We start from the raw sequence: 72089 nt of genomic DNA, 5'->3' as shown, positions 1-72089 counted from the left end.
GAAGCCAGGCATTCTATGGCAGAAGTTAGGCCCTCTATGGTAGAAGTTAGGCCCTCTATGGTAACGAAACTGTGATATTAAATTGTTCCCGTTGCGTTTAAAAAATATGTTAGTTTGCATCCACTTGATAAATATGTTATCGATCACAGTTGCCTTTCTTATCGATATGTTGCATGTTTATCGCAATGCATTAAGGTTCCTCAAGGAAACAAGTATTACTAATAGACTGACTTTTATGTTATTCAATATGCAAAGCAGATGTTATTACTCATATTTAAGAACTTGCAATTCCAATTTTCTTTCTTTTGATAAAAAGCTAGATATCACGCAAAATGTATGGCAGTACATTGTGCCTGAATATGTAAAACCTGTCTTGCAAAATGTATGGCAGTACATTGTGCCTGAATATGTAAAACCTGTCTTGCAAAATGTATGGCAGTAAATTGTGCCTGAATATGTAAAACCTGTCTAGCAAAATGTATGACCGTAAATTGTGCCTGAATATGTAAAAAAAAATGTCTTGCAAAATATATGGCAGTAAATTGTGACCGAATATGTAAAACATGTCTTGCAGATTGTATGGCAGTACATTATGCCTGAATATGTACAAAATATCTTGCAAAATGTATGGCAGTACATTGTGACCAAATATGTCAAACCTGTCTTGCAAAATGTATGGCAATACATTGTGCCTGAATATGTAAAAAAATGTCTTGCAAAATGTATGTCAGTACATTGTGCCTGAAGATGTAAAACCTGTCTTGCAAAATGTATGGCAGTACATTGTGACTGAATATGTTAAACCTGTCTTGCAAAATGTATGGAGTAAATTGTGATTGAATATGTAAAACCTGTCTTGCATAATGTATTGCAATACATTGTGCCTGAATATGTAAAACCTGTCTTGCAAAATGTATGGCAGTAAACTGTGCCTGAATATGTAAAACCTGTCTTGCATAATGTATGGCAGTGCATTGTGCCCCAATATGTAAAACCTGTCTTGCAAAATGTATGGCAGTAAATTGTGACCGAATATGTAAAGCCTGTCTTGCAAAATGTATGGCAGTAAATTGTGACCGAATATATAAAGGCTGTCTTGCAAAATATATGGCAGTAAATTGTGACCGAATATGTAAAACCTGTCTTGCAAAAATCGCTCCGGTGGCCTAGTGGTTAGAGCGTACGCCTCAGATGCGGAAGGTCGTGGGTTCGATCCCCGGCCGAGTCATACCAAAGACTTACAAAACTGGTACTAACAGCTGCCTTGCTTGGCACTCAGCATTAAGAGGTTAGTGTTAGGACTGGTCGACCTGGTGTCAGGATAATGTGACTGGATGGGACATCATGCTACATGTCTGCGGCATAATGCCCCAGTGCTAGACGTCACTATAAACTGCCACACTGCAGACATCGTAGCGATAAGACTGAAAAATTGTTAAAGCTACGTTTAAAAAATCCAAATGACACAAATGAAATGTCTTGCAAAATATATGGCAGTAAATTGTGACCGAATATGTAAAACCTGTCTTGCAAAAATCGCTCCGGTGGCCTAGTGGTTAGAGCGTACGCCTCAGATGCGGAAGGTCGTGGGTTCGATCCCCGGCCGAGTCATACCAAAGACTTACAAAACTGGTACTAACAGCTGCCTTGCTTGGCACTCAGCATTAAGAGGTTAGTGTTAGGACTGGTCGACCTGGTGTCAGGATAATGTGACTGGATGGGACATCATGCTACATGTCTGCGGCATAATGCCCCAGTGCTAGACGTCACTATAAACTGCCACACTGCAGACATCGTAGCGATAAGACTGAAAAGATGTTAAAGCTACGTTTAAAAAATCCAAATGACACAAATGAAATGTCTTGCAAAATGTATGACAGTAAATTGTGACCGAATATGTAAAGCCTGTCTTGCAAAATGTATGGCAGTAAATTGTGCCTGAATATGTAAAAAAAATGTCTTGCAAAATGTATGGCAGTACATTGTGCCTGAATATGCAAAACCTGTCTTGCAAAATGTATGGCAGTAAATTGTACCTGAATATGTAAAACCTGTCTTGCAAAATGTATGACAGTACATTGTGACCGAATATGTAAAACCTGTCTTGCAAGATGTATGGCAGTAAATTGTGACCGAATATGTAAAACCTGTCTTGCAAAATATATGGCAGTACATTGTGCCTGAATATGTGTAAAACGTTACGCAAAATGGATCTCTCACGCAAGACGCAAGACAATATATTATGCCTGAAATATGTGAAAGGCGGTACATTGCGCCTGAATTTGTGAAAACTCCCACCCCAAATAGTGTCTGAGTATAGTCTGTCTCAAGTCATTAAAACTCTCAAGCGAAATGCATGACGGGACAATGCACCTGAAATAATAAATTAAACATGCAAGGGACATATTTTATGTAAATGAGGACAAGGGACTGCATTGAGAATTAAACATGTAAAATAAACTTTCCAATTTATATCATGCCAAAATTACTTGACATAAATGAAATCAATTTTGGAGGGAACAAAATAAATTATTGTCGACTTCATTGCTATGTTAACGAATACGATATAGTAGGTTCAAAACGAAACTAAAGGAATTAAACTTTACCATCCAGAACTATCTGGCTTGATGTTTTTGCATCTCCACATCCAAAAATAAGCCATTTTAAAACGATCTTTTTACGGTATGAATAAATGTGCGTATGTTTCAATCTTTATATATTGCTGTTTATTTCCAGTGAAGTTTTCGGACCGTCCTTTACTCAATGCTCTCCATCAAAACATGGATTTATAAACCCGAGGCTGACTTAGATTCTGTGTTCTTTAACAGCTAAATGAATACTATGATCCAAAGTTATTTGCGTCATTCCTTTTGTAGTATAATATCTTACTTGTAATTGCATTTTCTCGCACTGCTCTTTGCGATTGAACTTATCATTGAAACATGTTATATCCCAAGATTGTGTCCCTTACCGACATTCCGATGACCGCGCTTGAAATTTTGTCCTGACCTGGAGAGCTATTTTCAAGTTTTGCCCCATACCATTTTACTGCTATATACACATTTACTGTTTCAGCTTTAGTACGTTGTACAAATGGCATTGCAGATGATGTAGATTGTTTAATACCGAATTTGCATCAAGATCGGCAAAGAGCATGTTCCCCGATCGATATGTACACGTCCATCAGTTATTATCTTAGCGATTATATTTTGACTTGGTTAAATGAAAATTGTAATGCGTCGTAGAAATTTACATATAATTCATATACCAGATGTCATGCAACACGTCATTTTATATAGCTCATTTTCAGACATTGATTGGTAATAATAGCTATTAGTTCTATATTCCCCAAGAAGTATCAGAATATGTCCGAAAAAGAAATTAACATCAAATTGAACTGAAGCAATAGAAGTTTTTGATAGATCGGAGGAGTGTTTGTAACAACTAGGCAAATGTTGAGAATCTCTGCTCTAGGTCTCGTACTTAGCTGTTCTTATATTTAAAGGTATTTATGCATTTCTGACAGGCAGTGTGCACGTTTGATCAAAGAAAGATTTTTTAATAGATTTTACAAACTTTAATGCTCTAAGGCAAAACAAGTCCTTCTCTTTAAATGTATCATAGCGAATATAATTACTTGAATATCGTAAACAAATAATATACAGACTATAAACAAAAATGATGTTATCTGCATAAGCTATTATACCAAATGCAGTTGCCTTCAACCCCAACTGGAGTTCGAAAACCTGGCATGATAAGAAATTTCATTGGACATGCCTCCTAGGAACACTGAAACCATGCAGCTTAAACCTACAAGACCATTATCCGTTCATAAATCATAATGTTCAATGAAACAATTCGGTTATTAAGTTCATTTAACATATACATACCTATAATTAATACTGTTTTTGTAGTTCAGTTGATATTATTTGTGTTCTTGTTGATATTAAGGTTGTTGTTGTCATTGTTAAAAGCAACGAAAAATTCTCTATGCAATCTGCAGTTATATAAGTTTATAATATGAAGAAAGATAGCGTTCTTGTTTCTCCTTTGCAAGTAAATATCAACTAAGTTACCTCTTTATCATCACAGTTCAAATTAATAAGGAGATCCACACAATCTGTAAACTTATATTTGACCTAAAAACATGTATAAATGTTTTTCTGTTCTTTTTTAACTGCAGCGCTTAGTTTTGTGCCCATTTTTTATCTTGTTGTTGTTATTGGTTTATTTTTATTTTTACAACTGCCTTGGAGAGAGAACATGCTCTTAGGCCAATTAAAATCTGGTGTTTCAGTTTTCTACGACGGTACCTTCTTTAGACACCTCTGTAGACACATTCTGTATACACCCTTGTAGACACCTTCTATATACACCTCTGTAGACACTTTCTGTACACACCCCTGTAGGCACCTTCTATATACACCTCTGTAGACACCTTCTATACACACCTCTGTAGACACCTTCTATACACACATCTGTAGGCACCGTCTATACACACCTCTTTAGACACCTTCTATATACACCTCTGAAGACACCTTCTATGCACACCTCTGTAGACACCTTTTATACACACCTCTGTAGACACCTTCTATACACACCTCTATAGGCACCGTCTATACACACCTTTGTAGACACCTTATATACACACCTCTGTAGACACCTTCTATACACACCTCTGTAGACATCTTCTATACACACCCCTGTAGACACCATCTATACACACCTCTGTAGATACCTTCTATACACACCTCTGTAGACACCTATATACACCTCTGCAGACACCTTCTATACACACCTCTGTAGGCACCGTCTATACTCACCTCTGTAGACACCTTCTATACACACCTCTGTAGACACATTATATACACACCTCTGTAGATCCCTTCTATACACACCACTGTAGACACCTTCTATACACACCTCTGTAGACACCTTCTGTACACACCTCTGTAGACACCTTCTTTACACACCTCAGTAGACACCTTCTATACACACCTCTGTAGACACGTTAGACCATTGAAACCAAGTGGTTTAAACCAAGAAGACTGGAAAAAGAGGGGCCCCGAGTGGCCGAGTGGTCTAAAGCGCTCACCGTTCCGGATCACTGCCATCTCACCTTTTTCTGCGTGGGTTCGAGTCCAAGGCTCGGCAAGCGTGGGTACGTGGAAAAGCCTGCCAGTAGCTTCTCGTGGGTTGGTGGTTCTTTCCTAGGTTTACCAGGGTTCTTCCTCCACCAGTTATACTGGCCGCCATGTATAGCCTATATTGTGCTGAAAAATGGCGTTAAACCCTAGAACAACAACAACAACAATTTCAAAAAGACAGCCAATGAATAAATAAAATTATCTTTTGCATCCGAAACATTTTTTCTCCAAGTAATTCTCTAAATTTGCTTAGCAGCCTATAACTACTACTATAACAATGCAATATCCAGGATATTGTTTGTACTTGTAAATTTTCATACAATAACAGATGTTATGACTCATCGATTTCTAGGTCAGTACAATCATTTTCAAGCAACCTCAGCAAGTTGAAATAAACTAGGTGAAACATAATACATTTAAAGGTTTAATTCCTGTAGAAACGACCATGTAAAGTTTTGCGAACACAACGGTTTTTCTGTTTAATATGTTTGTCTTGTCTATGTTTTGTATTGCCTTTGACAAAAGACTCATCAAGAGTCGAAAGCACTCAGGCTAGCTAGATATTAGTTTCGCACTGTTCGTAGTCAGTTTACTACATTTATCTTAATCAACCCCTGACACACGTGATCCATTGCTGGATCTAGCGCACTTGAAAGGATTGTTATTCGACATTTGATTAGAATTCTTTATATATATATATATATATATATATATATATATATATATATATATATATATATATATATATATATATATATATATATATATCAACCTGGAGGTAAAAGAGTCATAAGGTGGAAAATACATATGAGGACCCAATGTACTTCCAGACTGAAACATTATCCAGGCTGGAAACATCCTGTTCGTTATATTTATTACTCTTTCATTTTTCTTCAACCATAAATTGTGATTCCGACAATGATGGCTGGTATTGCCAAAAAAGTCTTCAGACCGGCTACTGCTAGTTTCTCAAATGGACACCAATTTAATAGAACGTCGCTGATCAGACACATGGTTCGCACATGCCCACCTGTTGATGAAATATGTATTCTATACCAGTTAGTAGATTATTGAATTAGCACCTGAAATTACACCCGTAATAAGGCAGCTGTTGTCTACTATTATACAGTAAAACTTCATACTTTGATGTTGCAGTATAAGTATTTGAGTCTGTTATAGCCGTGACTCATTGGATAACAGATCGAAATGTCTGCGATTAGATTTTGCCATAGGTGATTTCCTTTCTCTAGTATGTACTAATAAGCCTTGCTACTATTTATAAAGTATTCATGTAACTGGGTTGCATAGCCAAGGTAAAGGTAGTATGACATAAAATCATTGTCATGGTAAAGGTAGTATGACATCAGATCATTGTCAAGGGTAAAGGTAGTATGACATCAAATCATTGTCAAGGGTAAAGGTAGTATGACATCAAATCATTGTCAAGGGTAAAGGTAGTATGACATCAAATCATTGTCAAGGGTAAAGGTAGCATGACATCAAATCATTGTCAAGGTAATGGCAGTATGACATCAAATCGTTGTCAATGTATTGGCAGCATGACATCAAATCATTGTCATGGTAAAGGTAGTATGACATCAAATCATTGTCATGGTAAAGGTAGTATGACATCAAATCATTGTCAAAGTAATGGCAGTATGACATCAAATCGTTGTCAATGTATTGGCAGTATGACATCAAGTCATTGTCATGGTAAAGTTAGTATGACATCAAATCATTGTCATGGTGAAGGTAGTATGACATCAAATCATTGTCATGGTAAAGTAGAATGACATCAAATCATTGTCATGGTAAAGGTAGTATGACATCAAATCATTGTCATGGTAAAGGTAGTATGACATCAAATCATTGTCTAGGTAAAGGCATTATGACATCAAATCATTGTCAAGGGTAAAAGTTATCATTACGTCTGATTACTTTTAATTTAACTTTTATGCGAATGCGTTGCAGTATTCGATGAGCATGATTTTATGCAACCATTGTAAACGTATGTAGAAGACACATTCTTTGTGATAGCCGCAAAATTACAGAATGTGGTCTGAAGATTTTGAACGATATAAAGTTCATGAAGACTATAAAATGACGAAAAGTGGGTTCAATATTTTGAATAATATAAACGTCATAAAGACTACAAAATGACTGATTGGTGGGTTGAAGATTTTGAAACCATACAAGTTATGAAGACTAAGTCGATAAGTTATGGAAGCATTGTCCGATAAGCCTTAATTATCTACAAAACGTTTTACATCTCCTGAGCAAAATCTTTAAAAAGAATTACTCAACAGCCCCTTAATACATTATTCGTCGTTTAATAACAGATGGAAAATTGGAGATAGAATAAATGAAATATGACGTTAAAATGTATGAAAAACAGATTGAAGTGTTAGAAAAATAAGCTGGAGGATTACAAAAAGCATTCAACCTTGAGACCTATGGAAATCATGTTTAAGACCAATATTAGCTGGACATCTAACTCAGTTGACGATATATTGTTGACGCAAGATTGAAAATGAAATAATTTGAAACATTTATGAAAACTTTTCATCAGATAAAATTAAATGTCTAATATAAGTTTCTTCCGATAGCTATTTTTGCCAATGCAATATATATAGGTCTACACTGCAATATATACGGTTGTATAGATCGTAGGTCTGCACTGCAATAGGTATTGCGGTATAGCTTGCTGGTCTACACTTCAATATATATGGCTGTATAGATTGCTGGTCTACACTGCAATAGGTATTGCTGTATAGCTTGCTGGTCTACACTTCAATATATATGGCTGTATAGATTGCTGGTCTACACTGCAATAGGTATGGTTGTATAGATTGCTGGTCTACACTGCAATATGTATTGCTTTATAGCTTGTTGGTCTACACTGCAATATGTATGGCTGTATAGATTGTTGGTCTACACTGCAATATATATGGCTGTATAGATTGCTGGTCTACACTGCAATATGTATGGCTGTATAAATTGCTGGTCTACACTGCAATATATATAGCTGTATAGCTTGTTTTGTATACACTGCAATAGGTATGGCTGTATAGAATGTTTGTCTACACTGCAAGACGTATTGCTGCTTAGCTTGTTGGTCTATACTGCAATATGTATGGCTGTATAGATTGTAGGTCTACACTGCAAGACGTATTGCATCGTCGATATCCTGAAATGCAGTTTGAACTGTGTTATAAAAGTCTAGAGTCCTTACAAGTCCTTAGAAACCTGTCCAGAAGATTACAATTGTCTCACCAACGTGCCCAGTGGTCTAACATTCTTAACAACCACATAATCAAGCTTTTCAGCAGATTCATTACCAATTGCCCGTGAAGCAAGTTAATACAGAATTAATAGTCTGTGATAATGATTGCAACTAGGGTTGGCGTTGGTGAGAGTTAATCATCCCTTGCTCCAACAACACACGGTCATTAATCCCGCATCTTGGAGAATATGTACCGTTGCAGCAGTTGTGTGAAATGCAACTAAAATGATACACCCTCAAAACGTTACTCAGTTAATATTTTGGCCCTTCTTATTTTCTATGTTTACTAATGATGCAGAAGAAGGTTCTATTATTTGTAACTGGCCTGCGTCAAAAAAAATGCTTGACACCTTCTTATTTTCCATGTTTACTAATGATATAGAAGAAGGTTCAATTATTTGTAACTGGCCTGCGTCAAAGAGAATGTTTGACACCTTCTTATTTTCCATGTTTACTAATGATACAGAAGAAGGTTATATTATTTGTAACTGGTCTGCGTCAAAGAGAATGCTTGACACCATTCTTATTTTCCATCTTAATTAATAACATTGAAGAAGAATTGATTAATAGTGGTATTCCAGGAGTGACTTAGGTATGCTACAGCTGTTAATGATTTTATACGCAAATGCCCTAGTAACATTTTCTGAGTCAAAATAGGGTTTTGAAAAAGACTAAGTGCTCTAAGTACATATTGTGATTAATGGCTCCATAAAATTTCTACAAACAAAACAAAACATATCATTTCCGCAAGGGAGAAAGAATATCAAATGATTCTTTATTTTTTTTAAGACTTGCAGTTAGAGATTAATAGGCAATTTGTATTTCTTAGAAATGATTTTACATCAGGATTTTCTCACACTTGCTCATAAACTTTAAGTAAACAAGCGTCTAAGGCATTATTAGCAACAGATAAATACTTATACAAGTTTGAAAATGTGCTCCAAAGGTACCATTGTACATATTTGACCAGAGGCGGCGTTAGGACTACGCGGGGCCTACGGCCGACTATGACCGCGCGGGGCCAGAGTATCGGTATCTCGATTGGTATGCTACTGCAAACATTGATTATGTCTAGACTATATCAACTTTCGCGATTTGGAGCACGAATTTAGATTTTTCATTATTCGTAAAAAAAAAAAAATCCTGTTTGTGGACAACGGGTGTTTTAATCGAAATAATAACATGACGACAATACCTTTGGCCTAATAAACTGATTATTATTATCATATTTCAAATGACATGAAGACACGAATTAAGAACAGCGTTTCCAATTTTCCGGAGAATATAGCTTGACAAACTCATAAGGACGACAGTAGACCTGAAGTGCGGGACCCCCTCAAGAGCGAGGCCTGTGGTGGTCGCCCCACTTGTCATCCCCAAACGCTGTTCATGTATTTGACATACTAATTTCACCAATTTCTTAATTATCTATCAGAAGTGTGGAGATTCGTTGAAGGAAATGCTGCTGAACAGTTTCATATATATTTTTGCAAAACTATTATTGGTGTTAAACAATGTCTTCCCCTAATGATTTTGTACATAGTGAATTAGGAAGTACACCCTTAAAGATCAATCGATATTGTCACGTTATCAAATACTAGACAACGATTATCTCCTTATCTGTAATATATAACATTAAGCATACTGACATAGAAAGTCATCTTGGAAAGAAACCTTGAGTATCTATTAGGACAGAACGTTTAAGTAAAATTATTAAGATTGAAATTTTCTCTAAATTGTATTAAAAGTAATTTTTCATTAATTTATATTGAAAGTAAGTTTCCACTAAAATATACTGAGATAAAATTGATATATTTGTGTAATATAAATGTATGCTATTTTATAAAGATCGCGCTTTAAAAGCAGGTGCAGAAATCCATAAAATACATTTTGCTCGTAACTAAATATCAACAATTGTCAGAACAAAATATATTTCGCTCGTATCTAAATGTCAACCATTTTCAGCATAAAATACATTTCGCTCGTATCTAAATGTCATCAATTTAGATTGGGGGTGGGGGGAGCTGCTGAACCGACAAATTATTATATCAATAACGATGCGTTACGCAGATGGTTCACACGATCGCCATGGAAAAGTTCAAGGGTCATGTTCTCACTGGACTGAGCGAACGCAAAAACTCTATAAATAGCGAAGCAGGCTTACGAAGAGTTAGTTCGTTCCTCGAGTCATAACAGCTCCGTCTTTTCCTTACAGGTTAGAATCGTTTGTGTTCGCAAAGTTCTTTAAAGAATGGGCACTTTTTAATATTTGAGACTTTAACGGTAAAGTTCATATTTTCCCAACATTTTTGTGAGTTCTTTATATGATATATTATAATAAAATGTAATGTTTAATCGTATTTGTGGTGGGTATTATTGGAAAAGATGAATTCGCTACCAACTTCATGTTTAGATTTAATTTGGAAATAAAAGACTCTTTAATTAATAATGAGCAATGTTTAGTAACCTATTCGAAATTAGTTTTCTATTTTAAATTTAGTACAGTACATTTCTTCAAAATGATTATTGCGTTAATAGCAACTGTTAAATTTTATACTCACTGGATATCATAAAGTTAATCGAGATTTAACTATCTGTATTACATTCTAAAAGGCAGAAATTATACAATGAAGTTGGTAAGCTCGATGGGAAAGTATAAGTTTATATGTATTTCGTGTATTCTTAATATAAAGGCTTTTCAAATGTATCCTTAGAATTTAGAATTATATATATATATATATATATATATATATATATATATATATATATATATATATATCAATAAAAGTTCGTTGCTCGAGTCAGAACAGCTCTATCTTTTCCTTACAGCGATTCCGTACCTCATTCACCAATATTTATTCGTATCTCCACGGTTATTGGTGACACCCTTGTTAGAGAGCCTAAATTCCTTCTCTATCTCTCTCTCTCTCTCTCTCTCTCACTCTAATCATGGACAAAGACATATCTTAACTTATGAGTAATCCCTTCTCATAGCAAGAGATGAGAAGAAGGTTATGATACAAACCATATCATAACGTATCGTTAGTTTGGAATTTATTAAATGGAAATGTTGATAAATCAGGCTAGTAGGAAAGGAAAGGTTTTTCTATCATTATTTAACCAATGCTTACCTCAACAGTTCGATGCAAAATTAGCAATAAAAAAATCAGTGAATCTTTAAGAGCTATATTGTACAGAAATTTATCACAAAATGCTGGCTATAAGTAATATTTAAATATAGTAATAGTAACATAATGTCGAAAACCCTGGAAAATAAATGTGTCTGCTCGTACTTTACATGGTGAGTCAGGGAGATGAAAAAGACTCCATAACGGTCATCTCGATCAAAGCATTTGTAATTATTGCAGCTTGAAGGTGAGTATCTCCTATGTTTTACAATTATTTGCAGCCAAAGAAACGTATATGAACTTTTAATTTTGAAGAGGTCTGAGCGTCTTGAAAGCTATCAAAATACTGAACTGCAGTAAAACTACCGAAGTTAGAAATCTGGGAAATGATATTCAGATAACACTAATTGAACGTTATAATATGGTGAATAGACGGTTAAGTTACATTCACCTTTTTCATTGTTTAATACATTCATTGCTATGTTATACTTCAAGTATAGCGTACGTTGAATGACATTAAGTGCAGCTCTTACTGTTTATATATTGATGACACTGTGTGGCATTCACACAGTCTCAGTGTAAATGGACGTATGTGCATATATGTATGTGGGTCTACGTAATCATGTGTATGGGTATATGCATATACATATATAATGCACACGTTTATATATGCGTGTAAGAGTGTGCTAGGGAATGTGGGTGTGTATACGTAAGTATATATCTTCAGTATATATTGAATGTTTGTAATTCAGATAGGTTTGTTGTTCATTATGTATTATACTTGTCAACATCAATGTTGAAATCAAACGTATTTGTATGTGCTTGCTAAATGAAAGTTCTTTATTACTGTTGGAAAATTGCGTGTTGGTATGGAAACGAAATTTCATTCACTAGAACGTTGGTTTGTGCATCTTGGATACTATTAACAGGAACTGGTTGAAAATGAAATGAAAATAGTTATAATTAAACTCACACTATTTGAATATTTACATTTCTAACATACTGTTCTTTTTAGATGATATACTTACGCTGAAAGATGAAATCGAAATTCACTATAAATTATTAATAAGGTAAAATAGAGACAAACGGTCATACATATAATTATATTGTTAAAAAGGATATGCAATTTATATATTTAAGGAAATATATAATTGTATATAGTACAATAGTAGTAAGGCCATTAGGACACAAAGTATCTAACGTATGAATCCAATAAGTTTCTTTTATGCGTCTATTCATGTCACCATGCACAATAACCTGTAAAATACGTAGCATGCAATATGTTGGACAAGCACTTCAACAAGTTTCTAAGAGTATGAATAATCATCGCTTTAATATAAAAAAGTATAGAGATCCTCAGTTTTCCTCTAATATTTAAACACACTATAACACCAATAATCACTCTCTACTCAATTGTTCTTTCACGCCAATATATATTGTGCATGGTGACATGAATACACTCATAAAAGAAACTTACTGGATTCATAAGTTAGATACCTTTTATCCTAAGGGCCTTAATAACAGTACACTGTATAAAACTGAATAATTTTTTAATTCATAAATTGTATATCCTTTTTAACAATATAATTATATGTATGACTGTTTTATAACATTATTTTACTGATTCAGGTCTCATTAGAGACTCGTGTATCTTTTAGATCCTGTCTTATATATATATATATATATATATATATATATATATATATACACACAATTGTTATGACGATGCATATCATTTTTGAAGTTACGTAATGACGTTATTGTTATTTTAAAATAAAAGACGCTATCCATTTCTTTCAAAACATAATGTAACTGAAGAAGCATACATTAAATGCGATACTAGATGCACATAATTTTTATATTCCAACTATAAATTAATAAAGTATACACACTTGAAACAACAAACTCATACGCACTTATCTCTTGCCAAATATACATTTATATAGTTAAGACATGAAACGTCCTGCAGTCACCATAGTTTGTTTTTTACACTAGGACAATGCAGTCAATGCATATTAGATAGAGCATCTATTATAATAGAATCGGTAATATTTTGTTCGTATATATTTCTCTTTGCATTTTGATATCTCATCGGAAAACTGTTTAAATATAATGCACAAAATCCCATACCTCAGAAGTTCATGTCCATATTGGAAATAGTTTTGCGAACAACTTGTCAATACAGGTGGGTGTGGAAGCGAGGATTCAAATTGTATGTCCTCTTGTTGAACAGTTTCTTCCACCAATAATACAAGGAGCCGTGAAAGCGTGCGGTAATTATAACTCTATTCATAACTACTTGTTGAACTTTAAAGACAAATTCATGTTGATCATAACATTTTGTAACTGAATGGTAATAATATTTAGTTGCTGTCCTGATATGTTTTTTTTTTTTTTTTTTTTTTAAATCTTGCGAGGGCTACGGAATGTATTCAATCCCAGGACTGTAACAATACTGAAATATATACCACACATGAACCTGCCGGCGACAGCAATTTCACTAACTGAATAGTGTTTGTGCATAATAGTCACTATACCATTATCTTAATCAAAAGTACCCTGACACTGGATAAAATTATCAAGCTGTCTAACACTACACTGGGAAGCACTAAAAGCAGATATCATTCTGACTAATATTAAATCTGAATCACTTTTGTATTCGCTCTGTCTGAAATCGCATATTGGTGTCAATGTTCGTTAGAGAGTAGAAATGCTTGTTCAACTTTTTCTGGCAAGATGAACACATACAAAACAAATTCTGGAAGCAGGCTCTGAACCGCTTGTTCATCCAGAAATATACGATCGGGTTATAGCATGCGTGACTCATGGCCAGCCAATGACAGGCTATCCATATGACCTGAAAGTTGTGAATATTATATATAGATGGGTGTCTGTCCCCTGCCAGGGTGATGGCGTGTAGGGGTAACCAGCATACTGCGTATATAAGTACCACAACGATCATCATTTTCACCATCTGTAAGAAAAGAAGAGACTTTGTTAAACAAATTTTGCGATTGATCCTCAACAATATCCAATTAGCAATATATATATATATATATATATATACATTAAGAAACTGTGTGCTGTTGGGTCTATTCCTATAGATCAATGACGAATTGCCACTCATTATTCATTAGTGAGGTATGAAAATAACGATAAAAAATAATAATAATCCCCGTTTTCTAAATGAATTTAATATGGTACACAATTTAATCTCAATCCATTCATTTTACCTTTCCCCCTCCCCTCTCATGCACAAGTGACACAATACGCAGAAGTCTGGAGTGAGAGAGAAAAAAGAAATTGGGCTGGATTAGAAACCATGAAACTGAAATCGCACCAAGTAACCTACAATATCGTTATTCATGACGGTTTCTGTACAGTTCCCTTGGGACCTATGTAAAGTGTTTATATAATCAATGATAGAAAGTTGCAATTGCAGATCGACACAGTAAGATAAATGTCTTGGGTACGGGGAAGACATACGTAATGTATTTAAGGATTTGTTGATGTTTGTTGTTGTTTCTTGAACCTATTATAATGTTCTAAAAATCGATTATTATTAATTAAATATGAAAATATCTAAAGACCACTCCCCCCTTCTCTCTGGCTCTCTCTGTTGACCATCATATCAAGATAAGGGCGAAAATCCCCCAAAAGACGAGAATAGAGGATTTTCGCTTATAAAATACCACAACGTCTCTTTAACTATGAAGAATGGTGGTAAATGTTTAGTCAAACCGACCAAAAGAAGAGAGAGAGAGAGAGAGAGAGAGAGAGAGAGAGAGAGAGAGAAACAAATTTATGGTCAGTACTAATGTTAATCAAAGTAGAATAATGACTTAGATCATCTTTACTTCTTGTTGGGTAGTCAGTTTTGCTTAGATTCTATTCCACGCTAATTTCCTTACCCCAGTACGTCAATGCGTTGATGAGCTCTCAGTATTCAAGAATCTATGTATCTTTTATTAAAATGGTCCATAGGTTAACATACAAGGGCCTGTATAGGGTCATAATGGAAATATTTTGTTAAAATGGTCCATAGGTTAACATACAAGGGCCTGTATAGGGTCATAATGGAAATGTTTTGTTAAAATGGTCCATAGTTTAACATACAAGGGCCGGTATAGGGTCATCATGGAAACGTTTTGTTAAAATGGTCCATAGGTTAACATATAAGGGCCGGTATAGGGTCATAATGGAAATGTTTTGTTACAATGGTCAATATGTTAACATAAGTAGTGAAGGGGGGCACCCTACGGACAATGGGAATTAGCATTAAAAACACCCCTGGGGCACTCTACGGACAATGGAAATTTAACATGGCGAAAAATCGTGGGTCACTCTACGGACAAGGGGAATTTAACATGGCAATAAATCGTGGGTCACTCTACGGACAAGGGGAATTTAACATGGCAATAAATCGTGGGTCACTCTACGGACAAGGGGAATTTAACATGGCAATAAATCGTGGGTCACTCTACGGACAAGGGGAATTTAACATGGGATTTTTTTTTTTAAAAAAAAATTTTTTTAAAAAAGGGGTAGGCAATGGAAAGGCTATCTCTTTTCGAGAAATATGGCTGGCCCTGAAAAGGGCCTTTGGTTTATGTTAATATGCCCTTAACATAAAGGGCATTTGCGACATCTTCTTTTCCTCAAACTTCGTCTTACAGCAGGGCCATACATCAGAGTCCTCTTGAGGCAACCTTGTCTCTCTATATAGACTCTTCTTATCCACAGACTGCTGTTGGTCCTGTAGACAACGGTCCACTTGGATCGGACATACATGAGCATGTCCGTCCTGAACATCACTGTTGACACAAGGGTTGAAGATTCAACGTCGGTCCACATGTTGAGGCTCCGAGAATAGGTGAATCAATGCAGTGAACTGCGCTTATTTATAGGGACAGAAAGGATTGAAACGGATTGAGTTCATTCACCAATCCGAACACGCGTTACAGAATTCAGTCAGCCCGCATCCAATCCGAAGAGAGCAGTCTGTGACGTCACGTAGTCAATATAGATTCGCTAGCGCTTGTGTGCAGTCAATCTATGCGATAGTGATTCAACATGACGGAAACTCAGAAAACGATCCAGTGGGGTGCACCAGCAGGGGAGACCGCCTAAGGGAACCCGGACTTACTTTCAGAAGAGGTGAATTGGGATTTTGTGGATTTTCTCTCCTCGCAAGAATTTGTTCCGGAACCTTCGTTACCTTCTTCATTACCGCAAGTGGAGAATTTTAGACAGAGACAGAAAGAAGAATTGGAGAAATTTATACAACGACAAAAGGAAGCGGAACAGGCTTTTCTCCTACAGCAACAGCAACAAGAAGAAGAGGTAAGAAAAAAACAACAGCAAGAAGAAGTAGCAGCAAAGAAACAAGAGGGTGAAAATCAAACGGTCACGGTACTGTTGGACATTTTAGCGGAGTTAAGAAGTCTGAAACAAATGTATCAGACTTCTTTATCACGACCGAAGAGAATACGACCTTCCCGAGCCAAACATGTCAACCCTGTGACTAAGCCTACCGTACCACCCTTAGTGATTTCAACCCAATCATCATCATCATTACGCAGTCCAGAAGTAGGCCTTGGCCGTGGCAAAGGCTTAAGGCAGTTAAAATTGATTGCTTAAACTCAACCCTTCACCATAAAGAAGAAAAGGCCCTTTTCAGGGCCACCCACATTTCTCGAAAAGAAATACAATTTCAATTTGCCAATAACTCAAAAAAAAAAAAAACTCACCCATGTTACCCTTATAGTACGTGTCTGTGTATGAGTGCGTGAGTGTAGCTTCTTATTTTAAAATCAAAACTCAAAGACTCTTACCTTATATCATTCATTTATTCTTTTCTCCATTTTTTACAATTCAATTCACAATTCACAACACAACACTTTAATAAAAAGTTCATTGATTTCTCCTTGTTTAGTCTCTCTGTTTTTTGAATTTCTTCACCGTCACACTCTTTTCCTCTTCTTCCTCCTCGCTTTCTTCCCTTCTTCTTTTTTTCTCCTGTTTCTTTTTCTTCACCTGTCTTCTTTCTTCCTCAGAAGAATCGCTCTCTTCCTCTGAAGAATCCCTCTCTTCTTCTGAAGAATTCCTGTTTTCTTCTGACTCCTCTTGTTTCTTTTTTGGGCAATCTGGAGACCAATGTCCTTTTTCTTTACAATAATAACAGGTATCTTGACTTTTGTCTTTTTTATCCCCTGTTTTTTTTCTTTTTTGACGGTCTGGACACTCTGAAGACCAATGCCCTTTCTTCTGACAGATATAGCAAGTATCTTGACTTTTATCTCTAAAGGAAGGAGAGTAGTCCGTAGGCTGGTCTGAAGAGAATTTTCTAATGACCCCTCGCAAAGCTCTGACGAAACGTTCCATGTGGTTAGTCTCTTCCATCGTTGTGCTCGGCTTGAGAGTGAAATGAATAGTGAAAGGACAAGACACACACCCTTTTATATACGCTGGTCTGCTATGACTATAAAGTAGTTTATGGTGTTTGAACTTGAGTCATTTGACTTTTTGCTTTCAAGATGAAACGATCCCATTCATTCGAGAAGAAAGAAGAAGAAAGTAAGAGGCAGAAACGTGATCTATCGCCTCGTACCAGGGCTGAAATCTTGGCACAAATTCATGCCAGTGATTTTGAAGAGGACATGAGTGAACCAGAATTTGAAACCTCTAAACCAAGTTCACCACCCTTAGTCAACCCTGAAAAGTACTATTCCATTCGAGAGACTGAAAAGCGCTCCTCTAGAAAATTTAGAACCACGGCTTACAAATACACGGTGAAGTTTAAAAGATTTCAAGGCTGAAGTGCCGTTAGAGAAAGCAGAAGTGTTCATCACCGAGGTGTGGGATTCTTTGCTCACTGCACTCAAGCGACAATGTCAACCCAAAGAAGACGATCGCTTGAGACTTTCCATACAACACGACGGTTTGAAATCCCCTGTTTGGATCGAGTTTAGCACCCCTGCAGAATTGACTGCTTCCAAAGTCATGGACAAGATTCAACACGTACAACAATCTAATGATCAGTTTGACATCACCGATGGTAAAGCCACACTGGACATGACCCACGTCTCTCCTCCTCAAGGGACAGGACGCAAAAAGATGTTATTGGTGGACGACCTTCGCAACACCAAAACGAGTCTCGTCCGAATTAACAACCCTCATGACCAGATGTGTTTAGCCCGTGCCATCGTGGTGGGACGAACCTATGCCAACAAGAACGACACGGTAGAATGGAAAAGAACCTGGGACACTATTCAACGATCCGATCGAGCCAAACAACGAAACGAAGCAGAACTCCTGTTACAACAAGCTGGCCTGCCCAAAGACACACCCTGTGGCATTCCTGAGATGCAAAAATTGCAAGATGCCCTAGCTCCACGATACACCTTGAAAGTGCACCCTCAAGAAGTGCGCGGACCTCTATTGTTTCGAGGGCAAGATTTTAAGGACGGAAAATACATTCACCTTTATCATCACGATGACCATTTCGATACCATTACCAGTATCACTGGATTCCTGAAATACAGTTATTACTGTGAGAAATGTGACCATGGTTATAACAATCGAGAGCAACACAAGCATTGTGGATCGAAATGCACAGGATGTTTGGCCTCTTCACCCTGTCTGAGCGAAGAACCAGTGCCTTGTTCCACTTGTCTGCGCACGTTTGTCAGCCCTACCTGTTACCAACAACATCTGAAAACGCAAGGTTCACAGAAGAAATGCGCTTGTCAACTGCTGATATTGTGCTCTACGTGTGAACAAGTCATACGTACCAATAATACCAAGGCACACGTATGTTCAGGAAAGAAAAAATGTCACATTTGTCACCACATCGTGGACTTGGAACACCAATGTTACGTGCAAAAATACCAACCCCCACCAGAGAAAGAGGACGGTCACAAGAAGAAAGGCAATTTCATCTTTTTCGATTTCGAATGCATGCAAGAAACCGGCATTCACATTCCTAATTTCTGCGTGGCTCATCGAGCGTGCGAGAAGTGCATTCAAGAACCTATCTTCAGTCATTGCCATCACTGCAGCAAGATACCCGGAGGGCGTGAAAAAATCTTTCAGGGACCAAACACGTTAGCCGATTTTGCCCAATGGGTCTTAGACCCCGTCGACAAGACGTGGAGCCAAGAGGGCATCGAACGTTACGGAGATTGTCATCGTCATGCCACGGTGATGGCTCACAATTTCTCCGGATACGATGGACAGTTTCTTTTGAGGTGCCATACGGAACAAGGCACCGAGCGTCCTAAAGTGACTTTGAACGGAGCCAAAATCATTTTCATGCAAGTGGGACAAGTACAGTTTAAAGATTCGATGAGCTATTTGGCCATGCCTTTGAGTCGAATGCCTAAAACGTTTGGAATGACAGAAATGGCTAAAGGGTACTTTCCACACTTTTTCAATACGGAAGCCAATCAACACGCCGTTCTACCCCATTTACCTGAGGCTCACTATTATGACCCCGACAACATGCGTACCGAACAACGAGAAGCTTTCTACGCTTGGTACCAGATTCACGCCTCGGACCCTTTCGACTTTCAGGAAGAAATGCTAAAGTATTTTCGTTCCGACGTGGACATTTTACGGCGTTGCTGTGGAAAATTTCGAGAACTGTTCATGGAACACGGAGGGGTCGATCCTTTGAAAGAAGCTTGCACCATTGCCAAAGCGTGTTCCTTAGTGTATCGACAACGATTCATGCCTGAAAACACCGTGGCTGTCATCAGCCCTCAAACGACCCACTTTGTCAAACGTCAATACTCGGTCAAAGCCCTACGTTGGTTACATTACTTGTGCGACAAGGAAGACAAGTGGATTAAGCATGCCCGCAACGGAGGGGGCGAAAAGACCATCGGAACGTATTCGGTCGATGGCTGGGACTTAGAAAACCCCAAGATCGTGTACGAGTTTAACGGTTGCTTATTTCACGGATGTCCCGTCTGTTACCCTGACCGTGGCACTAAAAATCAGTTTTTGCAACGAACCATGGAAGACTTCTACCAGGACACTTGTCAGCGACGCCTAAAGTTAGAACAGGAAGGATACCAAGTGGTGGAAATGTGGGAACACGAGTACGATCACCGTATGAAAACCGATCCCGAGTTTAAACGCCTCGTGGAAAGTTACCAGTTCATGGACCCGCTGAACCCGAGGGATAGTTTGTACGGAGGAAGGACCAATGCCACCTGTTTGCTGTACCAAGCCGACGAAGAGAAAGGAGAAGAAATCAAATACTTGAACGTGTGTTCACTGTATCCTTACGTGTGCAAATATTGTCGCTTTCCCGTAGGGCATCCGCAATCGCTGACGGAACACATCGACCTGAAAAACATTCGACAATACGAAGGCTTGATCAAGTGCAAAGTTTTGCCTCCCACGAACCTATACCATCCCGTCTTACCTCACCATTGTCAAGGCAAACTGATGTTTCCATTGTGCCGTACTTGTGCCGAAACGTGCAACCAAGACCAACCTTGTCATCACACCCAGGAAGAACGTGCCTTGACAGGAACCTGGGTCAGCGTAGAATTGTTCAAAGCTCTGGACATGGGATACCAACTGTTAGAAGTGTACGAAATTTGTCACTTTCCCAAGACACAACAATACCGCAAGGGTGACCCTACTCAGAAAGGCATTTTCGCCGACTACGTGGATGCCTTTTTGAAACTGAAACAAGAAGCCAGCGGCTATCCTTCCTGGTGTCACACTCCCGAAGACCAAATACAATTCAAAGAGAAATACTACGAACAAGAAGGCATCACTTTAGACCACATCGAGAAAAACGAAGGCAGGCGATCGTTTGCCAAAGTGATGTTAAATTGCTTGTGGGGTAAAATGGCACAACGACCGTGTTTACCCAAGACGGAATATTTGACAGAACCTTCCCGCTACTTCCAGATGATTCACGACAAAACCAAATACATGAAACAGGTGGACGTCGTTCGAGAGAATTTGATCTTGGTCAATTACGAAGAAGATCTGGACTTTGTACAAGACGACCCTTTTGGAAATGTCATCATTGCGGCTTACGTGACAGCCCATGCTCGCTTAAAATTGTACGAAGCTTTAGAACTGTTAGAAGAACGCGTTCTGTACTTTGACACGGACAGTTGCATTTACATCCATCACCCAATTCAACATCACCCTAACATCGAAGGAGACCGTTTAGGAGCCTGGACAGACGAACATCCCGACGACAAGATTTTAAGTTTCGTCAGTGGCGGTCCCAAAAATTACGGCTACGAATACCGTGACAAACAAGGAGAAGTGCACACGACGTGCAAAGTGAAAGGACTGACTCTGAATTATCGTACCAGTCGAGTGGTCAACTTTGGGGTATTGAAAGAAGCCTTGCAATCGGGAGAGGATGGAAACTTTAAAGTGACCACCTATCAACCGAACAAGATTGTACGTTTACCCACTCACCACATCGTCAGTCGACCCTTGGAAAAAGTCTATCAAATCGTGTACCAGAAGCGAGTTCGACTTCCCAATCATTTCACCTTACCGTATGGACACGTTGGTATAAAACATTGGTTGTAAGATAGTTACCCCACCAGAAAGATGACTTCGCCACAGCAAGAATCGAGTGAGAAACCCGATGAGAACTCCAAGTTCAAACCCTACCATTTTCCAGTCTTCTTACCTGACTATTGTGATTGTGCCCGTCGATTGGACACGTTTCAGAAATGGCCTACGGATAGGGAAGGATTACCTTCTTCGCATGTTTTAGCTAGAACAGGATTTGTCTACTTGGGACCTGAGTCAGGATTGGGATACGAGGTACAGTGTTTTGCTTGCGGACTGAAGTTACGAATGGATCTATGTATCTATAAAGATTCAGCTATTCTGGAACATACTCGATGGTCTCCGCACTGCCCTTACCTTTCTATGGCCTTTCCACCCATCACACTACGGTACAATGTTGACGGTACCTTAGAGACGGTACCTTCCGAAACAAGACATAAAAAACGTAAAAAAGGAAAGATGTACAAGCTGGAGACTGCATTGCGACTAGTATAAAAAGGGGGCTATGGTCAAGATCGATAGTTCATTGTGACTACCAAGACCGAGCGAACAAGATGAATACTTTGAAAAAGACATCGTTTCAGTTTGGGGATTGTAAAAAAGTTGTATCTTCCTCTAGTGTGACTAATATTGGATGGATAAGACCCAGGCATTGCGACGGAAAATGTCCGGAAGGAAACTGCGATTGTCCATGTGGTTACTATTGTAATTGCGTAACGGAGTTTGCAGACGAGTGCGATTGTGAGCCTTGCGATGGGACCGATGCTGTACGTTGTGACCTGAGCGATGCCGTAAAGCATCATGGGAACTTTGTTCTCACTGCCCCTGTCATGGAAAGTGATGCTGTGCGTGTCAAACCTGAGGGATGCGAAAGCGATGCCGCTCGTCCTCTTAGACATTTTACCGGGTTTAAAGGGGAATGTCAACCTTCACGTTTACCTCCCTACGGATGTCATCCAGCCCTGAGCAAACTCCTGTTCCTGTCACCCAACCCTCATCGAAACGAACCTGTGAAAGACGAATATTCGTTCCCTGTGCGTTTGTCGGAATACTGCGACTTTGAAAATCGTCTTCAATCGTTCAAAGGAAAATGGCCAAAGTATCTGGGAGGACCGACCCCCGAAGAATTAGCCAGAGCCGGATTTTTCTACTTGGGCGAAGGAGATAAAGTCAAGTGCTTCAGTTGCGGTGTGTCACTTCACCACTGGGAACCGCAAGATTCGGCCTACGTAGAACATGCTCGATGGTCACCGAATTGTCATTACTTACCCTTAGTGGGACCGAGACATTGAAGTAACTTCTTACCATAATAATCTGTTCATGGATACTTTACAAGAGAACATTCGTGCTTTGCCTGTGGAGTTGAGAGAACGTATTTATCGAGAACTGGTCAAAATACAAGTGAAACGTAAAGAACAATTGCATCCGTTACGTCACCGGTGTTTGAACCACTGGTACCTGAAGGCTATACAAGGATTGATTCAATTGAAAGTGTTCCATCGGACAGACATTGATCAACGATCCTCTAGTTTTAAAAAGGATTGGTTTGGTATGGACGATTGTAGTTACATCATTGTAAACGTACTGCATCGAATTCCAGAGGAAGAGTTAACGAATTACCAACATCTTGAACACAATGTCAACTTAGTGAAAGAGGAAACTTCTGAACGAATTGTAATGTGTAGATTAGTGACTCAACGATTTAAATTCGACACTGAAGTGAAACCATGTTTGTGCAAAGAGTACATTTCTTGTGTCAGACCAAAGAGGATTTAGTATGACCTATTCATGGATACTTTGCTAGAGAACATTCGTGCTTTGCCTGTGGAGTTGAGAGAACGCATTTACCGAGAGCTGGTGAAAATACAAGTCAAACGTAAAGAACAATTGCATCCGTTACGTCACCAGATCTTTAACCACTGGTACCTGAATGGTATAAGAGAACTGATTCGTCAGAAATTGTTTCAGTGGTCAGACCTTGTTCAACACTTTGAGTTAGTGAATGATCGAAATGTTCATTATTTTGGTTACTTCGAGATTCACCTACAGCAATACATTGAGGAAGGCAAGTTAAAGGATTATCAACATATTTTACGTGGAATCTACTTAGAGGAAGAGGAAACTTCTAAACGAACTCTGAAGTTTCGGTTACAGTATGCAAGATTTAGATTCCCTACTGGAGAACGAAGATCTCTGGCTAGAAAGTACGTGTATTGTTTCCGAAACAAAGAGACTATAAAAACAGGCTGCCATGCCACGACTTATGTCACATGTCATCCAACAGATTCCGTGGAAGGAACTCAATGACCATATTCAAACCGTGGATCATTACCATCGATTATTACAAGAACTGTATCCATTCAATTTGGGACGACAAGTGGTGTGTGTCTTAGTGACTTGTTTTTTGGGATTTCGTTTACCAGCCGATTCTTTGTGGACTCTTTACGATCAGTACTTACCACCTCCATGGCCTTAAATGGTCACGAAAAACTCCTTTTGCTCAAAGCCTTGCGTTTTCATCTGGATACTTCTCGACCTCAACAGGAAAAAAAGATTCGTCAACTTTTAGCTACCCAAGACGTGTATGACGATGTGTGTGTAGCTTGTGACTTACATCCCCATTGGACAGATGTCCGTGCCTGGAAAGAATGGGATTTTGAGGCTTGGACCCAAGAAGTGGCCCAGTATGCACGAGAGTTGTTCAAGGAAAAAAGTTACTTTTCAACCCGTGTTAGTGACGGTGCCAGAAGAACCCGTCACCCAAGACAGGACTGTCGTGGACAGACCTGAAAGACCTTTTCGGGAGGACACTTGTGTGACTTTACCCCCTGTTGAACTAGTTAGAACATTACCCAAAACATGTGATTGTTGTACAGACACTTGTGTTTATTCCACGTTCATCGTTATCATGTGCCTCTTATTCTTGTACTTAAGCCTTTGGCTTTTATGTCTTTCGTATTCATGTTTGATAAAAAACATTCAATAAACGTGTTCTGAAAAAGTATATAAACTCTTGTCTTGTTTGTTTTCGTGTCACAAGTGACATTTCTGACACCATGGCTACCTCTACTGTCTCTGCTCCCTCTTCCTCTACTGTCAAAGTCATCGACGAACACTTAGATCGTGCCAGTTGGGAGGCTTTGTATCTTCGCCATCCCTTTAACATGCTCATTGCTGGACCTAGCGGTTCAGGCAAAACCGAATTCGTCAAACGTTTGATCGAACATAAACATCATTTGATCGATCGACCCCCTCAACGAATCGTGTGGTGTTACAAAGAGTGGCAATCGGCGTACAGCCTCTTGCGAGAAAGTCAAGGCGATTCCATCGTGTTTGTGGAAGGCATTCCTAAAGAAGACGACGGCATCGTCTCTGACTCCCGTCAAACCCATTTGGTCATTTTCGACGACATGTTAGGAGAAGACGAAGAAGAAATTAAACTGTGGTTCACGCGCAAAGGGCATCACCGTAATGCCAGTGTCATTTACATCACCCAAAATTTGTTTCAACAAAGTAAAGCCCATCGCACCATCAGTCTCAATGCGCATTACGTGGTCTTGTTTAAAAGCCCTCGAGATAAATCGCAAGTGCAAGTCTTAGCCAAACAGTTAGGAACGCCTTGGCTGTCTCAGGCGTACGACGATGCCACTCAAACGCCACACGCCTATTTACTCGTCGATTTGAAACCTACAACCCCCGAGGATTTGCGATTTCGTACCCACTTGTTTCACCACTGGTGCCAAGACGGAGGGCCTGTCCTGTACACGTCTCCGTCCTCGACTTCATTTCACTCCCCATGAAAAAAATCTATAAAAACCTCAGACCCTTTTTCGTCTGTCTCACACAGTGTGAACATGACGTCCCTTCAGTCGCATCTTCCCGTCAAATTGATTCGTGCCTTGTATGGCATCAGTCGAGAAAAAGATCCACAAACACGAGCCCGTGTCTTAGAAGCTAGTCTCAAAGAAGTCTTACGATGGTTCACGGTGACGGCACGTCAATTACTCCAAGGAATCATTCAGATTCCTCATCAAACCCAACGCTTTTTCGATCGAAACAAAGTCGCTTTGGTCCAACTGGCCGATCCCCGCATCGACACTCAAACCAAAAAACAAATCATTTTGAAACCTGGAGGGAGCGGTACTCTAGGAGGGGTCATCATTCGCTCACTCTTAAGATGGGATCCTAATGCCCCCAAAGTTATCCCCAAGACAAAAGTCCAACGAAGCCCCAAGAAGAAAAAGAAAAAGACCAGGTCCCCAAGAAGAATAACTTCTCCAGTGGCAGGACCCTCCTCTTACCAGACACCACCACCATCACCCCGGAAAAAGAAAAGAAGCCCCCAGAAAAAGAAACAGAGAAAAAGTCCCCAGAAAAAGAAAAGTCCACAGAAGAAGAAAACTAGTCGCAAGAGAGGCACTTCGGCCAGGACGCAACCTTACACTCGCAAGCCACGACCTGCCACAGCGTCTCCGGCAGCCTCACGTTTGTCCACTTCTCCGTTGATGTCACCAGGAACTGAAGAATACTTGGAGACGTTGATTACACCAAGAACTTCTCCGTTGATGACCCCCAAAAGAACTTCCCCAGTAGCAGGACCTTCCAATTTAGCGGCAGTGGCTGCTGCTCACAAAGTACCTTCTCCCAAAATCAAAGTCCAAGAAAGATCGGGCATGTTACAAAGTTTACTGGATTTGTCCAAACAAGAACTGGCTCGATTTAGTCCGTTACGTACCCCTGCACGACGTGTCATGCCTGTCCTCAAACTGATAAAACGTAAAGACAATCAGTGGCGACGCGTTCCAGTATAAAAAGACCTGTGACCAAGTCGGGGGTATCAGTGAACTTGTAAAAGATGTCACCTCCAAGAAGCCACAAAAGAAAGAGACAAAGGCAGACGCGTCATCCGACAAAGCGCTTAGCCAAGCATCGACGTTACCCTAAAAAAAGACACAGTCGTTCCAAGAAAAAGAGGCGCCAACAAAGGGGAGGATTCCTTGGCGATTTTCGGAAAAACATTGTCACCTTTATGACAAAGCGATAGTCCCAAAAAAAAGATAAAAGGGTGTGCGTTAAGTCATCGACGTTAGTGTCTGTTCGGTGAATGTCCCGGAACCCACAAGCAAAAATGTCACCCTCCAGAAAACCCCAAGGAAAAAAAAGGAAAGGACTGCCACCACGTTTAGCCAAACATGGGGACCTGTTATCTGTCCTGTCCAAAGCTTCTCCACCTCTACGAAAAAAACTCATTCAAACGGCCTCCAAAGAGGTCATCGATACCGTGTGCGAATGTTGTTTGAACGTTTTGAAAGGCACGGTCCCTTTGTCCAAACACCAGAAACAATGCTTAGGCAAACATCGTCACGTTCTTCGGAAAATGGTTCAAAAGAAAATTCCCATTCGTCAAAAAAAGAAGATGTTGGTCCAACGTGGAGGCATTTTACCTCTCTTGTTAGGCCCCATACTAAAAGGAGTCTTGGGAACCATGTTGGGAGGACTGATGGGAGCAAGATAAAAAGGCCTTCGGAAGTCCCAAGATCTCAGAATTCACCCCTGACAACCCCATGGAAGGACGAAAACTAGCTTTAGTGCCTTACAAACGATGGATGGAATACCATCGGTGGCAAGAACAACGCACCCCGCATTTACCTTCCAATCCCAATTTGAGCGAGATGTCCCAGTTACAACACGAATTGCAATCCTTGATGGATCGCCAAGATTTGTCCGAAACAGAAAAATCGCAAAAGTACGGTCAACTCTTGCAAAGACTGCAACTCTTTCACCAGAAAGCTTTAGACGAAACAGCTTTACCCACTCTAAAAGATTTTAAGACCTTGATGAAAAGTCCAGCACCATCATCATCATTACCACCACCACCACCACTTCCATCCCCAAGGGTCACCAGAGATGCTACCCCACAAAGACCTGAGGAAGAAGAGATGCGCGAAGTGTTTCAAACACCGTCAGCAGCTCCCATTTCGAGTAAGATTGCAGCATCCTTGTTGACCCCGTCCCCCACACCCCAACGAGAAGAAATGAAAGCTTGGGTTAAAAAGATGATGTCCACGCCTCCTTCGACAGAAGTGAAAAAGAAAGAAGGGAAACCAGAAGAGAAGAAAGAAAAGAAAACCAAAGCCATTCCATTGCCACCTCCACCACCACCACCACTACCTTCGACTTCTACTCCCGTAGCCCATCGGACACGTAAATCCGTTTCCAAACCACCCTTTCGACCCACCCAAAGTAGCATCACCGAAGAGTGGGTGACTTATTAACACACCAACACAAAAAATGGAAAAAGTCTTAGCCAGCATTTACTACGATCCCTCGCATCCTGCAGGTTACGCAGGAGTTCAAAAATTGTATCGTGCTGCCAAAACGCGACTGAAAAGTCTCCGTTTACCTCAAGTGCAACGATGGTTACAAGAACAAGCTACCTACACTTTACACAAACCCATTCGTCGCAAGTTTGCCAGAAGTCGCACCCGAGTGGAAGGCATCGATCATCAATGGCAAGCCGATTTAGCCGATGTCTCTCATTTGGCCAGCTACAATCGTGGTTACAAATATTTGTTTTGTGTCATCGACGTCTTTTCCAAATTTGCCTGGGTCGTGTCCTTGACTTCCAAATCGAGCAGCGAGTTAGTGCGAGCCCTGCAACGGGTGTTGAAACAAAGCGGCCGTCGCCCTCTTCGATGGCAAAGGGACAAAGGCACCGAATTTCTGAACCAAGCTTTCCAAAAAGAATTAAAGAAACGTGACATTCATTTTTTTACCACCGAGAATCCCGAAACCAAAGCCAGCATCGTGGAACGTTTTCAACGCACTTTGAAAGAACGCATGTGGAAATATTTTACGCATCACCACACTCTGAAGTACATCGACATCTTACCGCACCTGGTGCAAGCGTACAACCAATCTTACCATCGAAGCATCGGACGTGCCCCGCAAGACGTGACTCCCGACAACGAAGTGCTGGTGTTCGAGCGCCTGTTCGGTACGTCCCCGACGAGGGCTGTCCCCAAGAAAAGTGGAGAGTTGACCGTAGGAGATTGGGTGCGCATTGGCAAAACCAAACGCACTTTCGACAAAGGTTACTTACCTAACTGGACGACCGAATTGTTTCGCGTCACTGGACGAGTGCATGGCCGTCATCCTACCGTCTATAAATTGGAAGACATGAACGGAGAAGTGCTCAAAGGAACGTTTTATTTGCCCGAGTTACAACGTGTCACCAAAAAAGAAGACGACGTGTACGACATCGAAAGCATTCTCGAACGCAGAACCCGTAAAGTGGGCAAACGACGTGTCAAAGAAGTCAAAGTACGTTGGAAAGGATATCCACCCAGTTTCGATTCTTGGATCGACGCTTCGCAAGTCTTCGACTATAAAAAGAAGTGACTATCATGCCCTTTCACACAGCGGCAGACGCAGCTACGTCGACCACTCCTTCTTCCCCTAGTTCTTCTGTGCAAGATTTACAAAAACAACCCTTGTGGGTGTGGTGTGGAGAACGTGTGCCTAAAACGCAAATCGTCTTTTTCTGCCAAATCTTCGTGGTGTATTGTGTCATCGGGGCAGCCATCGCCAATTTGAGTTTGCAACAAGGAGACAAACAATTGTGGACCATTTTATTGAGCAGTTGCATTGGTTACCTGCTTCCCAATCCCTCCCTGAAATTCTCCTCGAACGGGAACGTTGTGTCCAGTGCCAGTGCCAGTCACCACTCCAACATCCACAATCAGAACCCCATTTTGGGCGGAGACACGCCTCTGACGTCCACTTACCCCTCGGACAGCCACAGAACTCTAGAATTATGAGTCACCAAAACCAATTTTACTTAACCTTACCCAGTGACAGTTCCATGGAGGTGTTTCCCAAGAACACGTTGTGCTGTTACACAGCCAAATTACCTCAGGCCATCCCCTTAGATCACGAAGCCCATTGGGAAGTGGCTTTGGTAGAAATGATTCACCCGACCCAAGTCCTCAATGTCATTGACGATCAAAGTAAATTTACGGTGGAAGTTTATGACGAACCATTGCAAAAGTGGATGAATGACAATAACAAATATCCCCATAAAACAAAAAACAAAGTCAATCCAAATTGGACCGACTATGAGTTGTTCATTCCCTCAGGCTATTATTTTAGTGGTCAACATTTGGTCAGCGCCATAGCCTCCAAGTTTAATGGCGTGTTTGGGGAAGCTTTTAAGACTTTCAAGTCCAAAGCTGTCACCCTGGAATACCACAAAACAGCTCGTCGCTTCCTGATGAAATTTCCTGAGGAAAAAATCTTGGGTTTCTATTTCTGTGATGAATTGTTTGACATGTTGGGTGGTAACGTAAAGATGAGGAAGAAAGTAGAACAAACACTAAAACAAAAAACCATCATTTACAGCAACGAGTCTTTTGGCCAGTATTTTCATGCCCCGGTAGAACTGAACCAAGGACTGAATTTGATCTTTGTGTATTCCGATGTGGTGGAATACAACGTGGTGGGACACACCTCCGTGCCGTTACTGCGTGTCATTCCTTTCAAAGTGGACTCTGCCACAATATCTGCGAAGAAGGTGGAAACACTTACCACGTTCACCGCGAATTTGTCCATCCTCACTATTTGCCGGTCGGCAAGTCGTATTTGGACACGGTCAACATTACTATAAAAGGAGATTTGGGACAAGATATTCCATTCACCAAAGGAAAAGTCACGGTGAAACTCCATTTTCGAAAACGGTTCTCTCACGACTCGTAAGTAAGTAAGTCATGTATCCAGTGTACCGAGGGGTTGCTCGACAGCGAGGACACGGTTTAGGAGACATGTTAAAATCGGCCTTTCGTTCGGTGGCTCCAGTCTTGAAACCGATGGTGACACGAGGATTGCACGCCTTGAAAGATGCGGCACTGACACAAGGCAAAGAATTTCTCCAAAATGTCATCATCGACAAACAAAACCCTAAAGAAGCCTTCATGAGGGCTGGCAAAAATGTCTTGCTGCAAACGGGCAAAGACATTTTAGGTCGACGAGACACACCTATAAATGCCCTGCACGCTACCGAGTCAAGCATTCAGCAAGGACAAGGCAGAAAGAGACGACGAAGAAGAAAACACCCTTTCACCAGACTTCAAGCGAGAAAGGCCAAGAAAAGAAGAACCGTTCGAGACTTAGACGTTTTCGATTATTGAGACACAGCAACAACAAAAAATGATGCACCGAGAGTCTTGCGCCTGTTCCAAGACGGAACTGGATCTGTTTGCCATGCCCCCCACCATGATGACCATGCAAGAATCCCAATGGGTGGAATTTCATCCCGTCTCCTCATTGACAGCCTCAGCTCCCATTGAGTTTGAAATCAAAGGACAGCCCGAAGATTACATCGATCTGAATAGCAGTTACTTGTACTTGAAAGTCAAAGTTCTAGATAAGGATGATAGTGGAGTAGAAGACACTGAGATTATAGCTCCCGTCAACAATTTCATGCATTCCTTGTTCAGCTCAGTGGACTTGTACTTGAATAACAAACTAGTCAGCAGCAGCATGGATACTTACCCTTACCGTGCCTACCTGGAAAATCTCTTGACGTACGGACCAGATGCCAAGACAAGTCATCTCAATGCCTGTGTGCTGTGGGTAGATGACGAAGCGGGCAAGTTTAAGATAGCTGACGCAGGTGACAATGACGGCTTTGTGGCAAGACGAGACAGAATCTTAAATAAGAACAGTTTAGAACTGATGGATCGTTTGCATTTGGACATGTGGTTGCAAGAGAAATATTTGCTGAACGGTGTCAATGTTCGCCTGAGACTGAATCGTAGCAGTGCCGCTTTCCATTTCTTGGCTAATACTGCTGCTGGCAATCCCAAAAGCCAAATCGAGGAGGCCAAACTCTACGTACGACGCGTAGAAGTGTTACCTAAAGTGGGAAACGACATCAGTCAGACGTTGAGCAGAACGACCGCCAAGTATCCCATACGACGTGTGGAAGTGAAAACGTTCACCATTTCTGCTGGACTGCAATCCATAATCGAAGATCATCTGTTCCAAGGACAGTTACCCAAACGTTTGATCCTTGGTATGGTCTCGAATGCAGCCTTCAACGGAGCCTTCACTGAAAATCCTTTCAACTTTCAACACTTTTTAGTGAAGAAAGTCGAAGTCAGTCGCGATGGCAAGACTTTGTGTACCCGACCTTTCGAAACTGACTTTGGTGATGCAAAGAATTACTTGAGATCGTACTTGTCCCTGTACGAAGCCACCGGCCAGTTAGGAACCAACACCAGTCACGGCATTGATTACAAAGAATATGCAGAAGGCTATACTTTGTGGGCTTTCGATTTTACTCCAGACCAAGGCAGCGACGAGGGACATTTCCACCCTATAAAATCTGGCCAGATTCGTGTGGAACTTCAGTTTGCAGAACAACTGAAACAGACAGTGAACGTCATCCTGTATGCAGAATTCGATAATACCATAGAAATCAACAGTTTGAGAGAAGTCATTCTAGATTATTAGAAAGCCATGGAAGACTGTTATCCCTCTTTACCTAGTGGAGAAACTTTGGAGATGGAATGTGAGGAGACCGTGGAAGGAGAAGAATCTCAAGACAAAGACGAAGAAGATATCATAATGAAGTCGAGATGGCCAGAACAAGAAGCCCATTTAGTCTGCTGTTTTGCCAAACACTTGGTCGACAAAATGACGGAATTGATCAAGAAAAATTGTTATGGATGTCAAAACGATCATCCCAGTCAAATTCAACACGATAAATGCCTGATGTTGAGTCAAGAAGAAAAATTGGACGAGTATCTGGACGAAGCTTGGAGTCTCATCTCGAACAAAGACGTGTTGCACCAGTGGTATAAAGACTTGCGTGAACATTCTTGTCCACCATTAACCACTCAAGAGATCCATCGTATCGAAGCTCTCCTGAATCAGAGTGAGGAAACAGAACGAATAACCGTTTATTCGTCAGACATTTTCAAGCAAAAAGTCAGGATCGAATTGACGACTTATTATTACCTGTGAAGAAAACAAACACAAATCAATGGATACCTGGGAACTTTATTACCTTTTGAACCACAGTTCGTATACGTCTTCTTGGAATCCCGTCGTCTGTGCTAAAGATGAACTCCCTCATCGCAAACCTAAAGACCATCAAGCTTACGTGATCAACACGGACGAAAGTCATCTCCCAGGAACCCACTGGGTAGCCGTCTACTTTCCTCAAGAAGGCTGTGTGGAATATTTCGATTCGTACGGATTGCCCCCTTTGGAAGACGATATCATCGACTTTATGAGAAGAAATGCTCAAACCACCCGATTCAATAACGTGAAATTACAAGGCACAGATTCCTTGGTGTGTGGACAGTACTGTGTGTATTTTCTGCATCATCGCAGCCTGGGCTATTCCTTAGAACATTTAGTGACTCATTTTGATCCTCGTTCTTCTGCTAGAAACGATGTGAAAGTAGATCGATGGTTTTGTGACCATTATGCTTATCTTTTGTCTCAAGCTAGGAAACGTAGTGTCCATCAATGGCCTAATGATTTCCAACAGTGGAAATCACAATTTCATTCACAACGTTGTCAGCCTTGTTTAAAGTAGATTGTATTTGAAGAAAAAAATGATTGTGATTAGAAAAAAATTGTTTCATGTTATCATGTTGGATTATTGTTAAAAATGTTGTTGTTTAGTGTTAAGTGATTTTTGAATAAAAATGTTGTGTTTAGAAAAAAATGCCTTTGTCTTTTGTTTAGCTATAAGAATGTTGGATTGATGCTCTTTCATTTCTTACTATCCCTCTCATGAACGTTGCGGCTCGAAAACCGTGTGGGGCATGTTTTCCTTCACGTCCGCGCTTTAACTTTAAGAACCGGGTTGTTCCCAGTCTAGCCATCCATTGTCGACTCATCCTCCTAAGAAGATGTGCTCCAAACTAGCTAAGCTCAACGAAGCCTACGTGAATTTGCATAGGGTCAGACACAGTCTGATACCGAAGCCAGAAGAAATAGAGAATGTGAGAATGTTAAAAATCACTGAAGACCTGATAGAAGAGCTCTTCAGAGAAGAAATGAACAGGGAGAAAGAAGAATGGACAGAGAAGTACAGACTTCAGAAACAGCAGCAACAGCAGCAACAACAGCAACAGCAACAGCAACCTGAAGCTGACAGAGGCTTTGTCGATTGCCGTATCGACACCAAAGAGTTCTTCTTCTCTTTCCGAAGAAGCAGACCTATCGCCAGAAAGTCTATCCTCAGAGGACATCGCATTCTTAGAAACTAAAAAAGAATGTCATAGCAAAAAAAAAAAAAACAGCCCTTTTCAGGGCTACCCAATACTCTAGAAAAGAAATAACGATTTATTTGCCAATGTGTGTAGGTAGAGTAGTGTGAATATAAACACTAACTCTTTATTAATAGTGGAAGTGTATGTGTTTGTGTGTTTGTGTTTGTAAGTGGTAAAATAGGTTGGTGTGGATAGTAGATTAAAATGATGTTAGTTTTTTTGGCTGTTAGAGGTATATATTTTGGGTTAGATTGAATTGCTTTGCGTATGTGGATAGTCTATTGAAGTGATTTATAAAAATTTTACAATAGTAATGGGTAGCATAAAAAGTGAGTGAGTGTTTCTTTTAGGTCCGCGCGTTGTTGTTGTTGTTTTTTGGTTCATGATCTATGTAAGATGAATTTTATGTTTTAGGGGGATGTTTTCCTTCACGTCCGCGCTTTCAGTATAAATTGAAACTCGTTCGGCAGTCCAGCTACCCTTGTTGATTGATCAACACCAAAAATGAACACGAGACTGGAGAAACTGTTGGAACTTCATGTGCATCTGGAATATGCCAGGCGCATATTAAATGAACTGGCCGCTGAAGCCATTGTCGAGGAGGGAAGGATAAGAGAGGAGGAAAGAAGAAAAAAAGAAGAGGAGGAGAGAAGATATAAAGAAGAGGAGGAGGAAAAGGAGAGAAGAAAAAATTTCAGAATCCCAGAGAGTGAAAATTGGGATTCTGAAGCGACATATCCTGCCTCTGCTCTCTCCCCCCAAAAGGTAAAAAGTAACTGGGGGATAAGATGTGTATGTGGCGCCAGGCCTGGAAGGTGCCACCATTAACCAGGTGTCCATGAAGTTCCAAACAAAACAGCCCTTTTCAGGGCTAACCAATACTCTAGAAAAGAAATAACTATTAATTTGCCAATGTGTGTAGGTAGAGTAGTGTGAATATAAACACTAACTCTTTATTAATAGTGGAAGTGTGTGTTTGTGTGTTTGTGTTTGTAAATGGTGAAGTAAGTTTGTGTGAATAGTAGATTATGGGTTTCTTAGCGTATGTGAAGAGTATAGTTAGGGTTATATTATATGAAAAAAGTAGGGGATGTTTTCCTTCACGTCCGCGCGTTGTTGGGTCATGATCTAGGTAAGATCCATTTTATGTTTTAGGGGGATGTTTTCCTTCACGTTCGCGCTTTTCGTATAAGAACCCACAGTATTAGTTGTTCAAACCATTCTGCAAAGAATAAAAAGAAGATGGCGTCAAACCAAATGGACAAAATACAAACCTTGCAAGACGTTTTAGACAACTTAGGAATAATGGAACAGATGCTAATAAGACTCGTTGAAGACCATTATTCCTATAGTCCCCATCGTGTAAAGATGGAAATTAACAATTTAAGAAAAGCAAAGGACAAGATTAGTGGTGTGATGAAGGAAATAAAGGAGGAGAAGGAGGATGAAGAGGAAAAGATAAGAATAAGAACATGGAACGAAAAAATTGAAAAAGAAGAGGAAAATGAAAAGAAGAAGAAAGAAGAAGAGGAAGAGAAAAAGAAAGAAGAGGAGGAGAAGAAAAAAAAGAAAGAGAAGAAGAGTGTAGGAGATAAGATAAGAACTTGGTGGAGGAAAAGAAGAAATTAGAAGAAGAAAACCCAAAGGCCCTTTTCAGGGCCAGCCATATTTCTCGAAAAGAGATAGCCTTTCCATTGCCTACCCCTTTTTTAAAAAATTTTTTTTTAAAAAAAAAAAATCCCATGTTAAATTCCCCTTGTCCGTAGAGTGACCCACGATTTATTGCCATGTTAAATTCCCCTTGTCCGTAGAGTGACCCACGATTTATTGCCATGTTAAATTCCCCTTGTCCGTAGAGTGACCCACGATTTATTGCCATGTTAAATTCCCCTTGTCCGTAGAGTGACCCACGATTTTTCGCCATGTTAAATTTCCATTGTCCGTAGAGTGCCCCAGGGGTGTTTTTAATGCTAATTCCCATTGTCCGTAGAGTGCCCCCCTTCACTACTAACATACAAGGGCCGGTATAGGGTTATAATGATTTTTTTTTATTAAAAATATGGTCCATAGCTTTAACGTGGGAAAATAGTATAGGGTCAAAAGTGTTGATAGGGTCAAACGTTTTATGGAGAAAAAGAGAATAGAAATGCTGAAATAGTTTTGCACAGCCCAAACATACACTTTTTGTCCAACATATCACATCTACCATCTAAACACATCACATATACAATCCAGCACCTGCTTTTTGAATATTATCCAAACCACGCACTCCTACCATGCATCGAATAAGATAGGTAGCGTTAATACAATTTCATATACAAAGATACTAGCATACTATCACTCAAACAAAAAGGGTAAAGAAGTGTTGATAGACAACGCTACCATACTCATACACATGCAATTACACACACACACACAGGGGTAGGAATTATTTATGTACACACTTCAATATTCTCACATTCATACAATCTGTCATAAGAAAAGAGCTAAAGGGGGCCATACATAAACTAATAGAGTTTAGACAGAATGTTCAAAACAAACGTGGATGATATACATCATGTTGACTTGGTCTAGGGAAGAGGTGAAATAATCTATCTATCTATCTATCTATCTATCTACCTATCTATCGATTTGTCTATTTTGTATGTCTGTCTGTCTGTCTGTTTCTCTAGCCTACGACCGAATCGTGTCGTATCGAAATGTTCCAGCAATCCAAACGCACGTTACAAAATTAAGCTAGAAAATGGAGTCTCTCTTCCAATCAGACGAGAGCGGGTGCATCACGTCACATTACATATACAGGCACACTGCCGTTCCTACTTTTTACCATTGCACCCCAGTTTATATACCATTCCTTTGGCTGAAACAATAAAACAATGAAGTGACGTACTCGTACGGAGATTGGATGTTTTGGCACGATGACTACTACTATTACTGTAGGATTCTTCTTTCTGAAAGCAATGTCTTTAATTTAGTTTAGGACGGTCATCTGTTTCCGCAAGAATATTTGCCTGCGACAGCACTACTAACTTCAACTCCCTGCCATCGCTACCATTGAAGGGTTATTAAGGACACATACAGAAGGAGGAAATGGAGATTGTTTTGCAACTTTCAGAAAGAAGCAAAAGAAATATTTGTTCAACAGAAAGAGGATGGGTAGGAAGAAGAAGAAGAAAATTAATAGAGTAAAACATTGAATTCTTAAGGACCGAAGAAAGGTAGTGAGAATAAAACACTTCCTGTGATACAAGATCTTTTGGCTAAGTTAAAGTATCTGAGACGAATTTATTGGAATTATTTCACAAAAAAACAAGAAAAAGAGACCTTTGCATGCCAAGTTTTCTAAATCTTCCATCAACGCATCCACGCTAAACGCCACTGAGATGACAGCAGCAACAACAGCAGTAACTAATACCACTACCGCTACCAAAGCAGCAACATCAGGAAGAGAAGTAGGGAATGTCCGTGGAAAGACATTAAGACAATTTTAAAGCAGGTGATGTAAAGTCCAAAAGTTTTTGCTGTGATTAAAAATAAAACTCATCGGTCTTTTCAGGTACATAAATAGATCTTAGAAAAGAGATGCTACTCAGTGAATGCCAAATGATGTAAGATATTTTCTCCCATGATTCGATGGTGTGCGTGAGTAACCCGTCTTTCTCTTGCTTGTTCACTTTTCTTCTTAGGGCATTCTGAAGATCAATTTTCTTTTTGCTGACAGCGACAAAAGTTATATTTACGATTATCCATCTTTTCCATTGGCTTTCCTTTGCATTGACGTTGTGGCAGTCGGAACCCCACTGTTTAGTTTTGCATACTCAGCAGATATCTTGAGCTTAAGGTAGTAGTCGGTATTTTAACGTATGCTCTCTAATGACTCTCTATAATTCACTAACGAAATGGAGTGTTTTAACTCATCCATCGTCTTCTCATTCTGAAAGCCGAATGAAGTTTTTAATTTTAGGATGAGAAGCTATCTCTTTTCTGATCGAGCGAATGTGTGTAAAAGATACTCAAATCAAAGTTTTGAATCAAGAAACGATGACATTTTGCTGAGAAGGAACCAGAAGAATAAGAAACCAAGAGGCTACAACGATGCGTTTCGGTGTGGATAATGTGAAGTGTTAGCCGAAGTACAAACCAAATAATTTTAAAAGGATATGAACGAGCCTGAACCAACGCCCTCATTGATAACATTTAACTCGTTCAATAATCCAATGGCGAATTTAATATCACTGATTTAAACATCATTCTAAACATGACCCACCTTTCACCTCCTAGAGGCAGTGGACACAGAAAATTGTTTCTGGAGGACAAAGTTCACAGTATCAAGCGCAGAGTCATCCAAATAGACAACTCAGATGATCAGATCTGCTTCGTCATTGTTGGTCTAATATTTGCCTGGACGAATGGGACTGCAGTATGAAATGAGCATGGGAGAGAATTCAACAATATAATCGGATCGAGACAACAAAAATAAACAGATCTCCTTTTACGGCTGGCGTACAGTTCTAAAGAGGCAGTGTGTTACATTTCTAAAATGCGAAAGCTACTAGACTTGTTGGCAAATATACTCATGTGTATCATCATCCAAACCATTTCGATGTCATTGCTACCATCGAAGGAATTTTTAAAAATACAATTATTATTGCCAGAAATCTTACTAAGGAATTAACAGTGGAGAGCGTCGTGTTTCTTTCGGCGAGAAAGATCGGGGTGTTTTAGCGACCAAACCATGCATTACTGAAGGAAAAGAGCGAATTCATTGATTGACTTGCCCTGACATTACGAGATATCATATCTTGAAACAAGTTCAACAACAGAAAAGTGATTGCGAATTATTGAGAATGAATTCCACTTGCGGACATCTGTGACGAAACAAAACACTCCAGGGCACGTTTGTTCAAGACCAAAGTCGTGCACATTCAGCAGGCTACATCCAACATTATGCGAATGAACTGGAAAGAGAATTCAAGGAAGACCAACACAACAAAGAAAAGAACAATTCGATTTATGTTTTACTCTGAATGCACTCAATAAAATGGCATTCACGTCCCTATATTTTGCATAGTTTAGCATGTATGTCAGGAATCCATACAAAAACTAATATTATTGTACTGTACCAATCGTAGCAAGAATCTTTCTGGTCCCTCGTACTTTTCCTGATTTTTCTGAATGGACTTTAGACCCTACCGACGACACTTGGAGGGAAGAGGACATTCAGTATTACGGGGACTGCCATCGATATGCTACTTTCATGGTTTACAGTTTCTTGGGATACGCCTGTGGGTCAATTTCTTTTGAAATATTATTAAGAAAAAGGCACAGAATATTCCAGGGTCATTATGAAAGGAGCCAAACTAATCTGTATGAAAATGGGACAAATAGAGATTAAAGATTCCTTGACTTGTTCATCCATGTTCTTGAATAGAACGCCTTAAACGCCTTGAATGACAGAAATGGGCAAATGTTATTTACCACACATTTTCAATACAAAAGCTAATCAATATTTAATGCATTCGCCTGAGGTACTCTACTGCGATACTCCCAGTACTCACATGGACCAACGAGTAGCATTCCACGCTTGGTTTCAAACTAACTATTCAAACACTTTTGACTTTCAAGTAGAAATGTTGCAATGTTGCCTATTTAATGTGGATATTTTACACCGTCGTTGTGGAAACTTTCGACAATTATTTATTAATCGTGGAGGTATAAATACATTGAAGTGTGCAGACTAGTATACCGAAGCTAATGACCGAGAAAAAGCTAGTCATCTTACTCCCCGAGTCTTACTTTTCAACCAGTCGTTGATACTCTGCCAAGGATTTGGGCTAACTTCATTGCGTGTGCTAAAGTATAGACAAACGGATACAACAAGTATTAAAGGTCGATGAAAAGAAAATTGGAAGTCATTGTGCAGATATATATAATTTAGAAGAAGAAAAATAAACCCCGAATCCTCTGCAACTTTCAGGGATGTTTATTGCACTGTTGACCCTATTGTTTCCATCAGAGAAAATTCCTTTCTTCGTGTTTACAGTATAACTTTTGTACAAGCAGCAAACATTCCAACGATGCCAAAAGTTAGGAAGACAATGCTACCATTTAGTAGGAATCTTGGAGCACAATTACAATCAGCGGTTCAAAATGAATTGTTAAAATCGACGCTTTAATATCGACACTTCAAAACTGATTTAGAATTTAGGCGCATAGCCGACAGTTATGACGTGGTAGATATCAAATCTTTCAGTCCACGTGACGAATCTCAAGCGTAAGAAACCGAATACATTAAAGTTTGTTCGTTGTATCCTTGGATGAGCAAATATGCTCGATTTCTTAACGAGCACCCTGGTGACAGAACACATCGATGTGGAAGACATTCGTCAATGCGAATGATTGATTAAATGCAAAGATATTACCAACTATGCTTTATGCATAATTTGTGCACGAAATACTTATTGTTTAAAAGTGTTGAGAATAGTGATGAAAACAAAGCGTGTACCTCCTTGTGAAGACGACGTTTTCTAACCATTATCCATGTTCCATAATTGTTAAGACAGGTGTATAGCTAGTTGGGTACATCAATCTGTACGTGACTTGAAAAGTCTTGGCTTCGATGCATGGATAGAAGAAATGACTGACTATACCAAAGACATTGAGTGTCACCAATAAAGTCGACGAAGTGAAAATGAAATTGAAAACAATGTTAGAATGTGTTATAGAGAAGGAACCTGAAATGAAAGAAGTAATTTTACATGTTCGCCAGGGTACCGTGATACAAAGAAAAATAAAATGAAGAAGAAGGGACATTCTCAGAGACATTAGAGACTAGATAAGCACCAGAGCATTATACAGATTTTATGAGACACACGGACAGATCGATAATATTGAACACTGACTTGTTACATGTAGCTTTTGTGATTGTAATTTATAATTCTTTGATGCATGGAGTCACTTGTGCATTTTGTTGCCCCGTTTTTATTCCTAAAATATAAATTCTTTCTTATAGCTACACATTTTGAAGAAAATACATTGTACATTTAAGAAATGTATAACTTGTCTTTTTCAGTTGACGGTAATATCAGATTTCTAAAGCCATTAATGTAATTGCTGCATCTCCCTTCTACTTCTAATCCTCAGTCTAAAAGTGATGGGCGAAACGTTAAACAGTCACAGAGGCCTTGTATCTTCGACATATCTTTAAAACGTGTGATCGAACACAAATCACACCTGGCTGATCATTCACCCCAAACGAATCGTAAGATGTAACAAAGAGTGACTATCGGCTTACAAATTATTTCAAGAAAGTCAAGGAAAATACAATCCGCTTGTAGAAGACATTATTCGAGGGACGAAGGGATTGTGTCTTACTTTAGTCAAACACATCGCATCATCCTTAATGAAAGGCCATTAGAAGAATATTATGAAATTAAACATTAATTTACACAAAAGGTCGCCATCGTGATGCCGACTACTTCCTGAGGTTGAAATAAATAGAGTGGAAATTTTGCTTCTTGCAGAGATATACCTGGCAAGTGTGGACATAATGTGTATACAAAGTTAAAAGGACCCTTTTCAGTGACGCCAACATCTAAAAAAAAGACATGGTACTCAATGTCTGCCGCATAATATATGTCTGTGTTGGTGTATATGTGTGTCTTTCAACACTTATAGCTTCAAAACTCATTCCTTTATGAAATGTGTGTTTGTTCGGTATAGTGTGTTATTATTGGTTATAATGTGTTTATGTGAACATGGAGTGTATGTATAACCAATTCCAAAAATGTGTATGTATAACCAATTCCAAAAATGTGTTATAAATGTCTCATTCTCTCTGATAAAAGGGAGTTATTTTGGAGAAAATGAAAATAATACTTTCTTTCAGGTCCGCACTGCTTATGTTTCTATCGGTATTCTGTTTGTGTGATCAATGTTTGCCTTACCATCTTCGCTAGTACCATATAAAGAGGCGCATTCAACAGTCGTGTCACAATATTCAATCATTCATTACCAGTGAGCAACAAGAGGTCGAGCCATCAACATCGTAGCTCTGGCTATAGAAAAAGAGGAGGGGGTTACACGTGCTATGTTGCTCGAAGGTGAAATCCATGACCAACCAAATACTCACCACTGTTCACCAAGAGGAATTATGGGTCAGAAATGCATACACTTGGCAGCATGTTTCAGTAGATGAACAACCTCACCCCCTTTCTAGGCGTCCCACCAAGCGGAACTGAAATGGGGAACCATTGGGAAGGGCCAGGATAGGTGACAGTCCACGAGAGTAGCAAATCAGAAACAGCATCATAGACGAGCGTGAAAACCCCCCTGACAACCTCGGGATGCAGACATTCTGCAAAGAAGGTGCGTCACCTGCGAAATATAGGGAATGAAACCACAGCTATTTCCTGGGGAGAAGCCATTCCGATAGGAAGTGGCACCACCGGTAATTAAAAGGAGGAAACCAGCCGTCATACAAGAGTTCCTTGACTGCAACCCGGCGAAGAATACAATTACAGAGTGCCCATCCATTTCCCTGGGATTGCAGCACTTATAGTAGATCAGCTTGCCGTGAGCATAACGTAGGGAAAAAGCGAGGTTCCGTATCTTCAGCGGTGGTCCGATCAAGATTGCCTGACTGTATCGAGATTTCTTTTTTGGCTTATTTGAAAACCCGTGTCAATAAAACTCCACCAAGCACATATTTGATCAAGTCGATTCCCACCGCCAAACTTATAACTACTATCTTACAAATACCATGTCAACAAATAAAAATTAGAAGCACTACTCAATGAGTGGTTTAAGGATAGGAAAATTGATGTACACTTTGTGCACAAAATTCGAACTTCAATGAGTTGAAATAATTAAAAGGTATAACTTATTTAATTGTCTTAATTAAATATGTGGTTTACACATTTATGGCTGTTAGTGATTGCCCGTTTCGGGTAAAGATGGACATAATGTGGCGAACAAAATAGCCGCTATCGCTTAACGGGCTAGAATTAGCTGTTCCGTTTTTTATTGCCTTTTTCATGACATTTGTACTTGTTGCCTGTTTTCATCTACGTTATTGTGTTCATTATGTATTGGCTGTTAAATTCGTATGTGTTTCTTCATCTCCTTGTTTTGGAAATGAAAACAATTAAACTTTTTCTCAGCTGTCTTGCTCCACTGTTTTTGAACAAAACGCCATCGCGTGATACTCGCCAGTCAACCCGTTTATGATACGATTGGACCCTCATTAAGTGCTTTAAATGATCACTCCTTGGCTCTCCACACTACATTGTGCTCTAGACTAAACGAACTGGGATTACATTCATCATTACCTAAATGTAAAAAGAAGCGAAAAAAGAAACGTTGTTTCAAAGCTGGCCGGCGTAGAACAGGAAGAAGAATTCCAGTTATCTCCCTTGTTTCGGCTCAAAAATTAAAAAACAATTCGACCGTTCATTTAGATAACCTAATTCAAATCCCTATTAATTCGTCAACCTTTGTGTCAACTATCCGGGAGATACCTCTGCGTATTGCATTATTTAATGCCCAGTCAGTAGGACCAACGGAAAAGCGCACAGAAATAGTTAATTTTATCAACGAACAGAATATTGACGTTTTTTCCTGACATTAACATGGCTAAAAACATCAGGCGATGAGCCCAAGTGTGCGGATATAACACTCACTGGATTACTCCATCAAATCGTTGCCCCGTAATTCTCGCGGAGGTGGAATTGCTGTCATCACAAAGAACTCCATGATAAAACGTCTTAACCACACTACAACATTCAATTTCGACTACACATCGTTTGAACTTGTCCAAACTACACTCGCACTGGAGCAAAGGTCAGTTCATTTTTATGCCTATACCGCCCTCCTCCTAGTAGAAAAAAAACAAGCTGGCTGACTCTCTCTTTTTGGAGCGGTTTCCGAATCTCCTGGAGTATGCAAAATCGATAGGTGGCAACCTGATTATTCTTGGAGATTTCAACTTTCACTTTGACTGTCCCGGAAACCTAAATACATCAAAACTCATAGATTCTATTAATGCTTTCAACCTCAAACAGTCAGTTAACCAACCCACCCATAAACATGGTCACATTTTAGACTGGATTCTTCATAGACCTGATGATAACAGTATACGGTCCTCCCTGGTATCCCATGACCTTGCATAAGATCACCTCTGCATTATATGCCATCTTGACGTATCAGTCCCTAACCCTCCACCTTTATCTGTTACACAGAGAAACCTATGTATGAGAAATAGAACCAAACTAATGCACGACATCCAAGCTAACCCAACAACTTGCTTACCTCCTACCGCAGAACAACTCGATCACTGTCTGCATTCATTGCTCAACAAACATGCCATAGCTACCAAGTGCATAGTGTTCTCCATGGTATAGCAGTGTTAGGGACCAGCTTCGCACTGCTAAAAGAGACCGCCGTAAAGCTGAGAGGCTTTGGCTTTCCACCAGACGTACTATTCACAAGCAAATATTTGAAGCCGCGAAGAAGAATGTCACAAATATAGTCCATGCAGCGAAATCAGCCCATTACACTACTAAGATCATGGAAAGTTCCAGCTGCAAAGAGCTCTTCGAGATTACTAACAAGATAATGTCAAGGAACAAATCTACACCACTTCCAACTACAATCTCTCCAGTCGACCTTCCAGACATGTTTGCAAATTTCTTCCGTAACAAAGTACAAACCATTAGAGATAAGCTTAACACCACAATCTCAATTGACTCGTCGTCACCATACAGTTGGGATACAGAATCTGAGCGGCAACCATTAGCAGCATTTGAACCTGTCTCTATGGATTTCGTACGTACAATCCTAATAATGCGTTCACCAAAGTCCTGTAAACTTGATCCAATTCCAGCATCACTGCTGTTTGAGTGATTAGATCCAGTATTGCCTTCACTAGCTGATGTTATTAATACCACTGTCTCATCCGGGAAATTCCCATCATTTTTCAAAACTGCCACTGTAAAGCCTCTGCTGAAGAAACCAACGCTAGACCAAAACGATTTAAAGAACTACCGCCCGTTTCTAATCTCTCATTCATATCAAAAATCTTAGGAAAGGTTGTTCTATCCCAGCTTGTATCTCATATGAAATTAAACAGTCTTTTTAGCAATGAAACATCTGTATATCGCCCTTGCCACAGTACTGAAACTACTCTTCTAAAAGTAGTTAATGACATTCTCTCTGCGTTGGATAGCGGAAAGATTACAGTCCTCATCCTCCTTGATTTATCTGTAGCATTTGACACAAAAGACCATGATATATTACTTCACCGTCTCCAGCATGTATTTGGCATTCATGATACAGCGTTACTGTGGTTCAAGTACTACTTGGTCAACAGGACACAAATTTTATCTGCAAATGGAATACACTCCAGCCCAGTTGATTTATGTTGTGGTGTTCCTTAGGGGTCTGTTCTTGGACCTGTTCTCTTCATTCTGTACACTCATTCGCTCTCAAGTGTCAAAGATCATCATCCAGTGTCTCACCAATTGTACGCTGATGACACCCAAATATACAAATCTAGCCACCCAACTGAAGTTGATGCTACCATCCAAGGTGTAGTGAGGTGCATTTCTGATGCGAAATCATGGATGACATGTAACAAACTGCAGATGAATGATGATAAAACTGAGGCCATTATGATCACATCACAAAGACTTTCTCATTTACATCCTTTACCTCAAACAATAAATATCAGCAACACCAACATTAAATTCACGCAATCAGTACGAAACCTAGGTGTTACTCTGAACACTAATCTCACATTGCACCAATATGTCATGAACGGCTGCATATCTTGAGCTGAGACGCATCAGCTCAATTCGCAAATATCTTTTAGTTGATGCCACTAAAACACTTGTGTGTTCATTAGTATTTTCAAGACTGGACTATTGTAACTCACTTCTGTCTGGTTCATCTCAATATCTGCTCCAGAAACTTCAAAAAGTTCCAAACACAGCTGCTCGGATCATACTTAGAGTACCAGGATCAGAGCACACCTCCTCTCTGCTCTGCACCCTGCATTGGTTATCCATTCGATCCAGAATCAAACACAAAAATTTGCTCTCTGTGCTACGTTTCACTTTCGGACTCTAGTCCAACATCCCTATCCGACCTCACCCATGTGTACACACCAGCAAGATACATACGCTCCTCTTCTGACAATCATATACTCATTATTCCCACTATGAAAACAAAGTCATATGGACAGCGTTATTTTGCATACCTGGTCCCAGCAACGTGGAATGAATTGCCCACTGAACTTAGATACAAATGCACAGTTATCACATTCAAGAGAGCTCTGAAAACTCTTTTATTTCGACTGCAAGAACAAACTTAAAGACCTAATGATGTTTCCTACCTTAAATCTTCTCAGCATGTTTTTTTAATGTTTTCTAATTTCATGGTGTTTATTTTTGTAATCATATCATTATGTTTTTTATCTTACAGGTGTTGTTTAATGTTATAAAGCGCTTAGAGCTTCTAAAGATTAGACGCTATACAAAGTCCTCATTATTATTATTATTATTATTGTTATTATTATTACGTTTCTGATATTTCAGATTACTCCAGCACGCGCTTGGAATCTCTCGTATGTCCTTTTTCTCCGTTGTCTCGCCTAGACATGAACTATTCCTGCAGTTTGAGATAGACAAAAGAAAAGCCCAAGACTCGTGCATTTAAGCACGCTGGACTGGTTGTCATTAGGTCTTTGGCCATTTCTCACACGGGACGATTAAATGGAATTAATTGTAATCCACAAATAAGCAAACGATAGTAGTGTAGTGGGTCACCCTAGCGTCAATGGGAATTAGCATTACAGAGACCCCTGGGTCAATCTAGCGTCAAGGGAAAATTAACATGGAGAAAAATCGTGGGTCACTCTAGCGTCAAGGGGAAGTTAAAATGGGAATAAATCGTGGGTCACTCTAGCGTCAAGGGGAATTTAAAATGGGAATAAATCGTGGGTCAATCTAGCGTCAAGGGGAAAATTAACATGGAGAAAAATCGTGGGTCAATCTAGCGTCAAGGGAAATGGAATATGGGATTTTTTTATTTTTAAAAAAAAAAAAAAAATTTAAAAAAAGGGGTAGGCAATTGAAAGTCATTCTCTTTTCGAGAAATGTGGGCGGCCCTGAAAAGGGCCTTTGGGTTTATGCTAATGTATCCATTAACATAAAGGGCATCTGCGGCATCTCCTTGTCCTCAAGCTGCGTCTTACTCGAGGGCCATAAATCAGTGTCCTCTTGAGGCAACCTTGTCTTTCTACGTACACTCTTCGTATCCACAGACTGGTGTCTGACTTGTCGACAACGGTCTACTTGGACCGGACATACATGAGCATGTCTGTCCTAAACATCATGAAAGACACAAGGGTGGATGATTCGACTGTGGTCCACATCGTGAAGCGACGAGAACAGGTGAATCAATGCAGTGAACTGCGCTTATTTATAGGTAGAGGAAGGATTGAAACGGATTGAGTTCATTCACAAATCCGAACACGCGTGACAAAATTCAGTCAGCCCGCATCCAATACGAAGAGAGCAGTCTGTAACGTCACGTGGTCTATATAGATTCACTAGCGCTTGTGTTCAGTCAATCTATGCGACAGTGATTCAACATGACGGAAACTCAGAAAACGATCCATTGAGGTGCACCAGGAGGGGAGACCGCCCAAGGGAACCCGGACTTACTTTCAGGAGAGGTGAATTGGGATTTTGTGGATTTTCTTGCCTCGCAAGAATTTGTTCCGGAACCTTCTTCACCTTCTTCATTACCGCAAGTGGAGAATTTTAGACAGAGACAGAAAGAAGAATTGGAGAAATTTATACAACGACAAAAGGAAGCGGAACAAGCTTATCTCCTACAGCAACAGCAGCAAGAAGAAGAGGTAAGAAAAAAAAACAACAGCAACAACAGCAAGAAGAAGTAGCAGCAAAGAAACAAGAGGGTGAAAATCAAACGGTCACGGTACTGTTGGACATTTTAGCGGAGTTAAGAAGTCTGAAACAAATGTATCAGACTTCTTTATTACGACCGAAGAGAATACGACCTTCCCGAGCTAAACACGTCAACCCTGTGACTAAGCCTACCGTACCACCCTTAGTGATTTCAACCCAATCATCATCAACAGTACGCAGTCCAGAAGTAGGCCTTGGCCGTGGCAAAGGCTTAAGGCAGTTAAAGTTGATTGCTTAAACTCACCCCTACACCAATAAAAGGCCCTTTTCAGGGCCACCCACATTTCTCGAAAAGAGATAGCCTTTCAATTTGCCAATAACTCAAAAAAAAAAAAAAACCATTTTACCCCCTATAGTACGTGTCTGTGTATGAGTGCGTGAGTGTCCGTTCTTATTTTAAAATCAAAACTCAAAGACACTTAACTTATATAATTAATTTATTCTTTTCTCCATTGTTACAATCCAATTCACAATTCACAACAGAACAATTTAATATAAAGTTCATTGACTTCTTCTTTCTCCTTGTTTAGTCTCTCTGTTTTTTGAATTTCTTCAGCGTCTTTTGCTCTTCTTCCTCCTCATTTTCTTCCCTTCTTCTTTTCTTCTCCTGTTTCTTTGCCTCTTTTAAGTAGAATTGTCTTCTTTCTTCCTCTTCTTCCTCTGAAGAATCCCTTTCTTACTCTGAAGAATCCCTCTCTTCTGAAGAATTCCTCTTTTCTTCTGATTCCTCTTGTGTCTTTTTTGGGCAATCTGGAGACGAATGTCCTTTTTCTTGACAATAATAACAGGTATCTTTACTTTTGTCTTTTTTAGCTCCGTTTTTTTTCTTTTTTGACGGTCTGGACACTCTGAAGACCAATGCCCTTTCTTCTGACAGATATAGCAAGTATCTTGACTTTTATCTCGAAAGGAAGGAGAGTAGTCCGTGGGCTGGTCTGAAGAGAATTTTCTAATGACCCTTCGCAAAGCTCTGACGAAACGTTCGATTTGGCTAGTCTCTTCCATCGTTGTGCTCGGCTTGAGAGTGAACGTGCCTTGACGGGAACCTGGGTCAGCGTAGAATTGTTCAAAGCTCTGGACATGGGATACCAACTGTTAGAAGTGTACGAAATTTGCCACTTTCCCAAGACACAAAAATACCACAAGGGTGATCCCAGTCAGAAAGGCATTTTCGCTGACTACGTGGATGCCTTTTTGAAACTGAAACAAGAAGCCAGCGGCTATCCTTCCTGGTGTCACACTTCCGAAGACCAAATACAATTCAAAGAGAAATACTATGAACAAGAAGGCATCACTTTAGACCACATCGAGAAAAACGAAGGCAGGCGATCGTTTGCCAAAGTGATGTTAAATTGCTTGTGGGGTAAAATAGCACAACGACCGTGTTTACCCAAGACGGAATATTTGACCGAACCTTCCCGCTACTTCCAGATGATTCACGACAAAACCAAATACATGAAACACGTGGACGTCGTTCGTGAGGATTTGATCTTGGTCAATTACGAAGAAGATCTGGACTTTGTACAAGACGATCATTTTGGAAATGTCATCATTGCGGCTTACGTGACAGCCCATGCTCGCTTAAAATTGTACGAAGCTTTAGAACTGTTAGGGGAACGCGTCCTGTACTTTGACACGGACAGTTGCATTTACATCCATCACCCGAGTCAACAGCGCCCTAACATCGAAGGAGACCGTTTAGGAGCCTGGACAGACGAGCATCCCTACGACAAGATTCTAAGTTTCGTCAGTGGCGGTCCCAAAAATTACGGCTACGAATACCGTGACAAACAAGGAGAAGTGCACACGACGTGCAAAGTGAAAGGTCTGACTCTGAATTATCGTACAAGTCGTGTGGTGAACTTTGGGGTATTGAAAGAAGCCTTGCAATCGGGAGAGGATGGAAACTTTAAAGTGACCACCTATCAACCGAACAAGATTGTACGTTTACCCACTCACCACATCGTCAGTCGACCCTTGGAAAAAGTCTATCAAATCGTGTACCAGAAACGAGTGCGACTACCCAACCACTTTACTTTGCCGCATGGACACGTTGGTATAAAACATTGGTTGTAAGAGGATAGTCACCCACCAGAAAGATGACTTCGCCACAGCAAGAATCGAGTGAGAAACCCGATGAGAACTCCAAATTCAAAACCCTACCATTTTCCAGTCTTCTTACCTGACTATTGTGATTGTGCCCGTCGTTTGGACACGTTTCAGAAATGGCCTACGGATAGGGAAGGATTACCTTCTTCGCATGTTTTAGCTAGAACAGGATTTGTCTACTTGGGACCTGAGTCAGGATTGGGATACGAAGTACAGTGTTTTGCTTGCGGACTGAAGTTACGAATGGATCTATGTATCTATAAAGATTCAGCTATTCTGGAACATGCTCGATGGTCTCCGCACTGCCCTTACCTTTCTATGTCCTTTCCACCCATGACACTACGGTATAATGTTGACGGTACCTTAGAGACGGTACCTTCCAAAACAAGACATAAAAAACGTAAAAAAGGAAAGATGTACAAGCTGGAGACTGCATTGCGACTAGTATAAAAAGGGGCTATGGTCAAGATCGATAGTTCATTGGGACTACCAAGACCGAGCGAACAAGATGAATACTTTCAGAGAAACACAAAACAAGTTGTTTAGAAAGGCACAATTCAAGTGTGAGGCTTCTGAAGTGGAATGCGATTGTGAGCCTTGCGATGGGTACGATGCTGTACGTTGTGACCTTAGCGATTCCGTAAAGCATCATGGGAACTTTAGTGTCATTACCCCTATTATGGAAAGTGATGCTGTGCGTGTCAAACCTGAGGGATGCGAAAGTGATGCCGCTCGTCCTCTTGGACATTTTACTGGGTTTCGTTTTAAAGGGGAATGTTCACCTTCACGTCTACCCCCCGTACGGATTCAGCCTACGTAGAACATGATCGATGGTCACCGAATTGTCATTACTTACCCTTAGTGGGACCGAGACATTGAAGTAACTTACCATAATCTGTTCATGGATACTTTACACGAGAACATTCGTGCTTTGCCTGTGGAGTTGAGAGAACGCATTTACCGAGGGCTGGTCAAAATACAAGTCAAACGTAAAGAACAATTGCATCCGTGACGTCACCAGATCTTTAACCACTTGTACCTGAATGGTATAAGAGAACTGATTCGTCAGAAATTGTTTCAGTGGTCAGACCTTGTTCAATACTTCCAGGCCCTCGATGATCCACGTGTTGATCATTTTGGTTACTTCGAGATTCACCTAGTACAACACATTGAGGAAGACAAGGTAAAGGATTACAGACATATTTTACGTGGAATCTACTTAGCGGAAGAGGAAACTTCTAAACGAAGTCTGACGTTTCGGTTACAGTATGCAACATTTAAATTCCCTACTGGAGAACGAAGATGTCTGGCTAGAAAGTACGTGTATTGTTTCCGAAACAAAGAGACTATAAAAACAGGCTGCCATGCCGCGACTTTTATCGCATGTAATCCAACAGATTCCGTGGAAGGAACTCAATGACCATATTCAAACCGTGGATCTTTGCCATCGATTATTACAAGAACTGTATCCATTCAATTTGGGTCGACAAGTGGTGTGTGTCTTAGTGACTTGTTTTCTGGGATTTCGTTTACCAGCCGATTCCTTGTGGACTCTTTACGAACAGTACTTACCATACCCCCATGGCCTTAAATGGTCACGAAAAACTCCTTTTGCTCAAAGCCTTGCGTTTTCATCTGGATACTTCTCGACCTCTACGGGAAAAAAAGATTCGTCAACTTTTAGCTACCCAAGACGTGTATGACGATGTGTGTGTAGCTTGTGATTTACACCCCCATTGGACAGATGTCCGTGCCTGAATGGGATTTTTAGGCTTGGACCCAAGAAGTGGCCCAGTATGCACGAGAGTTGTTCAAGGAAAAAAGTTACTTTTCAACCCGTGTTAGTGACGGTGCCAGAAGAACCCGTCACCCAGGACGGGACTGTCGTGGACAGGCCTGAAAGACCCTTTCGAGAGGACACTTGTGTGACCTTACCCCCTACTATAGAACTGGTTAGAACTTTACCCAAAACATGTTGTTGTACAGACACTTGTTTTTATTCCACGTTAATGGTTATCATGTGCCTTTTATTCTTGTACTTAAGCCTTTGGCTTTTATGTATTTTGTCTTTCGTATTCATGTTTGAAACATTCAATAAACGTGTTCTGAAAAAAGTATATAAACTCTTGTCTTGTTTGTTTTCGTGTCACAAGTGACATTTCTCACACTATAGCTACCTCTGCTGTCTCTGCTCCCTCTTCCTCCACTGTCAAAGTCATCGACGAACACTTAGATCGTGCCAGTTGGGAGGCTTTGTATCTTCGCCATCCCTTTAACATGCTCATTGCTGGACCTAGCGGTTCAGGCAAAACCGAATTCGTCAAACGTTTGATCGAACATAAACATCATTTGATCGATCGGCCACCTTAGCGGATCGTTTGGTGTTACAAAGAGTGGCAATCGGCGTACAGCCTCTTACGAGAAAGTCAAGGCGATTCCATCGTGTTTGTGGAAGGCATTCCTAAAGAAGACGACGGCATCGTCTCTGACTCCCGTCAAACCCATTTGGTCATTTTTGACGACATGTTAGGAGAAGACGAAGAAGAAATTAAACTCTGGTTCACGCGCAAAGGGCATCACCGTAATGCCAGAGTCGTTTACATCACCCAAAATTTGTTTCAACAAAGTAAAGCCCATCGCACCATCAGTCTCAAAGCGCATTACGTGGTCTTGTTTAAAAGCCCTCGAGATAAATCGCAAGTGCCAGTCTTAGCCAAACAGTTAGGAACGCCTTGGCTGACTCAGGCGTACGACGATGCCACTCAAACGCCACATGCCTATTTACTCGTCGATTTGAAACCTACAACCCCCGAGGATTTGCGATTTCGTACCCACTTGTTTCACCACTGGTGCCAAGACAGAGGGCCTGTCCTGTACACGTCTCCGTCCTCGACTTAATTTCACTCCACATAAAAAAATCTATAAAAACCTCAGACCCTTTTCGTCTGTCTCACACAGTGTGAACATGACGTCCCTTCAGTCGCATCTTCCCGTCAAATTGATTCGTGCCTTGTATGGCATCAGTCGAGAAAAAAATGCACAAACACGAGCTCGTGTCTTAGAAGCTAGTCTCAAAGAAGTCTTACGATGGTTCACAGTGACGGCACGTCAAATACTACAAGGAATCATTCAGATTCCTCATCAAAGCAAACGCTTTTTCGATCGAAACAAAGTCGCTTTGATCCAACTGGCCGATCCCCGCATCGACACTCAAACCAAAAAACAAATCATTTTGAAACCTGGAGGGAACGGTACTCTAGGAGGGGTCATCATTCGCTCTCTCTTAAGATGGGATCCTAATGCCCCCAAAGTTATCCCCAAGAAAAAAGTCTAACGAAGCCCCAAGAAGAAAAAGAAAAAGACCAGGTCCCCAAGAAGAAGAACTTCTCCAGCGGCTGGACCCTCCTCTGACCAGACACCACCCCGGAAAAAGAAACAGAGAAAAAGTCCCCAGAAAAAGAAAAGCCCACACAAGAAAACTAGTCGCAAGAGAGGCACTTCGGCCAGGACGCAACTTTACACTCGCAAACCACGACCTGCCACGGCAGTGACTGTGTCTCCGGCAGCCTCACGTTCATCCACTTCTCCATTAATGACACCAAGAACTGAAGAGTACTTGGAGACGTTGATCACACCAAGAACTTCTCCGTTAATGACCCCAAAAAGAACTTCCCCAGTGGCAGGACCCTCCAATTTAGTGGCAGTGGCTGCTGCTCACAAAGTACCTTCTCCCAAAATCAAAGTCCAAGAAAGATCGGGCATGTTACAAAGTTTACTGGATTTGTCCAAGCAAGAACTGGCTCGATTTAGTCCGTTGCATACCCCTGCACGACGTGTCATGCCTGTCCTCAAACTGATACGACGTAAAGACAATCAGTGGCGACGCGTTCCAGTATAAGGAAGACCTGTGACCATGTCTAGGGTATCAGTGTTTTTTGGTGCTCCTGAAGACTCAAAGATGTCACCCTCAAGAAAACCCCAAGGAAAGAAAAGAAAAGGACTACCACCACGTTTAGTCAAACATGGGGACATGTTATCTGTCCTGTCCAAAGCTTCTCCACCTCTACGAAAAAAACTCATTCAATCGGCCTCCAAAGAGGTCATCGATACCGTGTGCGAATGTTGTTTGAACGTCTTGAAATGCACGATCCCTTTGTCCAAACACCAGAAACAATGCTTAAGCAAACATCGTCACGTTCTTCGCCAAATGGTTCAAAAGAAAATTCCCATTCGTCAAAAGAAGAAGATGTTGGTCCAACGTGGAGGCATTTTGCCTCTCTTGTTAGGCCCCTTACTGAAAGGAGTCTTTGGAACCATGTTGGGAGGACTGGTGGGAGCAAGATAAAAAGGCCTTCAGAAGTCCCAAGATTTCAGAATCGACCCTTGACAACCCCATGGAAGGACGAAAACTAGCTTTAGTACCTTACAAACGATAGATGGAATACCGTCGGTGGCAAGAACAACGCACCCCGCATTTACCTCCCAATCCCAATTTGAGCGAGATGTCCCAGTTACAACACGAATTGCAGTCCTTGATGGATCGCCAAGATTTGTCCGAAACAGAAAAATCGCAAAAGTACGGTCAACTTTTGCAACGACTGCAACTCTTTCACCAGAAAGCTTTAGACGAAACAGCTCTACCCACTCTGAAAGATTTTAAGACCTTGATGAAAAGTCCAGCACCATCACCAGTACCAGTACCAGTACCAGTACTACCAGTGACCAAGACAGAAAAAGGAAAAGAAGAAGAAGAATAAGGGTTTCAAACTCCACCGGAAAAAGTACGCAAGTTAACAACACCACCTACCTCCAGAATTGGATGGATTAAAAAGATGATGGCCACCCCTTCTTCATCACAGAGAAAAAGAAAGTGAAGACAGAAGTGAAACAAGAACCGATATCCCCCGCTCAGACATTCTCCTCTTCAACACCTATTGCCGGTCGCACACGCAAAGCATTGCAATCCAAGAAAATACCCCAAGAGAAAAAGAGTTGCATCTTCCAAGAGTGGGTGCCTTATTAACACACCAACCAACACAAAAAAATAAAAAATGGAAAAAGTCTTAGCCAGCATTTACTACGATCCCTCGCATCCTACAGGTTACGCAGGAGTTCAAAAATTGTATCGTGCTGCCAAAACTCGACTGAAAAGTCTCCGTTTACCTCAAGTGCAACGATGGTTACAAGAACAAGCTACCTACACTTTACACAAACCCATTCGACGCAAGTTTGCCAGAAGTCGCACCCGAGTGGAAGGCATCGATCATCAATGGCAAGCCGATGTAGCCGATGTCTCTCATTTGGCCAGTTACAATCGTGGCTACAAATATTTGTTTTGTGTCATCGACGTCTTTTCCAAATTTGCCTGGGTCGTGCCCTTGACTTCCAAATCCAGCAGCGAGTTAGTGCGAGCCCTGCAACGGGTGTTGAAACAAAGCGGTCGTCACCCTCTTCGATGGCAAACGGACAAAGGCACCGAATTTCTGAACCAAGCTTTCCAAAAAGAATTAAAGAAACGTGACATTCATTTTTTTTACCACCGAGAATCCCGAAACCAAAGCCAGCATCGTGGAACGTTTTCAACGCACTTTGAAAGAACGCATGTGGAAATATTTTACACATCACCACACTCTGAAGTACATCGACATCTTACCGCACCTGGTGCAAGTGTACAACCAATCTTACCATTAAAGCATCGGACGTGCCCCGGAAGACGTGACTCCTGAGAACGAAGTGTTGGTGTTTGAGCGCCTGTTTGGTACGTCCCCGACGAGGGCTGTCCCCAAGAAAAGTGGAGACTTGGCCGTAGGAGATTGGGTGCGCATTGGCAAAACCAAACGCACTTTCGACAAAGGTTACTTACCTAACTGGACGACCGAATTGTTTCGCGTCACTGGACGAGTGCATGGCCGTCATCCTGCCGTCTATAAATTGGAAGATATGAACGGAGAAGTGCTCAAAGAAACGTTTTATTTGCCCGAGTTACAACGTGTGACCAAAAAAGAAGACGACGTGTACGACATCGAAAGCATTCTCGAACGCAGAACTCGTAAAGTGGGCAAACGACGTGTCAAAGAAGTCAAAGTACGTTGGAAAGGATATCCACCCAGTATTGATTCTTGGATCGACGCTTCGCAAGTCATCGACTATAAAAAGAAGTGACCATCGTGCCCTTTCACACAGACGCAGCTACGTCGACCACTCCTTCACCTAGTTCTTCTGTGCAAGATTTACAAAAGCAACCCTTGTGGGTGTGGTGTGGAGAACGTGTGCCTAAAACGCAAAACGTCTTTTTCTACCAAATCTTCGTGGTGTATTGTGTCATCGGGGCAGCCATTGCCAATTTGAGTTTGCAACAAGGAGACAAACAATTGTGGACCATTTTATTGAGCAGTTGCATCGGTTACCTGCTTCCCAATCCCTCCCTGAAATTCTCTTCGAACGGGAACCACGGGAACCTTGTGTCCAGTGCCAGTGCCAGTCACCACTCCAACAACAACAACAACAACCACAACAACAACCCCGTTTTGGGCGGAGACACGCCTCTGACGTCCAGTAACCCCTCGGATAGCCACAGAACTCTGGAATTATGAGTCACCAAAACCAATTTTACTTAACCTTACCCAGTGACAGTTCCATAGAGGTGTTTCCCAAGAACACGTTGTGCTGTTACACGGCCAAATTACCTCAAGCCATCCCCTTAGATCATGAAGCCCATTGGGAAGTGGCTTTAGTGGAAATCATTCACCCGACCCAAGTCCTCAATGTCATTGCCAATCAAAATAATAAATTTGATGTTGAGGTTCATGACGAGCAAATGCAACAGGAGTTGGATAAGAATGTCAAATATGACAATAAAACCTATAATGAAAAAACTAAAACGTGGACCTACCACTTGTTCATTCCCCCAGGCTATTATTTTTGTGGTCAACATTTGGTCAGCACCATAGCCTCCAGGTTTAATGTCGTGTTTTTGAAAGCTTTGGAGCTTGCCAGAAAAAGTGTCACCCTGGAATACGACAAATCAGCTCGTCGCTTCCTGATGAAATTTTTTCCTGAGGGGGGTAAAATCCTGTCTTTCTTATTTTGTCCTGAATTGTTTGACATGTTGGGCGGAGACATGAACATAAGAATGGCCATGATGAAGAAAAAGGAATTACCAATCGTTTCCGACAACGAGTCTTTTGCCAGGTTATTTCGTGCCCCGGTAGAACTGAACCAAGGACTGAATTTGATGTTTGTGTACTCTGATGTGGTAGAGTACAACGTGGTGGGACACACCTCCGTACCGTTACTGCGTGTCATTCCTTTCAAAGTGGATAGTACCACGACCAATGACGAGGAAGGTGGGAACACTTACCACGTTCACCGCGAATTTGTCCATCCTCATTATTTGCCGGTCAGCAAGTCTTATTTGGACACGGTCAACATTGCTATAAAAGGATATCTGGGACAAAATATTCCATTCACCAAAGAAAAAGTCACGGTGAAACTCCATTTTCGAAAACGGTTCTCTCACAACTCGTAAGTCATGTATCCAGTGTACCGAGGGGATGCTCGACAGCGAGGACACGGTTTAGGAGATATGTTAAAATCGGCCTTTCGTTCGGTGGCTCCAGTCTTGAAACCGATGGTGACACGAGGATTGCAAGCCTTGAAAGATGCGGCACTGACACAAGGCAAAGAATTTCTCCAAAATGTCATCATCGACAAACAAAACCCTAAAGAAGCCTTCATGAGGGCAGGCAAAAATGTCTTGCTGCAAACGGGCAAAGACATTTTGGGCCGACGAGACACACCTATAAATGCCCTGCACGCTACCGAGTCAGGCATTCAGCAAAGACAAGGCAGAAAGAGACGACGAAGAAAACACCCTTTCACCAGACTTCAAGCTAGAAAGGCCAAGAAAAGAAGAACCGTTCGAGACTTAGACGTTTTCGATTATTGAGACACAGAAAAAAATGATGCACCGACAGTCATGTGCTTGTTCCAAGTCGGAACTGGATATGTTTGCCATGCCCCCCACCATGATGACCATGCAAGAATCCCAGTGGGTGGAATTTCATCCCGTCTCCTCATTGACAGATTCAGCTCCCATCGAGTTTGAAATCAAAGGACAGCACGAAGATTACATCGATCTGAATAGCAGTTACCTGTATTTGAAAGTGAAAGTGATCAAAACGGACAACACCAATCCAGGAGGCGATGCTAGAGTAGCTCCTGTCAACAATTTCATGCATTCCTTGTTCAGCGAAGTGGACTTGTACTTGAATAACAAACTAGTCAGCAGCAGCATGGATACTTACCCTTATCGCGCCTACCTGGAAAATCTCTTGACGTACGGAAAAGAAGCCAAGAATACTCATCTGGATGCTTGCGTAGTATGGAAACCTGACACAGCGGGTACAACTACGTTTAACGACCTAGCTATTGCACCAGAAGATGACAATCCTCACAATGTGGGATATATAGCTCGACGACTGAAAATTCTGCAAGGGCGAAGTTCAGAACTGATGGGTCGTTTGCATTTGGACATGTGGTTACAAGAAAAGTAGGGGGCCCCGAGTGGCCGAGTGGTCTAAAGCGCTCTTCGTTACGGATCACTGCCATCTCACCTCTGTCTGCGGCGGTTCGAGTCAAAGATTCAGCCAATGTGGGCATGTGAGAAAGCTTGCCAGTAGCTTCTCGTGGGTCGGTGGTTCTTTCCGGGGTTTTCCGGGTTCTTCCTCCACCATTAATACTGGCCGCCATGTATAGCCTATCGTGCTGAAAAATGGCGTTAAACCCCACAACAACAACAACAACAACAAGAAAAGTATTTGCTCAACGGGGTGGATATCCGTCTGAGATTGAATCGTAGCAGTGCCACTTTCCATTTGATGGCCCATGCCAATGAATACAAAACTATCATTCAAGAAGCCCGACTTTACGTGCGTCGTGTGGAAGTGTTACCTAAAGTGGGAAACGACGTAAGTCAGACGTTGAGCAGAACGACCGCCAAGTATCCAATCCGACGTGTAGAAGTGAAAACGTTCACCATTCCCACTGGACAGCGATCCATGATCGAAGATCATCTGTTCCAAGGACAGTTACCCAAGCGTTTAATCCTTGGTATCGTCAGGAATGCAGCCTTCAACGGAACCCACGATCAAAATCCTTTTGAGTTTAAGCATAACAATGAGTCCAAGATTGAAGTCAGTCGTGATGGCAAGACCTTGTGTACCCGACCTTTCGAGCCTAACTTTACCCAGAACAATTACTTGAGATCGTACTTGTCCCTGTACGGAGCTACGGGACAGTTAGAAACCAACACCAGTCACGGTATTACGTACGAAGATTACGCAGGAGGCTACGCTTTGTGGGCTTTCGATTTCACTCCAGACCAAGGCAGCTATGAGGGACATTTCCACCCTATAAAATCTGGCCAGATTCGTGTGGAAATTCAGTTTACTACAAATCTAACAGAGACGGTGAACGTCATCCTGTATGCTGAATTTGATAATACGATAGAAATCAACAGTTTGAGAGAAGTCATTCTAGATTATTAGAAGCCATGGAAGACTGTTATCCCTCTTTACCTAGTGGAGAAACTTTGGAGATGGAATGTGAGGAGACCGTGGAAAAAGAAGTGATCATGATGAAGTCAAGATGGCCAGAACAAGAAGCCCATTTAGTCTGCTGTTTTGCCAAACACTTGGTCGAAAAAATGACGGAATTGATCAAGAAAGAGTGCTATGGATGTCAAAACGATCATCCCAGTCAAGTTCAACACGACAAATGCCTGATGTTGAGTCAAGAAGAAAAATTGGACGAGTACCTGGACGAAGCTTGGAGTCTCATCTCGGACGAAGACGTGTGGCATCAGTGGTATAAAGACTTGCGTGAACATTCTTGTCCACCATTAACCACTCAAGAGATCGATCGCATCGAAGCTCTCGTGAATCAGAGTGAGGAGACGAAACGAAGAAACGGTTATTTGTCAGACATTTTCAAGTAAAAAGTCAGGATCGAATTGATGACATATTATTACCTGTGAAGAAGAAGAAAAAGAACCACACACAAATGGATACCTGGGAACTTTATTACCTTTTGAACCACAGTTCGTATACGGCTTCTTGGAATCCTGTCGTCTGTGCTAAAGATGAACTCCCTCATCGCAAACCTCAAGACCATCAAGCTTACGTGATCAACACGGACGACAGTCATCTCCCAGGAACCCACTGGGCAGCAGTTTACTTTCCTCAAGAAGGATGTGTGGAATATTTTGATTCGTACGGATTGCCCTCTTTGGAAGACGATATCATTGACTTTATGAGAAGAAATGCTCAGACCACCCGATTCAATAATGTGAAATTACAAGGCACAGATTCCTTGGTGTGTGGACAGTACTGTGTGTATTTTCTGCATCATCGCAGCCTGGGCTATTCCTTAGAACATTTAGTGACTCATTTTGATCCTCGTTCTTCTTCTAGAAATGATGTGAAAGTAGATCGATGGTTCTGTGACCAGTATGCTTATCCTTTGTCTCAAGCTAGGAAACGTAGTGTCCATCAATGGCCTAATGATTTCCAACAGTGGAAATCACAATTTCATTCACAACGTTGTCAGCCCTGTTTAAAGTAGACTGTAAATTAAAAAAAAAAATGTTTGATGTTATAATGTTGGATTATTGTTTAAAAAAATGTTAGAGTTGTTGTTTAGTGTTAAGTGATTATTGAATAAAAAATGTTGTGTTTTGAAAAAATGCCTTTGTCTTTTGTTTGGCTATAAGAATGTTTGATTGATGCTCTTTAATTTCTTACTATCCCTCTCATGTCACTCATTGAACGTTGCGGCTCGAAAACCGTAGAGGGATGTTTTCCTTCACGTCCGCGCTTTGACTTTAAGAACCGGGTTGTTTCCAGTCTAACCATCCATTGTCGACTCATCCTCCTACGAAGATGTGCTCCAAACTAGCTAAGCTAAACGAAGCCTACGTGAATTTGCATAGGGTCAGACACAGTCTGATACCGAAACCAGAAGAGATACAGAATGTGAGAATGCTAAAAGTCACTGAAGACCTGATAGAAGAGCTCTTCAGAGAAGAAGTGAACAGGGAAAAAGAAGAATGGACAGAGAAGTACAGACTTCAGAGACAGCAGCAACAGCAACAACAACAACAACAGCAACAGGAACCTGAACCTGACAGAGGCTTTGTAGACTGCCGTATCGACACCAAAGAGTTCTTCTTCTCTTTCCGAAGAAGCAGACCTATCCTCAGAGGACGTCGCATTCTTAGAAACTAAAAAAAGATTGACATAGCAAACAAAAAAAAAGACAAAGAAACAGCCCTTTTCAGGGCTACCCCAATACTCTAGAAAAGAAATGACCATCAATTTGCCAATGTGTGTAGGTAGAGTAGTGTGAATATAAACACTAACTCGTTTTTTATAGTGCGAGGGTATGTGTTTGTGTATGGGATTGTGTGTTTGTAAGTGCTCACGTACGTTGGTGTGGATAGTAGATTAAAATGATGTTTTTTTGGCTGTTTGAGGTGTGGGGAGAGTAGATTTGGGGTTTTATTGGATTGCTTTGCGTATGTGAATAGTATATTGAAGTGATTAAGGAAAAAAAAATTTTAGAATAGGAATGGGTAGTATAAAAAAGTGAGTGAGTGTTTCTTTTAGGTCCGCGCGTTGTTTTTTGGTCATGATCTAGGTAAGATCAATTTTATGTTTTTAGGGGGATGTTTTCCTTCACGTCCGCACTTTTAGTATAAATTGAAACTCGTTCGGCAGTCCAGCTACCCTTGTTGATTGATCAACACCAAAAATGAACACCAGACTAGCGAAACTGTTGGAACTTCATGTGCATCTGGAATATGCCAGGCGCCTGTTGAACGAACTGGCTGCGGAAGCCATTGTGGAAGAGGGAAGGATGAGAGAGGGGGAGGAAAGAAGAAACAAAGAAGAGGAGGAGAGAAGATACAAAGAAGAGGCGGAGAGAAGATACAAAGAAGAGGAAGAGGAGAGAGGAAACAAAGAAGAGGAGGAAAAGGAGAGAAGAAGAAATTTCAGAATCCCAGAGACCGAAAATTGGGATTCTGAAGCTATTTATCCTCCCTCTGCTCTCTCCCCAAAAAAAGTAAAAAGCAACTGGAGAACAAGATGTGTATGTGGTGCCAGGCCTGGAAGTGCCACCATTAACCAGGTGTCCATGAAGTTCCAAAAAAAAAAAAAACAGCCCTTTTCAGGGCTACCCCAATACTCTAGAAAAGAAATAACGATCAATTTGCCAATGTGTGTAGGTAGAGTAGTGTGAATATAAACACTGACTCTTTTTTCATAATGTGAGTGTATGTGTTTGTGTGTTTGTGTTTGTAACTGTTCACGTAAGTTTGTGTGAATAGTATTTTATGGGTTTGTTTATTGTTTCTTAGCGTATGTGGAGAGTATAGTTTGGGTTTTGTAACCGCTCACGTACGATTGTGTGGATAGTAGATTATGGATTTTGTTTTAATGATTTGCGTGTGTAAATAGTAGATTTGGGGTTTGTTTATTGTTGCTTCACTTATGTGGATAGTATATTATATGAAATGAGAAAAGTAGGGGATGTTTTCCTTCACGTCCGCGCGTTGTTTGGTCATGATTTAGGTAAGATCAATTTTATGTTTCAGGGGGATGTTTTCCTTCACGTCCGCGCTTTTCGTATAAGAACCCACCGCATTCGTCTTTCAAACCATTCTACAAAGAATAAAAAAGAAGATGCCTTCGAACCACCTTGACAAAATGCAAAAATTACAAGACGTTTTGGACAATTTAGGAATGATGGAGCAGATGTTAGTGAGACTCAATGAAGACCACTATTCCTATAGTCCCCATCATGTAAAGATGGAGATCAACAATTTAAGAAAAGTAAAGGACATAATAAGTGGTGTCATGAAGGAGATAAAGGAGGAGAAGGAGGATGAAGAGGAAAGGATAAGGATAAGAAAATGGAACGAAAAAATTGAAAACGAAGAAGAAAATGAGAAGAGGAAGAAAGAAGAGGAGGAAGAGAAGAAGAAAGAAGAGGAGGAGAAAAAAAAGAAAGAAAAGAAGAGAAAGAGTGTAGGAGAGAAAATAAGAAGTTGGTGGAGAAAAAGAAGAAATTAGAAGCAGAAGAAGAAGAAGAAGAAGAAGAAGAAGAAAAACCAAAGGCCCTTTTCAGGGCCACCCACATTTCTCGAAAAGAGAATGACTTTCAATTGCCTACCCCTTTTTTTAAAATTTTTTTAAAAAAAAAAAATTAAAAAAATCCCATATTCAATTTCCCTTGACGCTAGATTGACCCACGATTTTTCTCCATGTTAATTTTCCCCTTGACGCTAGATTGACCCACGATTTATTCCCATGTTAAATTCCCCTTGACGCTAGAGTGACCCACGATTTATTCCCATGTTAAATTCCCCTTGACGCTAGAGTGACCCACGATTTTTCTCCATGTCAATTTTCCCTTGACGCTAGAGTGACTCAGGGGTCTCTGTAATGCTAATTCCCATTGACGCTAGGATGACCCACTTCACTACTAACGATGCGTGCTGAGTAGTGATAGTTAGTTGGGCCAGCTAAACTTCCACCCTTCGAGAAATTAATTAGTGCGCAGAGTGCACACTATTTCAATGCATAGTATGCTGCGCAACCAGAGCGAGAAAATAATAATGGAGCGGTACTAGAGTTAACCCGTCGTACATGCCCGAATGGAAGAACACGACGTTGATTTATGATCAAATTGAATCAATTCGTGTCTTATTAGCAAAAAGGAAACAAAAAGAAGAAATAATTACAACTGTCCAATATTGTGAAGTCGTGCGATTGAGGAAAACCTTCAGTTTGATCGAGAGGGTAGAGTTCCTCCTAGAGCAGATAGAGGAAATGGATTCACTCAGATCAAAAGAATGTCAGCAGCAATGTGACTTAACTCACAAGTGTAAAGAGCATCTTAGAGAGGCAGTGGAAGAGGAACTTTTCAAGGTCAAGGAGGAGTGACCAGAGTAGATATGAGTGAAATAGTAGTATCACTAAGATAGGCAATTCCACTGCTTAAATACGAACTGGATCTTTATCCAGGAATAATTCAGTTGATTGGGTCATCCATACTGGATGCCATAGGAGTAGAAGGAGCCCAGAGAATCTACGTGTAAGTTTGTAGTCTCCACAAAGACATCGTGGAAGAAGGCTGAATGAACTAGAGTGTAGATGTGCTTCCTGCAGTGCTAAACCAGGTCGGTGTAATCATTAAAGGACAGACGTAGTAGAAACAAAAGCCATTTTCAAAGCCACTGAGATCTATAGAAAAGAAAAATACAAATATTATTTGCCAAAAATAATTTTGCGTTGATGTATATAAGTGTAAACATGCTCCCTGTATCTCGTTTGAAGTGTATGTTTGTATGTAGGTAGGGTGTAATAGAGTGTCTATAAACACAGCCTAGCCTTGTGTGTGATAGTATGTTTGTAGGTTATGGTATAGTTGTTTGTCTATGAGCACTTTCTAACCATTCCCTGTGTGTAATAGTATATGTTTGTGAAAGCATGTGTAACAACACTTCCTAATCTTTTCCTTGGACGGTTGGGGTGTTTGGGCTTTGGAGAGCAGATTTGGATATTAATAAAAAAACAGGTGCTGGAGTGTACTTGTGATGCATTTGGATAGTAAAGAAAAAGCAGGTGCTGGATTGTACATGTGATGTGTTTGGATAGTAAAGAAAAAGCAGGTGCTGGATTGTACTTGTGATGTGTTTGGATAGTAAATAAAAAGCAGGTGCTGGATTGTACTTGTGATGTGTTTGGATAGTAAATAAAAGCAGGTGCTGGATTGTACTTGTGATGTGTTTGGATAGTACAGAAAAAGCAGGTGATCAACTCCATATGTGATCTGTTTGGACAATATATGTGTTCTGTTGGATTTGAAACGTATTTTGGATAGTATATGTGGTTTGTATTGGGGACGTGAGTGTTTATGGATGGTATAATTGCTGTGTTAGATTGTAGAGATGTGTAGAGTTTTTGTTGAACAAATATTGTTTCCTTATTAGAGCATTACCATTCCCGTCTGACCTCATGAAACGTTTGACACTATAGACACTTTTGGCCCTATAGTACTACCCCGAGGTTAAATATATGGACAATTTTAATATTGGAATTCTATACAGGTCCCACAAATTAATCCGGGGTGGGTGGGTAATGTGAGACCCCGTCCGACAACGTAGTAGACTTATTACTTTTACCACCATTGCAAAAAATTTTTGGGCTCTGTTTGAAGTGTGAGTAAGAGTAAGACAATATTTCATTATGACTAATATGGTGGTGGAGAAACGTAAAGTTATTAGAAATATGTTCCGAAAGTAGAATCTGATATACGATAATTTACTAACGAATCGTTAGAGTAGGTTTTACATAATTTTCGTAGCGTGGGTACGTGGGAAAGCCTGCCAGTAGCTTCTCGTGGGTCGGTGGTTCTTCCTTGGGTTTTCCAGGGTTCTTCCTCCACCAGTTATACTGGCCGCCATGTATAGCCTATCTTGTGCTGAAAAATGGCGTTAAACCCTAGAACAACAACAACAACATAATTTTCGCCCTTGTTACGTGTGTAAAATGATGTACTGCACCTTTCTTTTCGATGATGCAATCTTGTCGTCTCTCTTTTTAACGGCTTCGCCGGGGATCTTTTTCAGCCAGATAATGTATCCTATCCTGGTGTAGGTGAACATGAGCACAATTAATGGCACGAAGTATTGCAAACACATGATCATCATACTATAGATGTACTTGTGATTATCGGACTCAAAGAGTTCCATGCACAGTCCTTTCTGACAGTCCTCGCTCGTGTTGAATGGACTGATAATTACGGAGAAGACGGCTGTTGGCAATGGTACAGCTAGGGCCAAAATCCATACTAAAGCCAAGACGTAGATGACTTTTCGAATAGTCAATTTGGGGCGAAGAGGGTACAATATTGCAACATAACGATCCATACTCATCCCAACAAGAGTAAAGGCACTTAGGAATACGGCTACAGCCTGCATGTATGTTACAAATGGGCACATGAAAGACCCAAATGGCCAGTATGGAACTATCATGTTAGCCACGAAGGTGAACGGAATGCAAACTATGGCTTTTGTGATATCACTTACAGCTAAGTTGAGAAGGAAAAAATTGGTGGCTGTTCGCATTCGTTTATGCACCAGTACGATATAACACACCAAGACATTACCTCCAACAGCGATGAGAATCACAAGGGAATACATCAAGAGCAGAAACACCTCCATTCCTCCAAAATCAGTCTCACATGGGTCAAAAGTAATGTTTTCATAGCTGTTATTTTTGTGTCCATACATTGTATTAATGTGACTCGTGATATCTTATCGGTTTGGCAAGGCTGCCTGTTGTCTCATCACTAACCGCTGTATCTTTGCCTGTAAAGATCAAGAAAATATTGGAATTATTAGGGAAATGTATAACAATATTTAGTAGATTTCAGAACGATTAGATTGTAAACAATATCCAATAAATACTGCCTGCCGCGGATCTTGCAAAATCTTTTCGATCACATAAAATGGTTTTCACAGTTACTGTGACCATGTTAATATGGCATACAAATCCCTGCTATACGTATAATTAACTCTAACCAGCATAAAGCCCTGATATACGTATAATTAACTCTAACCAGCATAAAGCCCTGATATACGTATAATTAACTCTAACCAGCATAAAACCTGATATACGTATAATTAACTCTAACCAGCATAAAGCCCTGATATACGTATAGTTAACTCTAACCAGCATAAAGCCCTGCTATACGTATAGTTAACTCTAACCAGCATAAAGCCCTGCTATACGTATAGTTAACTCTAACCAGCATAAAGCCCTGCTATACGTATAATTAACTCTAACCAGCATATACTAAGAAAGGCAAAAATAATTCACAAAACAAAAAAGAAACAATTACAGCTAACAATAAATTCAGCAACTGTTATCGCAACACACATGATTGTTATAAGCCTATAAATATAAGAAAGTGCATTCGTAAAAATCACAATTGTTTCACGAGTCGTGTAACAAAAATCAATATCCAGTTTGACTGGTCCAGGTAAGTAACCGTAATTATCGTATTTCAGACCTAATAAAACTACTCAATTTGTTTCAGCTCATATGTTTACATGTATGTATATATGTATGTATGTATGTATGTATGTATGTATGTATGTATGTATGTATGTATGTATATATGTATGTATGTATGTATGTATGTATGTATGTATGTATGTATGTATGTAGGTATGTATGTATGCATGTATGTTTGCATGTGTGTATGTCTGTCTGTCTGTATGTATGTATGTATGTATGTATGTATGTATGTATGTATGTATGCATGTGTGTATGTCTGTATGTCTGTCTGTCTGTCTGTATGTATGTATGTATGTAGGCATGTATGTATGTTTGCATGTGTGTATGTCTGTCTGTATGTATGTATGTATGTATGTATGCATGTATGTTTGCATGTGTGTATGTGTGTATGTCTGTCTGTCTGTCTGTCTTACTGTATGTATCTATGTATGTTTGCATGTATGTTTGCATGTATGCATGTATGTATGTATGTATGTATGTATGTATGTATGTATGTATGTATGTAAGTATGATGTATGCATGTCTCTGTGTGTGTGTGCGTGCGTGCGTGCGTATATATATATATATATATATATATATATATATATATATATATATATATATATATATATATATATATATGCATGTATCTATTGATGTTTATGCATGTATGCTTGCCAACGTATTGTTTACATTCATTTCCTGAGAAAATATAAAGGAAAACGGTTCACTTCTAATTTTGTAAGCAAATTGTGTATTATTTTCTTCTGGAGAATTTTTTTTTGCTGATACTTCTGGTAACGATAATGATAATGATGATAATTATTTGAATGCCAAAACCATTATAGACGGTAAATAACATGCCGGCTTAGTTTCTGTTCTATCTAGCTTTTCAGTACGTTATTTAAAAAACAAACCTTTCGAATACATAATTGCTGCATTTCGTCTAAAGTTACTAAAGACTATGCATCTAAATTGTGTTTTTGTCGTTATTCATTTTGATATTGGTTTTGATATAGATTTTAATATTGGTTTTGATATTGATTTTGATAATGATAACAGACTATCTAACCATAAGGGTAATTAAGTGAGACTTAACAGTCACTTAAAAATCAAAGCAACCTATATTTTTCATGTGGTTATAAAGTGTTAGTCGAAACAAGGTGGATTCGTGGGATTGTAACATAAATGAATGAATCCATATTGATTTCCTTATTGATTTTAGATCAAGACAAATATTTTATCGTACAAATATTAATCATACAAAGTTAATACTATTGCACCTAAATTTCAACGATCATGAATTTAAACTTTTTAGCTCTATTGATGCGAGCAAAAATAATATGAAATATGAATCAGCTATTCAACTGATTATATATATATAGAGATATATATATATATATATATATATATATATATATATATATATATATATATATATATATATATATATATATATATATATATGATGTTTGTTTTTATTTTTCTTGATATTACAGAGTTAAGATATTTTAATTTTTTCATGTCTGTCAGTTACGACATAACAAATAACAATCGAATTACCAATCAATAGAGTTAAAATGTTTCACTGAAGTCAGTGTTCGAAAGATCATTGTTAAAAGCCGTAATAGGGGCCCCGAGTGGCCGAGTGGTCTAAAGCGCTCTCCGTTACGGATCACTGCCATCTCACCTCTGTCTGCGTAGGTTCGAGTCTTGGATTCGGCTAATGTGGGTATGTGAGAAAGCTTGCCAGTAGCTTCTAGAGGGTCAGTGGTTCTTTCCGGGGATTTCCCGGGTTCTTCCTCCACCATTAATACTGGCCGCCAAGTTTAGCCTATCGTGTGCTGAAAAATGGCGTTAAACCCTACAACAACAACAACAACAACAACAAAACCCGTAATAGAAGGATCATGCGTTTCAAAGCGCATCAGGCATTTATTGGTTTACGACTGGTAAATAGACAATTTCAATTCTTGCTGCAGGAATAGCAGATTTTTTACAGGCTGGCTACACTCTTCTTGAGATAAATTGATAGATAATTAAATATTGATTTCGTGTTTTCTACTATTTGATTCATATAGACGAATTCATTTATTCTGTTGTCAATGACAGTGATGACCTTTAACATCTGGTATTTGACTACTAACATCTTAATAGTATCGAATACCCATAGGGAGTTGTGGAAAATAGGTCACGTCTGTCTAAATATGGCGAATTTACCCCACATGGGCTCGTTTCGTCATGTATGGCATATAATTCTATAACAATGGCAACAAATCACAAGACAATAACAACAATAACAAGCAAAACGAAGGGTGTAGTTCAGCTGATAGCGAGTGTTGAAGTTGGGATGAGTTTAATCCATGTAACGTGGAGTCTACCCTATATACAAGGTTGGTTTTAATATTGACATATAGATTTAAATAAACTAACTTCTGTTCACAGAAGATGGACAAATACTAGCCTCCCAGCTGATAGAACTTCATCCAACAACAACATATTTACACGGCAATTCGGTCTCAAATATGAAATTAGTTTATGTCTTCTGCAGTCTACTGTTACAAATAAACAAATGCAATATCCGGTCACAAATACATACGGTACATATGGAACTTTCTGTTTCCTCCTTTCGTCGTATGATGTTTATTTGTGAAATTGACACATCACATTAAATATGGATCGCCTACTGTACTCTAACTGTAACAACACACGAATTGGACATTCTGTTTAAAAAATGATTTTGTGTGTGTAAAATGTTCTGTTTATTCGGAAGAACACTTTTTATTTGATTTATAATTTGTGAAAATGGTATAATCTACTTTGACGCATTAATACTTGTGCGACTTCGTTTGGCACTATTTTTACGCATCACAAACGCAGCGTGCAGTATATCAGCCAGAATGAACGAAATATTAATTCTCTCCCACCCACCCACCCCCCTCTCTCTCTCTCTCTCTCTCTCTCTCTCTCTCTCTCTCTCTCAATAATTTCCACTGAAATAGAACTGTGATAAAAATAGTATCAGATATGTAATGATTTTAATATTAAATTTATGAAACTTCTTGAAACTCATTGAATAGTATCCACCTATTGCTTGCCAAGGCTGGCGAAATCTGGACATTATTCCACTCGTTTCATAAATCCAGTATTAAACCAGTATGAAATCAGTATCATTTTGAGATCCTCAGTATCTTCCTATAAAGAAATGCAAAATGCATAATTCAGTATAATGAGATTCCGAATTGGTTGTGATTGTTAATATGGCTTAAAAGACTCAACTTTAATTAGCTAAATAAATTAAATTTATTCAATGAAAGTTATTTTTGTGTTAATACACAATATCACCATATGTTTATGTGATCGAACTATCTCTGATACACATTTTAATAAGAACGGTATATAAATGTATGACATAAAAATGCTATACGTTCGAACTGCTTACTACTTTTTTATAACTTGTTTGTTCACTGAAAAGAACTTGGAGTACATATTGGAATGATATTCATACTTGTACTAGGTCTAAATACATAAAGCATTTATCAAATTATCTAATCATACAGTATTTGTATGCATAAACTTTTAAATTTTATTTTATAAATGTTAAAATTAGCTCAAAAGTTGTTTAATTTATTAATATTTATATGTTTCAAAAAATAAGTTATAAACTCTGATCTGATAGAAAATATTATTTTCTTTAATTACTTTTGTTTACGTGGTAAAGACTTAGGTGCATTTGTACTAAACAATGATGAGTGCTTTTTCCTGCACTTTGTAAGATCGAAAGTATTAGGACTTAATGATTCATAAAATAGATTGTTTGTTAAACGTTTTTGTGGTGGAGTGGGCTGAGACGCATACTGAAAAAACATGTTTATCGTAATGATCTTATTTAAATAAAACATTAGATACTGAACACTCTACATGGATTTCAAATAGTCAGATGATCGGAATTTCAAATCTGCTAATTAGTTTTGGCACAAAGGAAACTATCAAGACGAATATCATCATTCACACCAGTTCATGTGATTCAACCTAAAAAACAGCCGTTGTCTTACCAATGCATAGTTTTGCTAACTTGACTTGGAAGAGAGAGCCATCGATCAGATGAATGTCAATATCGAGACATGTTATACTTTTCTCTCGAAGTGATGTAGGTTAACTTAGATGAATGCTTCCTATGTGTCAATGCCATATAACTTATTGATCTTGGTTTGTTTTAGGTTTAGATTGAAAATTACCTGATGGCAATTACTTTCAAAACCTTAAATATCAAGTTAGCAACTGCATCTACCTCTAACAATAATTAGTTTCGTTAACTATTATTTAACTTTCTATTTCGACGTGATGAGAGAGAGAGAGAGAGAGAGAGAGAGCTGTCAAATCATAAACTATGACATAATTAGAGTGAAGCTGCAAAACATATAAGCCTAGAGCCATTCGAGTAAATCTACCTAGAGC

The 72089-nt window shown here is 40.0% G+C and overlaps 1 protein-coding gene across 1 annotated transcript; it reads right to left on the bottom strand.

The window, feature by feature from the left end:
* Positions 1–13474: 13474 nt before the first annotated feature.
* On the bottom strand, positions 13475–66862 carry LOC149802487 (RYamide receptor-like). The gene is made up of 2 exons (XM_089951523.1): positions 66134–66862; positions 13475–14532 (listed from the first exon to the last, which is right to left on the bottom strand). The coding sequence occupies exons 1-2, from the start codon at positions 66860–66862 to the stop codon at positions 14206–14208; spliced, it is 1056 nt and encodes a 351-aa protein (XP_089807649.1). The 3' UTR covers positions 13475–14205.
* Between the last annotated feature and the right edge of the window lie 5227 nt (positions 66863–72089).

This window comes from Sinohyriopsis cumingii, chromosome 3 (genome assembly GCF_028554795.1).
Source record: "Sinohyriopsis cumingii isolate HCF-2022 chromosome 3, ASM2855479v2, whole genome shotgun sequence".
Taxonomy (NCBI): Eukaryota; Metazoa; Mollusca; class Bivalvia; order Unionida; family Unionidae; genus Sinohyriopsis; species Sinohyriopsis cumingii.
This window is presented reverse-complemented; position numbering and strand designations above follow the sequence as displayed.

Bases quoted from the DNA above. Each gene is read 5' to 3' on its own strand.
- LOC149802487 (XM_089951523.1), bottom strand. From the start codon at position 66,862: ATGTATGGACACAAAAATAACAGCTATGAAAACATTACTTTTGACCCA. The intron at 14,533-66,133 runs GTGCAGTACATC...CTTTTCTTACAG, and splicing joins TTGCATCATCGAAAAGAAAG to ATGGTGAAAATGATGATCGT.